Here is a 72,089-nt window from a genome sequence, read left to right as displayed (position 1 = left end):
GGATATCGCTATCGCATTGAACTCTTAAAGGCGAATTTTAAGCGTCCCCCGATTTTTTTGTTACGAGCATAGGTTATTCGTGTTTCTAGACAAGATAGGTTGGCTCATTAGTCTGTGTCTCCGCAACGAGGCCAGTAAAAAATCCATTAAATCGTTGCACTTTGGGAAAAGTTCACTAAAACAATGAAAAAATTCAGTGGACAACAATAATGTGAGCCATTCTTCTCTGTGACGCTGCTGGACGCATTTGGCGCTACCTTATATTTTTCAGGCTTTTAACATGGACGACTATCGCCATGTCTGAGAGCCCGAGGAAACTAGCAAATTATTGCATCCTGGACTATTTTCCTATTGACAACGACAGCAAACCCCGCATCTTAGCCAAGCTACGCTGTAAACAGGTGGTTGCGCATTCCAGTCATTACAAATGTCATACAAAACGATTACGTACATGCTCTTTGTTTTTATGTTGTGCTAGCGAGATAAGCTCTCATCGCGACAAGAGGCATTGCGAGTTTCTGCATTTTACTACACAAAACAACTTATATTCCGCCTGATTTTTTGGCCAAAGAGGGAAAAATAAATAACCCACATAAGAATCAAATAGCATTATGCGAAAGAAGTACCTGAATACTAGTAAACAATAGTAACATATATAAAAAATGGTTCCAACATCTCTTCAATTTACAGCGATCAACAAACATTGCAAACGATTTATGGCACTAGGATTACGAACATTCAAAGTTGTAATGCCATCATTTTTCCGAGAAGATTGCCGTGCCATTCCCACAATAAATAGGCTTATGCGAAACCGAACGATCAAAATAGGGTTATAAACGCAGTGCAGAGATAAACAAGTTCCTAACTTCAAATTGCAATTTCGGTGTTTTCATTATGTGCGCTCTATGGGATATCTTGTAAACATAATAAGAAACCCTCATTTACCGATAACGAATTAAACTAAACCTGTGTTTAACTCTTCAGAAGTGATGCCAACGAAATGACATATTACTGAACAGTGTAACGAAAAAGTGAGAGACACCAAGTAAAGCAGGCCCATTAATAATATCACGATATGATTATGAGAGACGCCGTAGTGGAGGACTCCGGAAATTTCAACCACCTGGGGTTCTTTAACGTGCACCTTAATCTAAGTACACGGACCTCAAACATTTACGCCTCCATCGAAAATGCAACCGCCGAGGCAGGGATTCACTCCCGCGACCTTCGGGTCACCAGTCGAGCGCCATAACCGCTAGACCTCCGTGGTGAGGCAAAAAGCACGCCCGTTGATACCGTTGCACAATAGTGATCGAGCATAAAACTTTTAAAGTGTCTGGGCGAGGCAGCATCAACGCAGCCGAGATTATTTCGCAACGTTTCTTTGAAGCAGTTTAGCACATTAGGTTCAAAGTGTAGTGGACGCTTGGTTTCAAGTACCAACACGCAGCCACTCGTACGTGTAGTCAGCACGGTGGGCAGGATGCCGAGTTCAAAAGAACATACCTTTCCGGTCATGTAAGACGTATACCCCAGATCGTTAAGCCATTCCGGAAGGAGCTTCAGGTTGAGTGGCAGTCCTCTGGGTTCAGACATCCTGATTACAAAGTGCTGCATTCCTGCGATTATGTTCAAGATTTATTTACTTATTACACTCCTATCTGAATCCAGCTGAGAACGCGTGGTTTAATACAGCGAAAAAGCTTGAGGGAGGCTAACAGCAGAAAAATACAATTACTATGGGCACTAGACATTTCAACATGTGCCGAGATTTTCGTAATATTACTGTTGGCGGTGAGATATTTGAACATTGACTTAATTGCGAATTGCGTGTAGGATTCCTACAACTCATCATGCTTCTGAAACAGATGCCAACACACATTTCACCTTGCAATGATTGCTATTTTTTGCGATGCTCGCGCAAAATCACGTGCATCTAGTAGGCCATTTTGTTGACAAGTACAACAACCATTCTAAATATAGTGCTACCCAGGAGAGGTTATTACGCCCGCGACACTTTTGTGGAATGGAAACTGAACGAATTATTTGGCCACCAAGCTTGGCTCATAAAGAAATTTTCATAAGAATGCAAAAAGCATTTCCTCAACAAAGCAAAAGGGAGAGTTGGGCTAGTTGGTTTGCGTTCATATTGAAACAGCACAAAAGATGCACGACACAGAAAGACTTGACAACACGAGCGCTGTGTTGTCAAGTCCTTCTTTGTGCTGCGTCTTTTGCGCTGTTTCAATATGAAGCCTTTCCTCAAGGCTGTGAGAGAAATCCAAGTATTATCGTAAGGTCACAATTTATGTTCCATGATTTTCATTCGGATCTATTTAGTAACCTTAGTAACTGATGATTACAATAAAAATATAAATGCCCTATTGAAAATCGTGGGTTGGTGGATGCTGGAATTCTTGGTGGGCAAGGTGGAAACAATAGTGGATGTGGTGGAAACTGTGGTGGTCATAATGGCTGATGATGGCGAGAGTGGAAAAAATGGTGGCAGATGGTGGTGGTGGTGGCGAACTTCTTTTGGTGTTAAGTGGAAAATGCTGGCTGATGGTGGCGAGAGTGGAAAAATGGTGGCAGATGGTGGTGGCGGTGACGAGCTTCTTTTGGTGTTAAGTGGAAAATGCTGGCTGATGGTGGCGAGAGTGGAAAAATGGTGGCAGATGGTGGTGGTGGTGGCGAGCTTTTTTTTGGTGTTAAGTGGAAAATGCTGGCTGATGGTGGCGAGCAAAACGTGTTTCCGTGGATGGCTTGGTGAACAAGCTGGATGACGGTGGCATGATGGAAGTGCACGTGACATTATGTGAAATCACTGTCACTTCTAATGTTTTGCTGTTCAATGTGTAGAAAAATATGTTTACAGTTCAAAGAAGCCAACGCCGATCATTAAGCTTTTCAGCACGTTTTTTTTTTTATTCATGCGGCGTAACCGCCTCAAGATTTGTGGAGCACAGCAGCCGTGAATGTTTACATTTTACGCACGTACTTATCAGGTTTACATCCGCGATGTGCTGCTCTATTGTGATGTTTACAAGTCTAGAAGTGTCGGTGTGAACAGCGACAGTATCTGTGTTACATCGGCGCGCAGTTGCCGAGAAGTGAGCCCTTCCAGCGGGTAGACCAGAAAACAGCCGCCGCTTGATACCGTCACGCTAGAAACGCAACTCTGGCAATTCTTGCACACTCACTTACCTCAGCGGCACTTTAAGGTAACAGTGGAAATGCGTGCGAAGCTAAAATGCACAAACTTTTACCTTCGGCCTGCGTCGAGATAAGCCCGACCAAGTATCACTTCCACCATCATATTCTACCACCATGATTGCCACCAAAGGTTAGGCATAGCTTACCGACCGAGTCCGTCTACGTGTTATCGGCACTTCTGGGTTTCAGGATACACGATTCCGATGAGTGCGAATGACTTTACAGCACAGCTGTGGCATCGGCTAACCTAAATGAAGCGTTTTTTCTTGTGTACGGTGTCCGCACAAGAAGCGATCAGCATAGATGCGACGCGCTTCCAGCAAACGCCTCCGCTCACCAACCGCCGCCGGTCGCACTCGCCGGCGCTTCTCTGACACGTATGCGAGAACATAGACTTGTCAATTCGAACGCCTTACTGAACCAATATGATGGCATATTCTTCCCGCGCACTGCACTTGCGTTTGGCCGAGCTGTTCTGCAGTTGTAGCTAATGATACAGCGTCAGATCAGTGCGCTGGCACGGCTGCGCTGTAGGTTGCGCGAAAAAAGCATCACAATACTCAATCAACTGTACGCGCGTATTCATCGAATGAGATTTGAGTCGACATAAAGCCTCTGCACATGTCGCCCTTTGGAAAAAGCGAGAAACGGCAATTAAACTTAGCTGTAACATTCGGTTCACTATACCCGCTCCTCGGTCCACTTGACACTTTTTTTGGAGTTACGTTGTGAATTCTACAAGAAAGTTAGCGCTGTTGCCATTATCGACGTGCCATTCGTTACCGGCAGCAGTTTGTTCGCGTTTAATAACTATGCAAATTTTAGTACGATGTGAAGATCGCGTCTGTGTCCAGTATGAGACATACAAAGCTGAAGTCAAACTGTGTATTCGTATGTTGACTAGTCATTTTGCAGAACTCAAAGCAACTGTCAGCGTGGCGTAGTGGTAAAGTACTCGGCTCGAGATCCGAAGGTCGCACGTTCGACTCCCGGTGGCGGCACTTTTCTTTTTTTTTTTTGCATATGGCTTTTTTTTTTCTTTTTTTTGTACTAATGCTTTCTACATCGCTTTCTATACAATTATTTATGTGTAACAGCTAATCACGATGGTCCCGACGCTGTAGAGCCGTTTTACGCTCCGCTATTCCCAGCATCCATCATACGCCAGCATCCAGCATACACCATGTGCCACCATCTTCCAGCACCATAATGCACCATAATGGTGGATGGTGGAATCCACCATCCCACATGGTAGATAAATTTTCAATAGGGTGGCAAAGAATAATACAATTAAGGATGTATCCATATCATCAGAGACTATTGTAGCTCTCGATTATAGGCATAATAATTTTTCGGAAGCGTTTACTACATTTGACATGAACACTTTCATCACACCACTACCGAGTATACATCCCGAAACAGCATGTATGCACATTTAAGTTGAAGATTAGCTAAGCAATGTACATGCTCCTCGCCATGCAGCCTAATATAGAAAAATAAGATCTGTGATTATCAGAATTACTAGATATATAATTTTACCATGACAGTGAGCAACATAACTAATGCCGATCAAGAGCAGTTCATGGTCACGTTCACCTACCACCTCGAAATTTTTACCGGCCACATAGATGAAAAGGTTCGAACGTTGCACACCCTGTACAGAATGTTTGATTTACAGTTTGTTAAAAAACGCAGCAGACTGCCAACTGAACCTCAAGGGACTGAAGATATCATTCAATAAAGCGCCATACAATTCGAACCATAGTAGACGTAATTGTACCACGAAAAAAGGTATCTCCTTACACGGAAAAAACCCAGCCTAACGCTACATGATAAAAGTTGTGTAGAAAGATCCAATGCCCTTAATTGGTTAAAATAACCGCCGTTAACTTGTCTCAACTTCGCAACGAAAACAAAACACAAGACACGCCAAAACAAGACGAAAGTTGGTCTACCGCGCTATACGTCGCGTCAAGCAATATCAAAACACACGACCCTTGTTACAAAAGACACAAGGTTGAGTTTTAATAGATCCATCACGAGTAAACTGTGTAATCGCTGCTTATCTACATGAAAAAGTAACTTAACCTCAAAGAAAAGTATCTAAAAATATTCAGGAATGGATATGGCCTTTAGACTGGGACTATACATTGTTAACCATAAAGAAAGCAATAAAATGCATAAAAGAAAGCTGTAAGCGAGGGGGATACCATATCTAGTATGGAATTGATCACGCATTCATAGAAGATTTTCAGAGGCTAAAATGGCAAAGTTGGAGCTATAGAATAACGAAAAATACTTTAGCAACCTGCGAATAATTGATGTCATTGTCTTCCGAGGGCGCTCAAGCGACGAACTGTGCAGCGTTATTATAGAATATTGCAAGCAAAAGGAATTGGTAGGTCTAAAAATTACCATGCAGAAGGCATTCTACATATGTCTTCTCGTCGAATCTATTTTTGTGCGAAAGGCGATTGTGCAAATGGCAAAAATTTTGCCACCCCTTAGTAACGTATATTTTGTGAGAACTTTGAAAGACGTTCCCAAAGCAAACCACGTAACTTCACTTTAGGTGGCAGATGCACTAAAGAGCCGTACCTGTGTGTATGGGGTAGAGCCCAGTCATGATCGCAGCCCTTGAAGGTGTGCATAGGGGCTGGTGGTAGAGTCTCGTAAGCCGGACTCCATTCCAAGCTAGCGCGTCAATATTTGGAGTGCGTATCTGCGGGTTCCCATTGTAGCTTAGGTCCGCCCAGCCCTGTAGATAAAATTGTGGAAATATCAGCGATTGAAACAAGAACTAAGCGTTGCTAAGAATTACAGTTATTTTTTAGAGCAGCCTAAGTGCCTGGACATGTTCTGTTCAAGTTATTCTTTCTGTCATGTTGGCTTCTATTTCGGCGGCAAAAACATTCAGTTACTTCATTGAGAAGATAGGGCGCACAACGCTTAAGCATCTGCGCGAGGCGGATTGCTACGCAGAATGAATATACACTAAAGGTTGCCGGGCTGCGTTCCAGAGAAGCTTGATAGTAGTATTGAAGGTGCAACGTATTCATTTCCTCAACGCAGCCAAATGAAGCTCGCGCCTCTGGAGATACTGTAACGCACCGCGCTAGGGCCGCTGGCATACGTCGGCGACAACTAGACAAAAATAACCCGGTGAAAATGGGTGTATTGCGAAGCCCTTAGCCAAGCACCTCCATCACAGTTAACGTTAGACGAACACCAAGACTAGAATTGATGATGGACAACCGATACCATGACTACGGATGTAATATCCTTCCTTTCGAGTACTTGAAGTGCCGATGGCCTTGTGGTCATCAGCACTTCAACTTGAATGCAAAACAACGAATTGAATGTAAAAAAAAAATACTCCGTCGGTAAAAAATCCGTGGGTTCACAGCCCGTAATTCAACCCATGCTGAAATTTCGCCAGCTGCTGTTTGAGCTCTGCGCGTACGGCTGCTGTCGCATTTTTTAATGCCCTTTGAACTAAAGCTCTGGTCTTTCATGGTGGCGACAATTTTAAAGTGATCGAGCACCACGAGATAACTCACCAACTAGAGGCTAGCAGTTTCGCTGTGAAACAAATTGCCACAAGTTCAAGGCTTTCGTAAGCTCTGTACCCATTTATTGCGGTAGCATTATTCTTATGCTGAAAACTCCCGTCCCAAGTTTGTTTGCTTGCTAGGTCCTCAATTCACCGCACGCGCTCACTATGAGAGGCTTGTCGAGAAACCACCCACTGTTGGGTCATTGTTTTGGGCGACGGGCGCCGATAACTCCACTACAGTAGTTACACTGATATGTAAATATGTTTATATGTTATTCATTCGTGTATAATAAATATCAACTCTTATAGTGCGCATAAAAAATGGGTATGGAAATGAGCTATATCTGACTGACCTCATGAAGAACCATTGTTGCCTATAGCTGTGCATTCGAACACTGCACAAACGAAACATTGACTTATTACTCGTTCAATTAAGATTAGCAACGCAAGACGAGGGAAATTGAGGGACTCTCAACACGTTTATTTAGAAAACAGAATCGACCTGAATACATCATTTCACAGAGGCATATCGCGGCAGTGCTTTAGAAATAGACCACAACATTAGCAAACTTTGATGCCGTAAACCGCTATCACCCTTAGATGAAGAACAAACATATGAATATGTCACCCAATCTTAGGGGGCTTTAAAAAACGTCATTTGCAGGGAGGCGAATTCTTCGTTTGATAACGTGATGCAGCTATCTATCTATCTATCTATCTATCTATCTATCTATCTATCTATCTATCTATCTATCTATCTATCTATCTATCTATCTATCTATCTATCTATCTATCTATCTATCTATCTATCTATCTATCTATCTATCTAAGCTATTTTTTTTTTCTTCATATGCAATGCTCCGAAAATCAAACAGAACAACATTTCAATTATACTGGCATACACACAGAGTTTAGAGGCAGCAAGAGAAGTGCTTACCAAATCGTCGGCTAGTATGAACACGATATGAGGTGGCCGCGTACTCGGTGACACTTGTACCCCTCCATCACGTGTTGTTATCCAGACGACCAACACGACCAGCGTCGCTACCACCAACAAGAATGCGAAGCTTAAGACACATTTCACTGGCCTCCTCCTCTGCTCTCGAACGGGGACTGTGACTCGCGTCGTAGGCGAAGCTCTGACGGCAGCGTTAAGGCGTGGCTCTGCATCGACATCTTGTACTGCTCCCGTAGAAACCCTGCAAGGAAGCAGTGAGGCGAGAAGGTGACTGTTCTCTTCGACGTGACTCATCATGCATCCAGCGGTATAGTTAACAGTAGTGCAACACCATAAGCACGCAAACGCTGTGCGACTAGACGGGGACAGATGTAGAAAGTATTCGTGAACGCTTGTGAGGCCGGCGTCATGTCCGGATGATATCAATCTACTTCTTGGAGACTTAGAGTGTCTTATCAATATCGGCGGGGTAGAAAGGTGTTTGTTCTGGGAGGCTTTAGCGGTGCGAGATTCGTGGGCACTGAGATGGCAACACTTCAAATGTATATAGAATGGAACACATGAGAAAGACAAGCATGCTGCTTCGTAACTTGCATTGGGGAACAGCTAGGGCGACAAGGAGCGAAACAGAAAACTTGTCCAGGGAGCTTAATATTCTGCGCGGATTCCCTATACCCAGTAGCTCTTCGTATCATCTTAAGGGACAAACTACGGCTCTGCCATTATAGAGAACGTAGTATTATATGTCGTCTTCCTCTTTTATAAACACATGGCAATCGAAATTATGGCCATGCCCAGGAATTTTTCACGCTGCGCCTTCAGCCAGTGCTTGAACGCCCCAGCCTAGAACAATGACTGATTCTATGAAAAATTATACTTTAAATAATGGGCTACGACTAAAAAGTATTCATCCGGTAACATCTGCAGTGTATTTCCTTCTAATGGTATACGCAACTACCACGCGTAATTGGAACCACGCTGCTGTGTCAAAAAAGTGTATTTACACTGACAAAAAAGCCATCGTATTTTTCTAGGAACGTTGTCATCGTCGCCAGTGACGCAATATAATCGGAAAGGTGATACGTCACTGAAAAAACAACGTTTAAAGAAGCCGTGGAATTTTTTTGGAACATAATAAGAAGACATTGGGAAAGTTGACATCGTCGTCATCGACGCAAAATGATCACAAACGTGCTACGTCGCCGCAAAACATGCGTTTAAATAGGCTGTTAAATTCTTTTTGAACACATTAGAATAACATAGCCGATTTGTCTATGGGTTCTTTTGAATGTGTGAGCCAAATATTGTTCTTCATGAACCGTGTATTTTACGAGCGTATACGTCAAGAACAACTGATGGTCGCCTCAAGCTGGAGAACGCAGACTCATGAGGTATTCGCCGATTTCTTGATCACAAGTACAGTCTAAGAAATAGTTCCATTCCTAATATTGAGATAGTAGTATTGAAACTGTACCTGACTGCGAAGTTAAACCTCTCTCAGCTGTTTCATCTCTTTTACCATGCTCTTTTCGATAGATATATTCTTGATATGTATTTTACCCTTGCATTCACGTGAGCCTTCGCTAAACGTAGCATATTTCTACCCCTTCAAACACTAAATGACTGAGTCATTAATTTGCCTCGAACTGATTCCGCCATGCCAGCACTCGTCAATTCACAGTACTTTCTCACAAACCACACGTACTTTTACCACCGCGAACTACCAGTCTTCCACGTGCCTTACGTCTAGTGTGCCTTGCAGGGGCGGCAGGGACTAATGAATGAGGTGAGAAAAACACGAAATTTCTGGAGCTCTTGAAGGGCACACGGCTCATTGCTTGTAGAGAAGGAACTTATGCAGGAAAACAGTGGGAAATATAATGTATGAAGATCTTGTCAGGAGGAATTGTTCATGCGGTGGGAAAGCCGGTCGGCACGATGTACTGACGTGGCCCGGGCAGACCGCAGCGCGAGGCTGCGAGTTCGGACTTTGGCTTTTTAGGAATGGCAGTGACATGTGCATGACTGTGTCGCGCCGCTGCTTCTGCGGCGTCGTGTAGGTACCGCGGTTTGCGCGGCGCAGCGCAAGAGACTATTCGCCGTTTGCCAATGGCAGTGGTAAAGTGATAATTATTGCAGGGAATATACGTGGTACATGTCTCGCCAGGCATGGAGTAGCATCAACCGTGTATTGTGTGGGAGGTGGAATTGCGGTAAATTGGAGAGGTGGGAGAGTTGGAATTGTATAGAGAAGGTTTTAAATATATATATTTTAACAACCGTGTGGAGCTAGCGTCCGCATTTCCGTCACGTCCACCGACCGACCGGCGAAGCATCAAAGAATCAATGGGCTTTGAGAACGGCGTCCTTTGATTGTTCTTTATACGTGGCGTACCTAAAAGTTGTTCTGTATAGGTGGCGTACAAACCAAGTAGTCTACTGCACACGGGTAGAGCAGTAGTAGCGGCCACAATATTCGACGTAAGAACCATGAGAATAGATGTAACTTTTGAGTTCGGTCTGGTCGCTTGCCATGCTACCTTCCTCCACTTTTCTCCTGCCGTATCTGCAGCGCACGTATGCGGATCAAGTGGAACAGAAAGCCACCCTGACGGTCTGAGAACTCCCTCTAAATGACCTTGTACTTCAATTCCAAAAAGTCGCAGTTTAACCGCAAGGTATGCGATAGCAACAAATTGGTATGCTATATGATATAAGGCTAGCAGCTCACTCGTTCAGGAATCACATTCGCTGCAGCGAGCCAAGGTACGTACTTACATTCCTGCTGTGTATAGCTTCAGCGCAAAATTCGCGATCAATCCCTCCCCCCTCTCCTCCAAAGATGCGGCGCATGCTGCCGCGGGCGACCACGCACAGTTGCCCAAAGCACGCATGCTTTGCCGGAGCCGAGCTGCTACACTCCTGCCGCTCCTGTTTTCATACGACGAAAAACGCCTGCGCGTTTCCTTTCTGCTTGAGCAGCGATCGTCGGGAGCCCTGCAACGCTTACATTCTCGCATACAGCATAGGAGTGCTATCGATTTCACCTCTATACGGAACATCACGGCGACGTCGACGGCAAAAGGGAGTCTGCAGTGTCCACATAAATGATATCGCAATGACAAAAAATCGCAGCTGGAGATTCGTCAGGCGATCTAATTCAATAGTAAGAATTGCAGCAGTTTGACCTTGTTGGTACGACGCCGGGCAAGTTCAGCGCTAAAAACATGCCGATGGATAGGAAATACAACACATGCGGATCTGTCATCTTCTTGCTCCTTCTTTGTCTGTGTGTAGCGGTTTATTGGCACTATATTCAATAATTAGGGCGCGCCGCGATCGCGTAGATGAACATCTACCGAAGTAATGGTGCAGGTCCTGAGGCAACAATAGCTAGGAAGGCGCAATCGTCGATTGTTTAAAGTCGCCGAGCAACCCTGCAAAGTGTTGAGTGCTGAGAGCTGCTGGTGGCCATATTCGAGGAAACCAGATTCAAAACCTGTGCGTACCTCGGATGCATTAGAGACGTACGTAAGATATTATATACAAATGGATGGTAGTTGGTATCAGATGTACGTACGTAGACAGCATGTCGCTCCGTGAACAATTACAGCGCGCTGTCACGCTATTAGCTGGTGTCTGATGGACTAGGGTAGGATTAATTGCCCTGCAGCCAGCAGCGCGCCTGCTGTATTTTAAAAAGATCGTTACATCTATCAGTCGATGTTTCCGAACCGCAACAGGGAGTGAAGTAAATCAAGAGAAAGCGCGCTATGTCGACGGCTGGGTTGCGGATGAAGAGGGGACGTATGGCCAGGTGTTTTCTCGCAGATCATTAGGTGGTTGGTAGCGGCACCAATTAATGGCTTGCCAACACGTGGCTGAGATTCATGTCCATGATAATTATTGGGAACGCTGCCTAAAGGTATAGCAGGGCAGATACGACTGAAAATGAGCACAGGGACTGTGTTAGTGATGCAGAACTATCGATGGTACTATCGATACTATCGATAGCTGAGTCACTATCGAACTATCGATAGTGAAAAAGACTATCGATAGCGCTATCGATAGTAAAAAATTCGATGGTACTATCGATAGTATAAAATCAACAGCGCGGACTCACTGCAGAATAAACTTGGTTTTCCGCGCGCGTGGTACATAGTGGAGCCGGAGGAGCAGGCTGAAAGGCAGGAAAGTTTACATCATTGCGTTCTTCACCAGAGTGCATTGCTGACACATGATCATAAAGTCAAACGGTTCAGCTGCAGCGGAAAGGAAACATTTACATGTGGTAGGAGTGCACGGCTTCAAAGTGATATTGCATTTTATGATTTCAAAATAAAAAAATACCCAGAAGTTAATTGTAAGGTGTAACTGGTTGCTTTGAATACGAGTTTATTGATGGACATATTCCGCCATTTTGACTGCGGAAATAATTAATTTCTCTACCAAAAATTGCTCATAAATTAAGCGAGGCTGGTAGTAGGCTATCGCAAATATTTTGGCAATATGGCCGGCCAGCAACCGCATCATTATTCACACCACTATCGATAGTATTGTCACGTGGTTGTCACGGTTAAGAATGCTGCAGCAAGACTGGGAAATACGGAGCTCTTTATTTGGGCGAACTTGTGCCCAGAAAATCAAAACTCAAAATACAAACGATACATGCTGCGCACTGATAGCGGCGGGAGCAGTCGTCAGATCATCGGTGGAACGCGTCGTCCTTTATACAACAGTCATCAAACCTTCCAGCGTTATGGCTGGTGCTCGCGTAACTTCTCGAAAAAACTTGACTATTCGCGTCCGGCGCGTAATCTTAACAGAATGATCTCAAACAATTGTGAAGCTTCTCACACATTAATTAAGGCGCGGTCTGTGTGAAACGTTGCTAACAGTCTTTGTGGGTGAAATCCGAATACGTCAAAACAAAGCAATAAACACGCGTGGCAGTAATATAGTAATATCGCTATAGTAGTATTAACGATGGTACTACCGATTGCACTATCGATAGCTTGATAGTAGCACTATCGATAGTTTGTTTACACTATCGATAGTTTCAAAAAAACTATCGGTACTATCGATAGTCAATTTACCGAGAGTTCTGCATCACTAGACTGTGTACAGCTGGCAAACGCCCTGCAGCTCTAGACCTCTGAACATGGGCGGACGCAGCTCGAACAAAATTACATATGTCATGCAAATAAACGTGCAGTCAAATACTCGTACAGTATTTGAAGAGACCGGCATATCTGCAATGCAACTCAAAGTAAGAAGCTTCAAAAAGAAAGCACATGAACGCACGTGTCGAGGGACGACGAACGGCCACATGCGGCAACGGGAAAGGTAGAGGAATTCAGCATACCAACGGCGAAGCATAGAATAGCACGGGATACATACATGAATCAGAACAGAGTCGCACTCGCGGGGCGGTTGCTGAGCTTTGAAGCTGTGTTTGTTGGTACTATTTAAAAAAAATACATAGATCTCAGTAACCCCACTTGGTGCGAGTTACTAAGGTCGAGCATTCGAGTCGTTTTTTTTTTTTTTGTCGGCACATCATGCACAACGCACGCGTCGAGTTCCTCTGATATGAGAGTCCAGCTCGATATACAGGTTGATGCATCATTCACTGTTGGTAGCCAACGCAGGGCGCTGCGGTCGTGTCAAACAACATAGAAAGAAGGAACATTCACTTATGTTCAGGAATTTATGAGTCTTCAATTGATATGCAGGTGTACCTTTATTGCTGCGAGACGAAGCCGCGCTGTCTACCACCTACCGCGCTACCACCTGTAAATACACTGGATCCTGCACGTGCTTAGGAACCCCTGGCTACTCTTGAATTCTGACACGAAGGGCGCGGAATCAAATGAAGGCCGCGGCAGCCGCATTTTCGGTGAAGGTGAAAAGGCTTGAAGCCCGTGTCCTTAATTTAGGCGCATGTTAAAGAACCCCAGGTGGTCCAAATTTCCGGAGCCCTCCACAACGGTGGCCCTCATAGTCATGGGGTGGTTTTCGGATGCAAAACCCCAACAGTTATTATTACTACTTCTAAATTCTAAAGAAACCTGAGAATGGTAAAAAAATCATCCGCAAACTCGAGACTTATGGCGATTGGGTTTTTTATAGATTTGCAGTGGTTAACTTTCGTCCTTTCATTATGGCCGGCGCGATCCCTATTAGAGAACAATGTGTTCGGCCGTTTCTTTTTGGCTCAATAAATTGCGCCCCTTAAGCTATTGATAGGAATGGAAAGTTACTCGGGCCAGTAAGAGATCATTCAAGCTTGACCATCTATTTTATGCAATATGTAGTCTATAGAACAGAAATGACGCCAAAGTGTTTTTTTAAAACCTTATTTTCAATCGTCAACAATATGCTAAGCCATAAACTGAACAATGATGCCAACACATGTTTTCTTGCGAATTGCAAGGTAGTCTGTATTAAAATTTCGTTGGGTACTATACTGCCACGTCGTTTTTATCACAACATCCTCGCGAAACTCATCAGCGAACGTGGTGACAGTAAGATCACTAGGTTCATTGGGTAAATGCTAGCTACTCAGATTTACAAACTTCTGAGATTTTCTCTGCCCCTGATAAAACATTGGTTCCGATACAGTAAAGCAGCCTTACCCGAAAAGGTATAATCCGTTGATTTATCTGTCGTTAATGACCGAACATCTCTAACGCCAGCGCTGACTAGGCGTGTGCATCTTAACCGAGTGCGCGTACTCACCTTTGAGACTGCATACTGCGTCGTCGCCGCATCAGCTCACGCAAACGTCGACTGACAGTTTCGAAGGCCAACAACGACTGAATCGTGTGGATATTTCGACGAACTCTCGCCGAACGCCGCGGCAAAACGGAAACAGCTGTAAAAACGTGTGGCATTCTTTTTTCGTTGTTTTCAGAGACAACGGTAATGGCAATGGCGCTCTTCTCAGTAGATTTATAGAGGAAAAAATTGTGTCAACGGAGACACAAGGACGTGGCTGATAGCCGTATTTTCCGTAAAGCAATAAATCAGTCATAAGCAGCTTACGTTATTTATCTTTTACAGAGGCCATACCGTAACAACCAGTCATTTTAAGGTTCAGAACGGTAAGTCTTGACAGATTGGAAACCCCTATACACGTGGGATGTCAACAAGCATTAAAATAACAAACTCCAAAATCGCCCACTTTTCTCGATGGTGGCTATCGCTTCATGCTTTGCTACATCAGCAAGCCTAGATGGCAATGAGAGGGGCCTTTTGCACTCAGATACAAATTGCTGCACAAAGAAACTGATAGCATGACATAGATCCATGTGCTTTGGATTGGTATTGATTTATTTTACCGAAAAATTCACCAACATCTAAACTAAACACATATGCAACGCGAATTCTCGCTGTGTCCATACACTACTGGTTATTGTGAACTGCATGGATAAGTGAAGCCTCAGTTTGAGCACATTGTAACGCAGCTTTTTGTGGTGCCTAATTACGTTTTGTACGGCGAAAATAAATGCTGTATGAGAGACTCAGAAAACCTCACTCACTATGTACGTTGTATAAAGGTTCTTGTTAGATCATAAACGCATAAAATCATGTGCCCAAATAAGAAATCTGAATATTCGTGTGCACTTTTGTTTTACGCGACCAGCTTCAGCATAATATGAGCCAATCTTTTCCTCGGTCACCTTCTCGATACCTGCTCATATAATAAGGTCGAGCTAATGTCCGCCACGCTGTGTCCACAGTTTGAGAGACAGCATGCTCACTGCCTTATGCCTTACATGCGAGTAGTGTACTTCGCTAATGTCTCCACACCGGTGAAAAAAAAAAATGTGAACGTCTTCGCAATAAGCGCAGTTCAGGCACATGAATGTAAGCACAGTTTGCTCGTAAGTTAATAACATTGTTCGGAGAAGTAACACTGTGCGTCAAGAGAACGCATGTGATGTGCGCGAGCACATAGTCATCATCAGGTACAGGTGGCGAGGCGCGTTACGGCGATGCAGGTCACTGTATGCGGTGACAAACGGACATGTTCAGCAGAACACAGGCGGACATTTGGCTCGACTGGGCGGATCAGTCGGAGACGGCAGGTCAGGTGCCACAGTACCAGCTGAACATTGAATAAGGGCGGCATGGGCGAGCAACAATCAAGACCAAGAATAACATCACTGATGCAGAGAGTGAGAATGGTGAAGAGAACGGAAGTTTGAAGGCCCGGCAGTAGTAACGCATGCTGTACAGATGCCAATGATGGTAGCCGCACCGCCACCAGCAACACGAACATCGCGTGAAGGGGTTTGGGTCATTTCTTTAAGCGGTCACGAATGTGAGACCTCATAACAGAAATATGGGTGCCAGTGTGAAGCAAACCTGTAACAGGTGTACGGTCCACTTCAAAATCAATGAGCTTCTGATTTGTAAGGAGCGTCAACAAAAGAAATGAAAGACAAGTCGTACCAGCAGCGTCACCTCCAGGAGCTGCACCCGTTAGTTCCCCGAAGGAAAGCGTCGGGTGCAGAACGGGGCCGGGACATGCCGTGGCGGGTAGGACAGGGAAACTCATCTCATAGTGAAGGCGAGCGGCTGTACTGTACGGTTGTCGTAGTGTTCGGGACGTAATTTCTTGAGTCGTCCTGGCGTGGGGGTAGTTGATTAAAGTACGGGTTGTTGAGTGGAATTTCTAGAAGCTTGTCCGTGATAGTGAGGTCCACGTGCTTCGGCGATGACGCGAAATGTGTCCCACTCGCTAGCATCGAAAGCAAATCGGCCTGTCGTCAGGCGTCCTTCACGCATTTGGGTCAACGTTACTCGGAGCAGGGCGGAGGTAGTGCTGAAGGGAGTTCAAGGTGGGCGGAATGACAACGTCGGGACAGTGCACTGAACAGATCGTCTGAAGGCCCACGTTTGCCAGTTCTTGGCGCACCACCGTCTGTGTGAGTGATATGGCGAGCTGAGGATCACTGAGTACCAGTGCCCTCAAGAGTGCGGGCGATATGCCTTCAATTTCGCATAGAACGACTCTGGTAATGTCACCGCATTGGGGGGTGGGCTGGGTCTGTACACGAAGCTCCTCAGACGTTCACGTCGCAGAAGTAATAGGAAGACGGGTGAAGTGGTGCGCAGTGCGACGGCTTTAGCCTCTTCAAAGCGTCGGCAATCGGTAATAGCATCGTGGATTGTCGAACAGCCTCTGAACGAACACACGGAGGTTAGATGCGTCGTTCGCGATGCCCTTTAGCACGTGCGCTACCTTGTCAGCTTCTGCCATGGTGGTATTACATTCACGGCAAAGGGTCACGACATCTTGAATATACGCCAAGTACTACTCCATGGACGTCTGAACACGCATACCAAGTTCTCTCTTAGCAGCTCGCTAGCAGCCGGCAGATTGGCGAAAAAACTCGCGTAATTTGGTCTTGTATACGGTCGAGCTTGTGAGCTCTTCCACGGTGTTGCTGAACCACGCCTTGGCTGTTCCTTTCAAGTAAAATATAAGGCTTGCCAGCATCAAGGTTTGGTCCCACCTGTGATTTTCGCTCCCGAGCTCATAGAGTTGCAAGGCGCTCATCTCTATCATCGCCATCAGTGCCCGAAAAGGTGTCAAGATCGAGGGTGGAGCAACGACAGCGACCATAAGCGAGGTGGGCGCGGCTGTTGACGCAGCATCCCTACCGGTGAACAGGCTTGGAGTAGTGACTTGGCGGGCGCTGCGGAGCTCCGTCGTGCGTTTCTACCTAGCGTTTCCAACAAATGTTACTTGAAGGCACACAGGGCAGCAAGGCATATTTACAATATATTTACACTGCGCTCACGCGTGAGACAAGATGGCGGGCAACTCTGTTGTTGTTGTCTTCTGTACATGGCACATACCCAATGCAGGGGGTCTCTTGTTCTTGTTCTTGTTGACCGTCAACTGTGGCTCACACCTACTGTGGGGGACTGGACAAGATTTTGAGTGGTTTTATATACTATTGTAGTACTGCTTTAGAATAAGAGATGTTGTAGAATAGAAACAGTTACAAATTTGAAATGTGTGAAAAACACGATGAAATGAAATTCATGAAATGTGTAAAAAACAAAGCTCTTTTTTTTATTAGTAATAGATAGTAAAATAAAATAGGTCAACACCTAATGTCCCCGTAAACACAAAATCAGATGTGATGGAAACTATAACTAAATGGGCAGAATAACAACACCTTAAATTTCCATGGAAACCTAAGTGGAGTCAATCTAGAAATTTTGAAGGCATTATTTCCAAATTTCGATGCCGTGTCCCCCCTTTAATCTTATAGTTACACAGAGCTGGTCTGGCGATATCACCCATTTGCCCACTTTGCGAAGAAACAGAATCTATTCAACATTATTTTATATCATGTCCCAACTATTCAATAATCAGGAAAAGACTTCTGGTTATTCTGTTTTCGACGATTGGTTTAAATTTAACTGCAGAAGATGTTCTAAATTTCGTTGCCTCTGTTTTGGAACATTGCCATAGAGAAATTTTTGATGCTGTGTGTAATTTCGTTCTAGCCACTAAACGTACTCCAACACAAGGTCTACTTTAAGAAATAATGGAAAAAAACTCATGACATAATTATAAAATATGATTAAAGGTAAGACATACAGTCGAATTTGGTCTGGTCAGGAAACTCAGCTGTCTAGTCGGCAGAAAATTTCAAGCTTTCGTTATTATAATAGCAATTATTTCTTTTTTTTAATTAATATAATTATCATCCAAAGGCTATAATACCCTTTGTAATTTGATTGCTCTTTATCTTCTTAATTATTTTCTACTTCAGTGATAGGGAGGTAGATATTAATGTAATTATCATCCATAGGCTACAATAAGTCTTCTTGGCCAATCCCCCAGAGTGGGTATGTGCCAAAGTTGGTGGGCTACAAACAAACAAACAAACAAACAAGCAAACAAACAAACAAACAAACAAAATCACCTTGTCTTCTTTGGCGTCTCTCTTGGTACTGCAGTGTGGGATATAGCCTTACAAACGATATTTACTTTGTCGTATTGGCTCATTTGCCTTACATGAATGCAGCGTGAAATTAAAATTAAACGAAATGAGGGCAACCAGGCTTTCACTTTCGTTGGTTAGAAGAATGTATCGCCTGCCGAACTTTTACTCAATCGACTGAGACGATATCGAGTTCCAAATATTGTGAAGCAGAGTTGCATGTGCAGTGCTGATCACAGGGTAGAAGTAGACACTATTATACGCGGTGGCTAGTTTGCCTATTTAATGAAACTTGTACCGAGCCCCTCAAAAATACATACAGCGAGTGAGAGAGATAACGAGAGAAGGCTCTTTATTGCAAAGCAGAATGATTTGCCAAGGTATATTCACTTGCTATTCTTCGGTGAGTGGGAAGGAGAGGAAAAAGAGGTGCTAGGATTACGTTGCCAGAAAAAAAAAATTAAGATAAAATGCAAGAATTATAGTAGCAATACTGGGCGAGGAAAGAAGAGAGCCTCGACATTTATGGATAATGTGAAGCAAAAACGACACATTAGCATGCGACGCACACTGTCTGCATTGAAAGGTCAAAGTTCCATTTCTACATTGAAGCATCAAAGGGCAGGGCCTGGGTGTCAGCATCATTATTATTGTCAAGGAGTCTTGGTGGAGCTTTTTTAGGTTGTCTTGATATTGTTGTTTCTGGGCTTTATACGCTTGGTACTCGAGCAATGTGTGCTGTATGGGATCCGTGGCACCGCACCGGTCGGAAAATGTATTTGTATCGGGTCGTTGCGGTCAAGTTGACTCTTCGTTTCGGCAATGCTTAGTCGAAACCGGCGGTATTTTTGTTTCCAGATGCAGTGGTGTAAATTTTTGGAAGGCTTGATCGGAGTTCTCGGGTCTATGGTGTGCAGAAATGCACAGCCGCGAGAAAGTGAATACCAGCGTCTGTTCGTTTGCGTGAGCACGTAGCGCTCTGCTATATCTAGGCGTCACTTTTAGTTAAAACTCCTCCATATATCTTGATATAAGCTGTGACTGTATATGCAGACCACAGCAAGCCTACAGGATATAAAGTTTTAGGGGCGACTGCACAAACTTTCCTGACTGTCCCGTACAATGAGGTCTCAGAATGTAGGCTACATTTCATACATGCAAAAATAGAACGAATGTATACAAGAAGATCAAGTAAGCAACAAGAGGACGGTATTGGCGGCACTATTACAAAGTCACACGAGGCTTTGCAAAGGTCACGAGGCTCTCAATGTTGCACCGCTGTTGTAAAACAATCTTTAAAGAACGTTCACTACTGCCATGGCAACAATGCAGGAAAGAACAAATATTGATTACCGTTTACTAGCATAAGACGTTCATGTTAGCATATGTGAGCAAAGGCAGCAATATAAATCTACGTGGAGAAAAATATTCTCCTTCTTCGAAAGTCGGAGCGCTTCTCTATGAATTGAAGATAACATATTTAAATGGAGTTAAATGCGTCATTTATTTAGATTGTCCTCGAAACAATTACCAGAAAAAGGCACGCTGCAACCGAATATTCATACCAAAGTATTTTCAGTAACACTTACATTTGATTTACCCGTGCCGCTCTAGATTTACAGGTGTGTCACGGACATTTGCTATATCTGTTCTGGCTGCTAAATATCGCGAAGTAAGCTGCACTGGGAAAGATGAATCGTCGATTATGTGAAGTGACGATTTCAGCGCTGTAGGTAAGACTAAAAGTATTATGTTCTGCAATAAGTAAGGTATTACAAAAAATAATTCGCACAAGCTTTACCATAATCTACTAAGCTATTGCAATTACTCTTATGCAAGTAAATACACTACAAGATCATGTGGCAGTGTATAGAGTTTCAAAAAGAGTCGTGTTGATGGCTCTGTAAAATGGTTATTATTGTATACAGGTCAGCGTAGTACGAGCAGTAGGGTAATGATGGCGTTCCTTTTGTTCTGTCCGCGACTTCGCTACACAAATTAGTTTTTTTATGTTAATATCCACAAGTGCTTACAAGCATGGCAATTAAACAACTTAAAACACCAGAGTTGTTGCCATGGCGAGCTGTAGCACATTCTGTGTATACAGGCACTCCTTCCTTACCCAGCCTTTGAATTTGGCATTAAACTCATGTAGCGATTCGCAGGACTGAAGTAATTGCCATGGAGCTCTCAGGAACGAGAGTTTATGGCAAACCTCGTTGTTTTGTCATCTTTGTCGCCCTTCGCAAGGAGATGCAGCCCGACGCGACAATTGCTTCACTACGTGAATAAAAAAATTGAGTTTAATTCCTGTAGAATATGCATACAGGCGACATTAGGCAATCCCTGAAAACTAGCGGCAGCGAAATAAAGCGAGCCAGGCAAAATCACAGGAGCTCGTGTAGGCGTTAGTGATGAAGCGATGCCAGCATAGAGCGCGTTACAAATTTCAAGGACGAGTCGGTTGTTTAATATCAGCTTCTTTATTTTTGCTGAGTAAAACTAAAAGGTAAACCTATCGTGGCTCGTGATTCCTTAATAACATTTGTGAGCCTCCAACAAAGGCTCAAAAGAGCGCCTTCTTATTCTGGTCCTCGCGATAACTTCCTGTAGTGTCAGCGCAGAGCCTTGGATCAGCACTCGCCACTGATGTTTGGCAAATGCTTCAGACAGAACTGCACATAGAGCATAAGGTTGTCCCATTAGCTTATATTCTATATGATGGTTTCATAAAAATAATCTCTCAATAAACTCCTGAGCCGTTCAACCGGCTTATCGCAGACACTGACCTAAGGTCTCATTCATGGAGCAATGATATCCGCTCTTTTACGGTAGCGATTCGTTTCGCTTGACTTCATTCGTTTCCTATCAGCCACCACTCACAAGAAGTCAGTGGCTGTGACAACGCAAATACAGTGCTACTGAAGCTGCAGGCAAGAACCGAACAAGAACGTAATTCCAAAATACACTGACGCATTAGAGCCATGTCCTGCCTCTGAAAACCACACGACAAATATGTACGTACATCAAAAGAGACAATTTGAGTTATCCACGCATGCATATGTTATACTTCCAGAGCTAACGCTTTTTTAGGCGAATTGAAACGCTACGATACAACACAGAGCGGGAATAGGCGATGAGGCTTTTAGATGGATTTGGGAAGGTGGAAACACCACTTTCACGGTGCATGGTCGGGTACGATTGTTTTCGTTATCGCGTAACATTCTGAGGAGTGAAGTAATCATTATCTCGAGAAATGCGATAAGGTGTTTCTACTGCCTGCGCCTATTATAAAGCAGTGCTGTTACTCAGCAGTTTTGCCCATTGTATAGTAAACGTAAGATAGAATAAAAAATATTTAAAAAATCTGGCAGATCCCACGCACTGTGGGAATCGATGTAATGCGAAGCAGCCAGCAAAGAGCTGCATACATCGATTTGTTTATTTTTGAGCCAAATGAAATCACTCATGCCATGGCATCTAGATCACCATTTATCGCATCTTTGCCATGCCCGCGTGCATGCACAATGTGGTACATGCCATGCCAATGAAGCGTATATTTTGGCATATACACTGCATGACAGGTCATTTATGTTCATCACGCACTCCTGTCATGCCATACCAATTTTGGTATATATCCAGTTATCTAAACGGCCGGAAGCGCACCGTAACAGTGTCATGTAAATCATACCATACATTACACGCATAATATAATTCGCATGTTAGGACCTGTCATTTATGTTCGTCATACAATCACATCGCACAATACCAATTTTGGTGTATATCAAACGAGCGAAATGGCCGCGAGTCCACCATGAGCGTGGCATGTAAATCATGCCATACATGACATGCATGTCATGGTTTTCATGTTACCACCTGTCATTTATGTTCGTCATACATTCGCGTCACGCAATGACAATTTTGGTGTATATCAAGCTAGCGAAACAGCCGCGATTGGACAATGAGCGCGGCATGTAAATCATGCCGTAAATGATATTCATATCACAATTTTCAAGTTACCACCTGTCATATATGTTTGTCATACAGGCACGTTGCGCAATACCAATTTTGCTGTATATCAAGCTAGCGAGGCGGGCGCGAGCGCATCATGAGCGTGGCATGTAAATCATGTCGCACATGACTTGCCTGTCACGATTTACATGTTACCACCTCTCATTTACGTTCGTCATACAGGCGCGTCGCACAATACGTATTTTTGGAGTATATCAAGTGAGTGAAACGTCCGCGAATGCACCATGAGCGTGGCATGTAAATCATGACACGCATCTCATGGTTTTCATGTTACCACCTGTTATTCATGTTCTTCATACAGTCACATCGCGCAATGCCAATTTTGGTGCATATCAATCTAGCGAAACGACCGCGAGCGCACCATGAACGTGCCATGTAAATCATGTCGTACATGACGCGCTTGTCGTGATTTTCATGTTACTACCTCTAATTTACGTTCGTCATACAGTGGCGTCGTGCTATACCAATTTTGGTGTATATCAAGCCCGCCAAACGGCCGCGAATGCACCATGAGCGTGGCATGTAAATCATGACATACATAACATGCATGTCATGGTTTTCATGTTACCACCTGTTATTCATGTTCTTCATACAGTCACATCACGCAATACCAATTTTGGTGCATATCAACTTAGCGAAACGGCCGCGAGTGCGTCATGAGCGCGGCATGTAAATCATGACGTGCATGGCACGCGTGTCATGATTTGCATGTTACCACGTGTCAGTTACGTTCGTCATGTCGAAATGTCTCGTCATACCGGTTTTCCTATATATCAATTCATTTAAACGGCCGCGAGCGCCCCGAGAACATGTCATGTAAATCATGCCGCACATGACATGCGTGTCATCATTTGCACGTTAGCACCTGTCATTATGTTCGACATGAACTCTTGTCACGTCATACCAGTTTCGGTATATATGAAATTAACGGAATGGCCGCAAGAGCCCCAAGGTCGTGGAATGTAAATCATGCTGTTCATGACATGCATGTCATGATTTTCATGTTATAACCTGTCATTTATGTTCGTAATACGGTCATGTTGTTCCATACCAATTTTGGTCTACATCCGATTAACGAAACGGCCAGGAGAGCACAAAGTCGTAGGCGGCTAGATAGATAGATAGATAGATAGATAGATAGATAGATAGATAGATAGATAGATAGATAGATAGATAGATAGATAGATAGATAGATAGATAGATAGATAGATAGATAGATAGATAGATAGATAGATAGATAGATAGATAGATACGCTGAAACTCGCAGAAGTTCGCTAAGAAATGCTTCGCATTTAAAAAATAGACTCGCTCTTTTGCAGTGTTACAGTTCCCAATCCCCCACGCAAAGTACCGAGTCAGCGATTTGCATACGCTGACTAAATTATCAGCTTTTCAATAAAGAGTCCTCTTTCTCTCTCTCTAGTAAACGTAATTTGACACAAAAAAGCAAAAATTAAACGACATTTCTACTCGACTCGCCCACTCACATCACATAAACAAGCTAGAAAATACCTCAAAATGTGAATTTCAAATGCCCATGCAATTTCTGATACATACATGGTGAAGTGGCTCTTCTCTACAAGATCTCGATGCGTTGTCCGGACGAGCGCCGAACAGTAAGGTGACCGCAGTTGTTAGATAGCGGACGCGTCTTTGTCAGCACATTGTTGGTTTAACGACCGTTTATACAGCACCGTGGAGGGAAGGCCACGTGCATGCAGATAAGGGCTATTCTTGCCCAAGGACAACCGCACAGAGTGGTGTTCTATTCGTATTTGGTTTTTTCCTCACCGGTTCCTGCAGCCTCGCTTTGCAGCATTATTATTATTATTATTATTATTATTATTATTATTATTATTATTATTATTATTATTACTGTTATTATTATTATTATTATTATTATTATTATTATTATTATTATTATTATTATTATTATTATTATTATTATTATTATTAATATTAGTAGTAGTAGTAGTAGTAGTAGTTTACTACTACTACTACAAATATTAATAATAATAAATAATAAGTAATGTTTAGTGCAAGTGAGTGTTGAATACACAATAGGAACATGTTATGCAGCGGACTTACGTCAAAGAGCACTTATTAACGAAAAGCTTTGTGAAAGTGGCCTATTGGCCTGCATTCACAAATCACTACAGGGTGGTATGATTATTAGTAGAAACAAAGTATTAACAACTCGTGCACGAGTGGTAAGTGGAATACCATAATGATACAAATCATGAAATCAGCCAGTGAAATACAAACAGCGCCAACAAGCATAATGATTTGCCATTTCAGACCTCATTTTACTTATAACAATGCTTACGCCACTCATTTCATCGTGCCACTTTAGCGCTATCTATCTATCTATCTATCTATCTATCTATCTATCTATCTATCTATCTATCTATCTATCTATCTATCTATCTATCTATCTATCTATCTATCTATCTATCTATCTATCTATCTATCTATCTATCTATCTATCTATCTACGACATTGCGCGCTCGTGACCGTTTATTTAACCTGATATATACCAAAATCCGTTCGACATGATATCCGTGTATGACGAACATAAATGACAGGCCGTAACATGAAAAGTGCGGTATGCATGTCATGTACGTCATGATTCACATTAAACGCTGCTGAAGCTGTCGTGGCCTTGTCATTAACGACATAACGTGAGCGCATAACAAAAACAATAGCAGGTGTCTTGGTCCTCCCACGCCCGTCTCAATAGCTAGATATAACAAAAATGAGTGTGGCATGAGACGAGTGTATGGCAAAAATAAATGGCAGATCTTAACATGACAATCGTGGCATGCCTGACATGTACATCATGACTTACGTGCTACGGTTTTCACGCATTTGACGCTTCGAACTTGTGGGCCTATAATTTCACGCTGGAACATTGAATTCTACTTCCCTGGTGGCACAGTGCAGCACCAGGCACAGTTTATGGCGCATTTTTCGAGAAACAAAATATCAAGCTCTCATCGTTTGTGCAAAAGCTAGCTACCGCCTAGACGGGAGCAATACACTTATTTGGCCGCTCTAGCAGATGGGCAAAGCATCCGTTTTGGAAGGGCCTTCTTTGGCACTTTTTAGCTTAAAGCTGCCTTATGCATTAATGGGCATTGTATCCAGCCTTGCGAGGCGCGGAGAAAATGTCTAATTACATTTCACGGAAACACTAAGCGTAGAAACCAGCTTCAGGAAACTCTACTGAAGTGTGTGATGCTTAACATGACTGACGTAAAAGAGTTCTAACACGACAAAGCTCAACGCTCACCTTTCTGGTGGATATCACTGTGCTAAAGTCCTTGACAGTGTTATGTGGAGGCGCCTAAAGGCTGAGCTAACAATATGTGGACAACGTTTTCCAGGAAAACGTGAAAGGTAATACCAAGCTGGGCAATGAACCTTCCGTCTTTGTCAGTAAACTGTCCTTATCAAAACGCGTAAAGCTGATGGAGCTCCTATCCTTATGGAGGTGGTGTTTTTTTCTGACCTCTAGCTGTGCTCTCGCCAACTACCGTTATCGCGTCCGGGCACTATAGACAACGAGAACACAGGCGTGGTAGCTTACGAGACACACAATAGATTACGCGAAACTTTCTACCACAGAACAACCAAGAGCCCCCGCGTCCGCGAACAAACATCCTACGAGAAAGCTAATCGTGCCGCTTGCCCTTCGCTGATAACACGAAGAAAGCTCACGTTCCGCCGATAAACACATCGTCCTTTCCTGAACGCTATGTGCACGGGCTTTCTCTGATGTATCGGACCAATTTTTTTCTCCTTGAACAATTTTTTAAGTCGGTGCGTCGCGTGGTAGTATGTAAACCACGTCACTCTCGGCGGTGTTTAACAAAATTTACCTCTCTATATAAGCAGGGGTCTCAAACATACCTAGGTTGGCAGGCCGCAGCCACGACATTTGTGCTTTCTTCTCTGTTGTGTCCCCGTCCGTTTTTTTTGCGCTGTTACACTATGAACCAGTACCAACCGGCCCAGCTTACCATGCTTCTGTACGAAATTTAGTCTCCCGGTGGGCCGGGATGGTGAAGAAGGTAGAAGCGGGGGTAAAAGGGTGAGGCGAGGGGCAAACGTTGCTATATCGAAGAGAGAATTTGCCATATCTTATATATGGACCATTTTTGGTGGAGATTTGATGTCGTTTTCTAGAAACATATCGATGCTCTCCAGAATGACTAAAATCTGGACGACGATTCTGAAATACAGTGTTTTTATTTCAGAGTTATGTTTGAACACACGTTGACCGGATGGGATGCCTCACGTAAGCAAATCTTGCGACCACTCACGTATGTGGAGCTCATGAACGTACTTACTAGGAAAAATATTATAGGAGGTAGACAGTCATGTGGAGGTCACCGAACCGCGTGTTTCAGGCCCCTGAAATAGAGTGTGTCAAATTTAACTTCGGCAGTCAAACGTTTAAAAAATTAAGGCTGCTCGTACTAGTGGTGCCAAGCATAAAGGAAGTGCGGAGCCGGGCAGCCTTCATTGCTCCTCTTTAGTTTTCTCTTTATTCGTCTCCTTGTTTGTTTTTCTGTCTTCTCTCTGTTTCTTCTATACCTTTTTTGTCTCTGTTTACTTATTTCTAGTTATTTCTCTCTCTATCTATCTATTGCTTTCTGTTTCTTCCTTTTCTCTCTCTCTCTCTACTTCTCGCTTGCTTCCCCTTTCTATTTTTTACCTCCCTCTCTAGTTCTTTCTTTCTCTCTATTTCTCCTTTTTTCTCTCTTATGCTTTACTCTCACCCCTGCTCCTTTCCCTCCTCCTCAACCTCACTTCCGTTTCCCACTCTCTTGCTACAATACTAAGGCGAAAGCCTTAGACCCCATATCGAACTCGAAAATTGATCGTCGGCGTCGGCGGGGTCACCACGAGTGATGAGAAAAAAATCATCGTCACGTGATTACGACATACATCGCTAAATTTGTGGCGTTGTCATGACGCCACTAAACGTGACGTCACTAGATCAGTCATCACGTGACATCGTCGCTTGGTCAAACTTCAGCCAATCACGGTGGCAGCGGAAAACAAGGTGACCTACAGAAAGCTTGCCTTGCATGCCTCCGATCTTGGAGGCACAAATAAAGTGTTATCCAGTCCAGTTGGAGGCAGTGAGAAACCACGTCAGGTGCAGAAAGCTTTCAAAGGGGGTGGGGGGCTCAGTACATCGACCAAAAAGACACATGACAACACATTCCACAAGACACTTCTTCACTTCATACACAACACCGGCCTAACGGCGCACATTTAACACAAATATACAAAACAAATATTATGCCTTAAGGGCAAGTCTAAGTCGCAAATAAAAAAAAAAAATAACGCTTTCGCCTTCGAGTCGTCTTAAGCGATTGTATAAGGGACCCTGTGAGTTTTACTCACGGTGTAAGAAATATAATTTAGGTGTGGACACTCCGCCCGACGGCGCGTCCACATAATGTTCGCCTCTTTCCTCCTCTCGGTCCCCATGTCGCAGCGCCTCCCACGCAACCGCGGCCGGCGCATGTACTATAGAAGACGAGCTGCGTGCGTAGCGTCCGTAACGGCGTTGCGCAAGTGAGAAGTCAGCGAGCTGAAAGACTGCTCACGCGCTTTTACGTACGCAACGCTGTTAGGGACGCTATGTGCGTCGGGTGCGCCGTTTACACCGTGGCCGTCTGAAAACTCGCCGTGAAAAAATGCAATGAGGTTAGACGCTGGAAGTTGTTGTGTGCCGAATGAAGAGAAGTATGCCGCAAGAATTTTTCAAATCGGTTCATTACGAGCTGAGAAAAACATTAATTTGTAGCGGCGCGAAACCATGATGCGAGGAGGCGAGTTTCAAACCCTTGCCACTCGCCCCGTGTAACCTTAGCAAGCCAAATCCCTTTCCTGCCTTCTTCACTTGACACATACGCATGAACACGTCATGCGCATGCATGGTCACGTGCGCATGACGTGCCCTAGCCAGCCCGAGCACGCAAGCGGCGTTGCACAGCCGCTACCTTTTATTTATGTAGCGGCCGTGGACGTTTTGTCGGCGTTCTCTGTGGTGTACTGCCTGTTTCTGCGGGACGGGCATGAACGTTGATACATTTGTACGGGCACGAGAGTGGCGGTATCATGCACCGCAGTGCCGCATAAATGTTTACTTGGATGCGGTAGAATAAATGAGCATAAGGAGTGCTCGAACGCGCCAGAACATTACTTTCGTTTCCAGGGCTGGCGTCTGCTCGATGCTCTAACCGCGGGGACACGAACGCATGGGAAAGGGAGGCACATTAGCCCCGCATCTCGCTGCAATTCACGAAAAAAAAAATGAAAAAGACGCACACATTCCCTTTGTGTGTCTCATTATTTCTCTCAAGTTTTATTAATCTATTCAGGTAACGAATTACACAAACTGCACATGTCGTGTCAAATAATTATCGCAGTGTCACGTGCTACTGTTGGCGACGTCAGATCGCAGTCGTCTACGTAGAGGAGCGACGTCACAGCACTACCATCTACGTAGGGCCATTTTCTCATGTACGTCATCCCCTCATTCTCTAAAGCGCGCGCCCGCGAGAGGAAGGGCAAGCAGCGTTCACCTTTAAATTTGACCCATTTCCGCGGCGCGTAGCGTTGCAAATTTTGGCAGACGTGATCGTGAACGCCCAGTGTATGCATTGCGCTCGTTAGCTCGAAATTGTCAACCTGGTGAGGGGCCCTTTAAGCCCCCATGTCGCAGCGCCCCCCACGAAACTGCGGCCGGCGCATGTATTAAAGGCGAACATTATCTGGACGCGCTCTCCTTCGCGGCGGGCGGAGAGTGTCCACACCTAAATTATTTTTCTTGCACCGTGGTTTTACTATATACAAGGCTATGCTATGCTCTGCTAAGGTACATGGATGGCCGAGTAGCTAAGCGCTCTCTATCGAATCATGCGTACGCGGGTTTGAATCCCGCCTCACTCGGAAATTTTTCACCAAGGATTTCTTGCTTCTCTTTCTTTCTATCTTTCCGTCTTTCTTGCTCTCTCTCTCTCTGTACTCGTTCTCTTGCCCATCAGAGTTGTTGCATCCCACGCCCGAGAAATTGTCACACGTGTTCTGGGTGTGAAGCAGAAGATGAAAAGACAGACAAGAGGACGTGGAGAGCGCGTGCCACTTCATGATGATGATCATTTTTGTTTAACCGTCACAGACCAATGCCCGGCTGAAAAAAGCTGCGCTGTTGAAACTTTTATAATTTTTTGCATGAACGTACAAGGCCCGGTATAGTATTTGTACCTCAATGTGTGGCGAACGTCAGGTGCAAAAAACATTGGTGCATTTTTTAAGTCAGCATTTATGGCAAGAAAAGCACCTGAGGGTAGAGGTGCATTCGGGCTCCACAACCCTCACAGCCGGCAACAAGGAGGAAGACGATGCGGCTGATGAAGTAACACGATGAGGCTGATGAAGTCAATAGGCAATTCCTGGCCAATACCCCACAGTGGGCGTAAGCCACAGCTGAAGGTGAACAAGAACAAGAAGTGAATAGATACGACCCCACGTACCCTGAAGAGAAGAAGAACAGGCAAGGGGCAGTTGTGCTGATCTCTCTCATACATATAGGGGCTCGATTTTCTTATCTTACCTTTATTGTTCTTACCAGTGATAGTAGCTGGTTAATGCCAGTTGGGCGATTTACCGTACCCCTAAACACAGCCTGATGCGTAAGTTCTCAAAGTAAAGAAAACACTAGGCTAATGGGATCGCGCTTTAAGACATTTATGGAGGAAACCAATCTACAAAGTTTACGTAATAATCCGTCGTGTGCATTCTAATGGTGCGCCCCCACGTAGTTGCCTTGGACAGCTTGCCAAGGAAGCGCCGAAAGAAGACATAGAAGAAGACCGGAAACCGTGGCGACAAGGTGTGTCTGCTCCGCAGCGCGGAAGAAACGCCGCTAGAACTTCGGTGCCCATACACATTGGTAGTAGACTCTCTGAAGCGTAATCGCAGACGCCTCCGTCGTTCTCACCGATCGGCGCCGTGAGTCCAGCGAGCGCCTCACTGAGGAAGATAATCACTCGTGCTCGCTGCCATGCAAGTGGAGAGACAGCCCTTCCGAAGCGAGTCCGACTGTCTACTATGCTGCCTCAACTTCTGCATCGGGCTGAGCAACGTGGCCACCTTCCCCTATCTCGTCTACGACAATGGAGGACGTAAGCTGCAACTCGTATTAATGAACGAAAAAAAAAACACTGAGTTTGAACTGATATCTTCTTTAAAAATTACACCATCTCCCGCTAAAGGGCACCATGAGGCGATGCGAAGCCGGAGCACTTGCAACATCGCGTTCCATTGGCGTTCGGTGGGCGTGCTACCGACCTCGCGTCGTGGAACGCGAAGAGGAACACTACGCGCGTCGTGTCTTCCCTCTAGCCTGGCCGTTCATTCTCACAGGGCGTGCGGGGAACGTCGACAGGCGCGCGAGAGAGAGGCAGCGTAGGAGAGGAGAGAGAGGGAGAGGGGACGCGCATGCGCTGGCCCTCATTGCGCCGCCGCGCAGGAGGGAATTTCGGCATGTCGAGCCCACATTTCAGAGGAGCCAACCGAGGAAAGCGCTGGACTGAACGCGCGCAGCGCTCTACCACATGAAGGAGAGGAGAGTAGAGGAGGAGAGTAGCGTATCCGCCGTGAGAGCAGAAGCGAGAACGCAGGAGAAGCGCAAGCAGGTGCTGGTAGAGAAGTGGAGAGAGTAATGCGCAGCTGTTGGAGAGAGCGAAGGAGGAGAGTCGCGCATGCGGAGTGTGAGTGCGGACTACGCCGCGTTCGGATGACCACGCCGCGTTACATACCCCCGAGCAAGCGATACTTCGCATCTAAAAAGTACAGTTCCGTTATCTTTTCACTAATATTGCAGTTTTTAAAGACCAAGTGAAAACCAAATTTGTTTTACTTTTACGATACAAAATTGGTGGCCTCATACGATAATGTCTCGCCAAGAATTTTTAAGAATCCTTCTTTTGGTTTAGGCCGCTGTGGCTTGAGATATGCGTGAGGCTTGTATTATTTCACTAGGCCGAAAAGAGGCATATTAACAAGTAGCGCAGACGTTCCACTCACTATCGGTTACTACGTACTTTGCGTCTGTATATCGCCGCATCTCGTTCGTTCAGTTATAATGCTGGTTGCTTGAAATTTATACGGGTACGTGGCATTACCTTCCGCCAAACGAAAAATCTTGTTGCTAGCCGCTTGAATGCTGTCCTCTTGCATGCATGTACCACGCATACGGTCTTTCAAGCGAGAGAGAAGATGAGGGCATGATAGAGCATTTAAGTGATTAGAACCCGTGGAGCAAGGAACGTCACTGGACTCTGATTTTGGACGAGAGCACTTTCTTTGTCAGTGCAGGGAATGCTTTCCTTAGCAGCGTTTTTATGCACGCCACTCATTGACCCCAACTAGAAGAACTGTAGCGACATTGCCTGTTGAAAAGTTTGTTATACAGTTAGTTTTATACCTTGGTACGTACATATCTCTTTGGTCGTTGACTCTTGCGCAGTCGTGTTCCTGGCGGTGTACCTACTGCTGCTCTGCACTCTAAGCGCGCCAATGCTGTACCTGGAGATGTTCCTAGGACAGTTCTGCGGATGGTCTGTGCCAAAGGCCTTCGACGGATTCCCCATGGCGAGAGGTGCGTAGGTTTCATTGAATGGCCACAACGTACGGCGTAATCTGGTGCAGCAATCTGAGCGGTCACTTATAGCACAAGCAAAAACACGAGACCAACAACAGTCTTTCGAACAACAGTGAGTGCTTGTTGCATACAACTCACAATTTCACAGGATCATGTTTTGAGGCAAATTTACTGTAAGAGACAGTGCACTTTCCACCAACCTAGGTCAAGTGGACTCCGTCAAATAAATTGATATCAAAAGGCAAAGTGTCTGATTGCCATTGTGCGATCACCACCACCACTCTACAATAACAAATCTTACGTGAGCTGAACCTGTCTTGTCCCTACCATCATCCAACTGTTCTCATAATAATAATATTTGGGGTTTAACGTCCCAAAACCACGATAAAATCTCATAACTGAAATTCATTCTAGGTCGTCCTCGGCTATACTTTCTCTACACGCGACACCAAGCCTTTAACTCCAATCGAGTGCCGGTTATCCTGCATATGCATCATTGGCATGACCGTCGCCGTTTTCTTAACGTCACCTAGAACATTGGCTAACTCGTTTGAAGGAGTGCGCCGCCTCAGTTGGGAGCCTTAACTTTCACAGCAATCCAACTTAGCCCATGAAAATGCTTCCAAATAAATCGACATGTACTATTATGCCTAATTATTCTCGATCCTCAAGCGCGACCGCTATAATGTTGTGCATTTAACTACCATCAGTCGTATATGCCGGTAAAGCATATTTGATTGTGCCTTTCGCACTGCATATTTCGTCATCGTTGAGTAGACGCTGAGTTGATCTCTCCCGCCCAACATGTATCATCACGCATTGATCAGACACATCAGGTAGCGGCTCCTTCCTGTAGGCATTCGCGTTACAGAGCACATAACATGTGACGTGTGAACTACCATCCTGTCAGATGTAGCAGGCCACAGACATTTGAAGGCCCTTTTAACTGACATCAACTAATTCCTTTTATATACGTGTTTCCCTGTTTGTTGTTTTGGTTTGCTTTGTTCTTGCTTTTACCTGTAGGTTCGTTGTCTACGCTTATATGTGTTTTTAGTATTTCATTATATTTATGATTTCCTATATGAAAGTGTTTTTCATGAAAATATTTCCTTATTTCCGTGTTATAATTCACCCTTTATTGCTTCGTCTGATGGTACCGTAAATAAAATTATTTGAAATGAACTACTGTTATTAGCTCCTAAAATTCGGTGCCTTTTAGTATGTTAGCGTAGCGACTAAAGATTTTCGTTCCATCACTCTTGTTGATTTAGACCTATATGTCCTTTACAAGTTTTTGTTCCCTGACGCACTTTGCTCTCGTCTCGTCTCTTATCCTGACACCTATCACTTTTCATTTCGTGTCTCGTTTCATCTTCCTGAATTTAAGTATAACGCTTTTCGTAAGCCTCCGCGTTACTTCCCCGTAGGTACGCACCGGCGAGCTGCAGCTGTAACAGAATTTCTTTTGTTGTGGAATGCTGGTGAACTGCCATTCATGTACTGAGAGTACCTTCCGACGAGTGCGCTCCATCGCATCCTTATACTTCTCGTTACGTCAGTCTCATTCGTGGTATCAGCGGTCGTTACGTGCGCTGAGTAGATGTTTTACTTTGGCACTGCCAGTGCCTCGCTACCTGTCGCAAACCGCTGTTTTCTTCCGATAATGTTGAAGGCATTCGACACAAAGTAAATTTAATAAAGATGCTCCAGATTCCTCGTGCAATGTTGCATTGTCTACGAAGCCTCGCAGTTTCTTACGCATGTCCTTGCGCTCGCATATGCAGGATTGGGCTGGACGATGTTGTTCGGCAACCTGTTACTGGCGCTGTTCCACATACAGGTGGTTGCCTATTGCTGGGTGTACATGACAGCGTCATTGTCACCGGTGCTTCCATGGAGCGCCTGTGGCGAACGCGACACAGAAACCCTCAGCTGTTACGAGAAGAAACACAGCGCAGTAAGTAGTTAGCGAAAAATTACTGCGTTCTTTGGTGTAACTTAAATTCAGGTGATGCCGCAAAGAGCTACCGGGACTCATTCTTACGAGTCCTCCAATTTTATATCTGAAACGCTTGTGATTCTCACGCAGAATTGGAGAAAGTGTATGATGCATCACGCAATGTCTCTAAGGAAAAATTCCACGTACATTAGGTTACTATTGTTAGGCTAAATAATAGAGGCCTGTGCATGGCTCGATGTCAATGTACGTTAAAGAACACCAAGTGAAAAAGATTATTCGCAGCCATACACTACGGCGTCTTTCATAGCCTGAGTCGCTTTGTGATGTGAAGCGCCATAAACCAATGTAACTTATCCGGTACACTGCATTTGGTACGATGCACAGTTACTAAGAATAAGCACTCTTTGTAATCATAGGCGTGCGCATGTTTCTCCATATGGAGCCGGGTCAAGTTTCACCACAGAGCCCCCCTCTCACTGATCGAGTCTGAAAAAAAGAAGCTTCACAATGTATGCAAAAATGAAAATGGAGTGATCGCGCGTTTCTCACAACGACCTGCCTTAGGTCGCGGGCTTTCCGCAGATAAAGGCAGACAGTTCTTGGAGCACAACATCGGAGGTCTCCGGCCGCCATTATCGCCATTAACCTACATGGGCATAACACACACGGGCATACCACTACAATTTAAGCAATCAAGTGACAGGTGCGACTGACTGAAGGTGTGGGACAAGCTTTGCGCCCCCCCCCATTAGATTATTAGTGGCACAGGTTACACCCCTGCCCCTCTGTGCACACGCCTACGTGTGTGATACAACACAGAAAAGCGAGCTACCGAGCTAATTTTGTGTGTGGCTCCAAACAGTCGCGATGCAGCTCGTTTTCCTTGGGAAATTTTCAGCCATCATTAATCAAAGGGGGCTCTCCCGCATGCGTATCTAGTAAACGTGTACAGAACCTACAGGATCTTGCGCTGCACTTATGTGATTGTAGCGGAAGATGCGGGGCACTAGCATATCTCTAATTACGAATATATGCATTGTGTGCAATTATGTATCTAAAGCTGTTCACAAAAATCTGAACATGCAGAGGATGAGCAGGTACTTCATAAACGGCGCCTAAGGTATGGCGCACAGGTTATCGTGGTTATCAGAAGCAATAAATTATCCCATGAGCTTGTAAAAGCGACTTTAATAATGAAAATTTTGGGAGGCGCGAAGCATGTAGGAAAGGGTCTTTCAGCTCCACTAACGTGAAACCTGTGGAGGTGCGAAGCATGCAGTGTGCGCCGATGTTTCCCACAGCAAAATCAATGCTAATGGGCAACGAGAGACAGAAGAAGAATTAGACACAGAGACCCGCAGTGCACATTTAGTCAACGTGCACGCTGCCAATCTTTGTTGTTCAACTACGCACAAGAGTAATCTCCCACCGGCACTACATTGCAGGTCAATATCCAGTGCCTATATACACGCGGTGGCCGATGAATGGTTGTGCAGCGCGAGCAGTCGGTTTTTTTCATTCAAGAAACTCGCTAGCAGACGCTGCTGCCTGCGTCGGCGTTGTCTCTCGCAGGCGAGGGCGCGTTCTCGTACCTTGTGAGCTGGTAGTTCAGCGTTCATCCCAGAAAGAGCGTTTCCATAGCAATGCGCGCCGTTCGCTCTCTGCCGCCCCACGGCGAGCGCTGAGGCGGCGGCCTCCTCTCTTGCACTCAAGCAAATGGAGCAGACGACGATGCACACGCGACAGCAGACGACGATGAGCGATGCACGCCGACACACCGAGACCCTAAGCTGCTTCGCCCATAAATGTGCTTGAAGAGGCACCGACTACTATGATGTGTAGAATGAAGGTAATGCAGCTAATCAGCTGCGCAAAGCGATTCTGCCAAGTATCCGGGAGCTAACTGAAAACCTGTCGTGAGTTTTTGACCAAGGATACGTAGTACATTCACACATTCTACTTACTATGTGCATGAATGATGTAGCAAGTGTTTTCGTTGCACTGCCATGGAAATTTGTCTCGAAGCCAATTGCTACTTTTTTGTCCTTCCTGTAAAACGCTACTCAGTATTAAAATCTAAATTTTTGTATTTCTTTGAGTCCTAGCAAACATGAAAAATACAGACCAGTTACAAGAGGATAGCGACAAACTTAATTGGAAATAAAGTAGGAATAACCTCCTTTCATATATTAAAGCTTTAAGGCAGTGTGAATTGCGTTACCAGTTAAAGTGTCTTCTAGTAGTATTTTCTCCCATCTGAAAGGGCACAATTATATCGACCAAATATAATCAGTGATATCTGGAAATTGAGTTGCACAAATGTATCCCTAAACGAAGTGCGTAAATAAAGGCCACTAGAAGCCACCAAATCTCCTTTGAAGTCGCACACGTCACTCGTTTGGTCAGGATTGTGGCATATTTCACGCTTGAACAATTGTGGTAGTAATTGCTGATGTTTTTTTTACTGCTTTTATTTTGGACGCACACTTACTCCGTGTCTCAAATTTGTGACAGCGGTATTGCGTACGTGTAAAAATGTTCGGTTGTACATCCGATGGTGTTGTCACCCACTGAAAGCAGTTCGCCCTTTATTTTAAGAAGGCACGCTGCATTTCACGGGAGAAAACACATTGTTCTTCGCCACCTTCGAGATTTCGTCCTTGTCGGTGACAGGAACGGTTGCAGCACCTAATGTGCTGCAGTATTAGTTTCCGGCGATATTATCTAGGACCATGCATATCTGAGTGAGCTCTTAGCAGAGGCCAGCTCCACACATCCAGTGACGGAGCTTGTGCAATGGTGTGAGCCCACTTGAATAAAAGTGATCCACACGAAATACTCGGCACCAGGGGCGTAGCCAAGGGGGGGGGTTGGGGGGGTTCAACCCCCCCCCCCCGAAATTTTTTAATTTTGCTTGCATATATATACATGCACACATACAAACGCACGCACGAACATACATACTGTTTGGTTAAACCCCCCCCCCCCCGAAAAAAATTTCTGGCTACGCCCCTGCTCGGCACCCATGAAGTTTGCAACTGGTGTCTGTGTCCCAAGGACTTTTGATCTATTTCGCACAACACCTACTGCATACCGCTGACTTTCCGCGTCAGATCTTCCCGACGTTGCTCCATGAGGCAAACTCGTGCGATTATCTCCTGCCGTTGAGCACGTGTGATTCGGTGACAAAGTGTACATCCAGCGTCTAAAATAACTTCAACGACACTGAAAAGCAGCGCGTTTTGTTGGGAAAATTTCGTATATAGTCCCAGCGACTTTTCGCTTCGAGTGTGTATCCATAGAAGTAGAAACAACAAAACCAATAACACCAATTCAAAGCCAATAAAACCGAGGTAACGTTAGCACGCGCCGTAATGTACGGTAGTGAGCACGTGGTCAACATGTCATTTTTCGTGCAGCATCTGTGCTCCATGGTGAACGAGACGTTGGCCCGGGAGTATTTATCGAAGAACTACACCGGCGACAGGGTCATCGTGATTCATGCAGGCAGAATCCGACTTCCGGTGAACGTGCCCATCGCCGAATACGAAGCCATGCGTAACAGCTGCATCGACGGCAACGTGTCTGCGGCAAGGTCCTTCTACGAGTACGAACACTAAAGCTGCTTTTCGGCTTTACTCTTGTTTGGCGGTCCCAGTGTGCCAGCATCCGCATAATGCGACGCTATAGATATCCAAGCTAAGTGTGTCCCACATGATCCCGCGCGAGTGATTTCCTCTTCGACTACCTATCAGACTAGCTATCATCCGGCCCGGACAGGATGATAGCTAGTCGTATTGCGTCGTTTAGTTTAGAGGGACACTGAAGCATATTACAAAAAAATGACCGAAGATTACGACACCGCTTAATGCGAATTCTCAGCGCAGCTGTTTAGGTTTAAATTGAGAAGAGAATACCGTGAGTAGCGTGACTGGCGGGGACATTTTCGTGCAGCCCATTTCACGTCAACTGCCGCAGACGCAGCAAGACCGCGGAAGTCAGCGCGTGGGCGCGTTCCACAACACCTGCCGCAGACAGGCCTCCGTTCATGAAGCGCTTTATTTCCATATATGGTATCTGTGAGCGCCTTCGCTTGATACCTTAGTGATGACGTCATCGGCAACCGCACGACGGCGCGCACTACTGTTGCGTGGAGGGTGGCTGCCGCGGAACCTGTCATCTCGCCACTGTCGTTCCCTACACCTCCTCGCGCTCTCCTCGCTATCGACGTCTTTCATCCCCCGCTTCGCTTGGCATTCGCTCTCTTTCATTCATTCATTCACAAAACTTTATTAAGAGTCCTGAAGCCCGGTCTTTTCAGACCGAGGCGGGCCGCGTCCACGTCGGCACCGTTAGGCCGAGCCTTAGGGCGCCATCGTGAACCCTCTGGACAGCCCGTAGTTGATCTTCATATGAACAGCTGGAGATCATCTTCTGCCAGTGAAGCCATTTTTCTTCGGGGTTGGCGAGAGTCGCGGGACAGCCCGCCAGCATGTGTCTGATTTCAATGGTGCCACCGCATGCGTCACATTCTTTTCTAATTTCATTTTCAGGGTGAATTTTTTTTTACAAAATACGGAGTCTTTCGTCCTCGTTCGTTCTGCCGGTTACGACGACGACGACGCTGCTCAACGCAGGAACGGGGGGCGCCCAAGAACTGCGCCCTAAAATACGAGATAACTTTCAATCACAGGTACATGCGGGACAGTCAACTCGCCTGTGTAGAAACGTAAAGTCTGACGTCCTTGGTAAAGCGGCACGTCGCTGTCGACTCAGATTGTGGCAGCAGGGATCCTGGAAAAATGGTGAGAGCTGGGCGTCGCACGGCGTGGGTGACTGGCCCCCCAGTGATACGAGCCAACCCCTTAGGCTGGCGAAATAGCTCTACTTGTGGAATGGCTGGCATAACCTTCCCCCTTCAATAAAATTTTGGTGGTGCATCGTATGATGTCATACTTGACGTTTCTGTCCAGGTCACGTGACTTTCCTTCGTGTGATGGCAATCAGAAGTTCCGCTGCTGTGTTATTTAGGGCAAGAAAACACACTGCGGCGAGCTCAAAAAGCACGCCGAAAATTGCCACAGACTACACCAAAAGGCTCTATTTTGGCAAAAATGCGCAGCGGGTATCGCGCATAAAGCCGCGAACACCATCGTCACCTGCGATTGCTAGGGGGTTCGTAACGTCATCTTGACGCCTCTCAATAAAGCGGTATGCGCTTTGTAACCGGTATTAGGGCCGTTGTGCGCTTTGTAAGTTTGTGTATTTTTCGCGTGTCGTAAGCGTATCACGGCTGCTGTGGCTAACTCAGGCTTTTTCTATAAATTCTGTGTACGCCTACATTTTACAGCTGCTCGTTCGTGCGCAAATACGTCGATTTCATTGAGACGGTGCAGACGACAGTTCATGCAATGGCGGAATGCTGGATTGCGATGGGTGCACCTCCACCGAGTGGATCCTAGACCGATCCGATTAAAATTTATTAGCCAACAGTAGTCAGCAGTAGTTAAAATAGGCCAACCGTGAGCGCGCTAACAAAAAGCCAATACTTATCCAGCATCATGAACTGCTGGAATCAAGGGAGTAAATACGATGGGCGTCGCGCCGATGGCTTCAGGCAAAATGAAGCTCTTTAAGTATTACACGCATATTTCGCGTCAAATTTAATTTTTTATTCAAGCTAGTACGTCTGAGCTTTCTAAACTTGCGGTATATGGCCTACATTTAGATCAGGAAACGCTGATGCTGGCCGAAAAACTGTGGTTCAATAAACTTCTAGTTTACTTCCTGTAATGTACTTCGCAATACGATTCATTCATTCATTCATTCATTCATTCATTCATTCATTCATTCATTCATTCATTCAGTCATTCTTTCTTTCCACTCTTCCTTCCTTCCTCTCCCTCCCTCCCTCCCTCCCTCCCTCCCTTTATTCATTCATTCATTCATTCACTCATTTATCAGAGTTCCCATGAACAGCTCTAGACCTCAGTAAGTTTGCCCTTTTGTTATACGAGGAGCACAAGAATGAAAGCGAAACATAAATTCCTTAGAAACAATTGTACAGGAATGCCACAAAAGACAAAAAACGGGATCATTTAAGAACTTTTATTCTACCAAAAAGAAGTAGAAAACATGCAAACGTGAGTCGTGCATAGATGCAGCCTTGTAAATAGCACACATAGTGCAGGAATTACGCCACAGGTGTCAGGCCGGCTAACCGTCCCACTTGCGTGAATTTGTGCAGGCGCCGGGTGACACACCCTCAAAGTGGAACCGGCGGCGCGCATCATCTCGACGCAGGCATCTCTTTGGCTATGGTTATAGCGTGGACTTTTATATTTCTCGCCATTCTTCTCGGAGTACGTTCACTGAGAAAGGTACGTGCGAGAGGGTATGGGCGTTATCAAGCATGAGATGGGGCGTAATGTTGGGTGCAGTGTGTTGAAAAAGAGATTTTATTTACGCTAAAAGTGTCATTACGCCAATGTGTATGCTGCATTCGTTATGTTTTTGCTTCTTTAAGAGATGCTTGCACAAAAAAATAGGCAGTACGAAAGAAAATACGTCAGGGTTGCTAATTCCTAAAACTGTAGCTATTTTAAATTGGTGGGTGTCTTCTTTAAAAAAGTGTTTTTATGAAAAAATACATACCCGGATAGTGTTTGAAAAGTGAAGGAGATAATTGTAACTCCACCTGATTGTACCATAACGCAAGAAAGACGATATGCTGCAGAGTGTCATGTTCTAAGATAACTAATCTTGCTAGGATGTGCCTATAAAACAGCACTTTAATAAGTTGTTCAAGCCACTAACTCGATGTTACCGAAGTAAAAGGTCTGTTTATAATAAATGCCAGCTAATGTAAAGGAACAGTTTGGTGCTGTTTTTCTGTGACGTGCTTGCGAACAGATGCACTTCTGCACTGCCTGTTCTCACTCTGAGCTTGTCAAAATAGTACACTAAAAGAGCGTTGCAGAAGCACCTCCAGTAATTTCTGGAGGGACTAAAGGGAACACAACGTAAGCGACTACAACCACACATAATATATACAGAAGCGCGGCCGGTGAAACGGCCCTGCGTAATGCATGTTCTTAACCGGCGATCATCTGATGTCCTTCGAAATAGGCTGACATCGTCTTGTTGATTAAACGTACTTCGTATAACAGGGCAACTTTGCGACTCGGACAAAGGAAGGATGAAAACATGACACGGCGCTGCATCCTTCCTTCGTCTGTCCGGGCCGTAATGTTGAGCTGTCATCCAAAGTACGATGAATCAAAACCAACTCGCCCACCTCGCTGTCTTGCATCTGCTTGGTCCTCACGGTATGGGGCCTATAGTAACACCACTACAAATGCCCTCCTTCTACAGCGCGCAGTGCTATATTTAAAAGCGTAGACATTACGTGCACTGAGCACGGGTGCCCTCAAGGTGTGTTCATAAAACCAGGGCCGCAGTGGACAGCACGAAAACATATGGGAAGCTGGCCAAAGGAGAAGCAGTCGCAACGCTCATTGCCTGCTTTAGTTCTGAGAGCTGAGCCCTTCTTAAACCTCGCCTCTTCTGCTCGGTTATCGAGTCCTGTGTGCTGGGTAGATAGTGAATGGTGTCTATTCCTTTTCTTACTAAGAAGGAGCTTTCCCGGGAAGCAGGAAGAACGCTTGATAGTGCTCTTCATAAAATGCTGCTGGTTCTCACTAATGCTCGCGCTGGTTAGGACACAAATTTGACGTCAGGCAGGACGGAACAGTTGTACTTACGTTATTCGGCCACAAAGCAACGCAAATCTTAGCTATTCGAATGTTTTTCTCGACGACTTCATGGTCAGGAAGAGGCTTACAGCGTGCTTTCAGGTTGTCTGTATGCACGCAGGCATCGGTCATCATGCTGCTAACTCGGTTCTCCATGCTTGCCTTGCTCTGCGTTGCCTCCTGTACGCTCAGTGGCGCCAGACAAGGCATGCTATTGTTGCTCTGGCCCGACTTATCCAAGGCCTACACCGGAAAGGTAAGGCTTTGAACGTAGAACCAATCTATGTCGCATGTCTTCTCGCGGTGCGTTCCCTTCAAATCGCCGCTTTGAAACGTTCCCTCAAAAAGTGACAATTCGTGACCTCAAAAAAAAAAAAACAAAAAAAACGCTCTTTGTGCGGCCAGTACTGCTCAAACAAAGATGGCTACGACGTCCCGGTTCACGGCAACGCCCTCGCTTTGTTATCGCTATACTTTCACTTAGCGCTGTGCTGAAGTTTGCAGGCTGTGGCTTTCAGTCGCGGTGTTTCGTCCAAAGCTAAATGGTGCAGGCTGCTGATCACATTATATGTAATATATTCAAGACAATGTGATCTGAAAGATTTAAGTTGTTAATGATGTCAGTGGCGAACGAGCGAAGTTAGTTGCGCTGGTTGTGCAAACATCCAGCCTGTTGTTGAGTAAAAACTATGTTTCAGCGGAGTTGAACTTTGAAAGGCCTTGAACTGTAATGATCACTACAAAAGAACCCACAAAACGTCGAAAAACGGAAAACAGCAGAGCGGCAGAAAACAGAGACAGAGCGCGGAGACGTGGCACGCATCAGTGTAATGATCACGCATCAGATGAATGCATATAGAGAGCCTTTCTGTTCTGTTTCTGTTCGCGTGTTTGTCTTCTGTTTCTGTGAGTCCCCGTCTTTTGTGCACGCAACAAAACTTTTAAACATGAATTCATACCAACTCGCCCAGCTATCTGTTTTAGTGCAATTCGTTTTTAAAAATGATTATAGAGATGTTTATGATCAACTGATGAATATTAACTAAACATATGTTCCTTCGTAGCGTTTTGATAATAATGGAACTTTGATAAGTACCAGGTAGTCCTCGAATTCTTTTCACAAAACAAGTGCATTTTCCCGACAAACGCACTGAACACCTGCTGCATAACGGCCCTTCGGTGCAACATAAATTCGTTCTAAATAGGGGGAAACTCAAAAGTGACATGGTAATTTTATTATATATATATATATATATATATATATATATATATATGATGATATACAGTATTGCGTGACATCCATTTGATGCCACGACATTGATGGCGAACGACTCCAACAAGGAAATAGGAGACTGAACCCGGTCATCGCTGAAGTCGAGGCCACCTTACGCTTTCAGCGGGCTGCACTTCCCTCTTGCAGATTTATGTTTAATTATGCTGCGTCGTCCTTATCTTGACTAATGGCAGACACGTTTAAACGTATGCACACAAAACTAAGTTTGCCTTGAGAAGCTACGTTATCTTGATTGTGAGAATGGCTTAAAAATACCCGGATATTATTTTCGGTGACCTTCCAGGATATTCCCGACGTCCAACAATCTCTTCTTTTATGGCAAAATTCCCTGCGATAGTATGTAATTTCATGCCGCTGTTTACGTCAGGGTACGGTTTTCATATACGCAATTAATCCTGAGTGCTGCCTTCTCCTACTGAAACGTTTTGTTCATATCCTGATACCTATTGTTCAAAGCAGCATTTCAACTTTCCAGGAGAAGCCTCTTTACTTTAAGGGTCAGGTTAAAAATTAGCTATTGACTGCAATGAACGGCTCTGACGTGTTGTATTGTTTCCTGCGTTTGTATTAAGAGAAGGTTGCCAGCGCACATAGCGCTTCCTTAGCGCTTTGTAAGCGCAAACGTGGCTCGATGCTTGCAAATTCCATGAACATTTCAACTAAAGTGCAACACTATAGGCTACGAAAATGCAGTGCTACAAACTCTCTCTATGACAGCACCTTAGTTGCACAAACATTAAAAGCGGCCGTCAAAACTTCATTTCGCTTTTCACCAATCTGTATATTTACACCGATTCTTCTCAAGTTGATGGCCGTCTCTCTTTTCCTCTCGTATGTGGCAGACGTGGTTACTGGCTTCCTGGCATATGTTCTACAGTGTTGGTCTGTCCTTGGGCACAATCACCTTCTTCGCCAGTTACAACAATTTTGGCTGGCCACTCCTCGGGTAAGAATTAAGGCTTCACAAAGCGGTGGGCATTTTCTTACCGGAGAGCACGTGAACTGCAGGCTGATTATCGCTGCCTTTGCTGTGGTCTGCCTCTCCGGAAGCATAGCACAAGCACTTTCTTTCAATTTTTATAGAAAGTAATAATTGAAAGAATCAAAATTTCGCTCAAGATAACACCATTGCAGTGGCAGAAAACAGGATAGTTCTTATTTCAAAAATTTATCTTGTAGGATGCAGTATTTTTTGGTCCACTTATCTGTTTGCCCTTCATACAGTTAGAACCCCGCTGATACGCTTTTCAGTGGATCATCAGAACAAAAACATAAGAGCCGGGAATCGTAACAGCCGAGTAACGGTAAAAAAAAAACTAGAAATTTAAATAGTGATGAGAAGCACAAAGTTTTATTTCAGATTTTCGCTTGAAGAAGTCGTGCAGCGTCACCTGGCACATTTTCTCACTCCCGATCAGTACAAGTGTCTCTCAAACACCTGCAGTGCCATGTGGTTTTCGGCGTTTTCACTGCGAGCAAATCTCCGCAACAAATCCAGCCCCACAAGAGAGAGACAGCAAACGTGAGAAGACCACGAAAGCATTTCCCACAATAACTATAGCGATAAGTCCACCCCTGCACCCACTCCGCGCAAACAGGATGACTCCGGGCAACAAAAACTGGTCTCGCAGTCCGCCCTTTTGTGAAATGCATCGAAACGAATTTTAGCAGAAAGACACGTGATAGAAACCCTGTTTAGATGAAAAATACACTTTTCGGAGGTCACGTTACTGGTGGTAGGGCTTAAAAATAGGTCATAGATGTCGTCTTCACCGCTTCTGGCGGCGCTGTTCGACCGTCAAACCACCAAGCAGACCACGCCAAGGCGCGTGAACAGTCAACAGGCCGCCCAGGCCGTCTCCGAGGGCCGGTTCGCAACGTACAATGCGGGAATGGTGCCACAGTTGCGAGGTAACACTGGGGTTCCCAATGCATTGGATCTTGACCCACCATGGTGGTCAAGTGGATACGGTGCTCGTCTGGTCACGGGATCCAATCCCGACGGCATTGACCGTATCTTTAATAGAGGCGCAAACGCTTCAGGCCTTTGCACTCACATTAGGCTGCACGTTAAAGAACCCCTGGTGGTCGAAATTTTCGAAGCCCTCCACTACCTCATGTCTCATAATCATATCGTGGTTTTGGGACGTTAAACACCAACATTTATTATTAGTGCATTGGATCCTATGGGAGCTATGCAGGGGTCTACCGAAAACGACATGGTCCTCATTAGCAAGGTCTTCATCAGCATGGTCTAGTAAGCATGGCTCTCATAGTAGGGTCTTATTTAGTCAGGACATAATTAACGTGACACTAACTAGCAGGATCCCAATTAGGGAGGCCTTCATTAAAATAGCTTTTATTACCGCGATTGCGACATGGCTTGGCTTAAGTAGCTTGACCTTAGCATAGGTTGGCTTGATTGGCTTGATTAAGCATGAAGACTGACTAAGAACCTGAAGAAGGAAGCGAAGGGAGCCATAGAGCGCTCTGGCCGCTGATGATAGTTTCTTGTGGACTCCGCACGGCATAACGAAAAGCTTAACAGCTCCGGTGTAAAAATGCTGATACGCACATAGTATAATCGGCGTGTGTAATCACATCCCATCCATTTCAAGCGCGACCACTTTATGCAGCGTTCAGAGAAGAAAAAAAGTTACGCAACCACCCACTGAAGGGAACCATGAGGGGATGCGAGTCAGCATTGGGGGCGCACACCAAGTTTCCGTTACGTTCACTCGGCGTTTCCGTTAGTGTGTGAGGTTTGTATTTAGTGTTAGTGTTATCATTACGTTGCTTTTGTGCGTTGCTTTGCGTTAGCGTTCCGTTCCTTTGCTTTCCGTCGGCGTTCCGTACCTCGGGGCTTGCAGCTCGACGTTGCCGTTTCGCTTGCGCTTCCCTGGCCCGGAGTTCGGGTTCACCTTGCCTGCGCAGCCTTTTGCGTTCAGCATCGCGAGCCCTGCGCTCCTGCTCCGCGACGATCTCGATCTCGGCAGAGGTTGGAGTGCTGCTGCAACTGGCGCCGACGTTGACGTTACGACTCATCTGAGCGGGACCGAAGCGAGAATGAAATGAGGGAGGGAGAGGAGAGAGTGGGTTACAGGCTGTATTTGGCTGCGGCGCGGCAGCATCACGTGAGATGAGAGGCTGCGCCGCGGCTGCAGGGTGGGGGAGGAGGGGAGAGAAGGCAACCGAACACCTGCGTAAAGCGGGAGAATGCGAGAGAGAGTATGCGCATGCGCAGTGGAGCGCGGACGCCACCGCCGGAGATAGTCCCGAGCAAAATCTGTTTCGCATCTAAAAGGATGACGATAGCGGTGCTAAAAAGACGCGGAGGTGGTGTCCGGTTCCCGGGATAGCCTAGCAGACGACAGCTGCCCAGGACTGCTCATAACACGCATGCGCGTATTCTCGTTCATTTTGCCGCCGTGCTCCGTTCTACGGCACTTATCAACTCGGCGGTCGACGCGCGCGCCTTAGGTTAAAAAAAATTAGCGGCTTACGTTAAAATGCTGTCGGGTTAGAACGTGAAGCTGCCCTAGTAACTATCCTGCCTTTATATTGGCGAGGTGGCACGCCGCGCCCATGCATGACACAAGGGACTCTACAGTCGGTAGCGCTATTACGTACCATATGGTGTCTGTGACTGCGGTGCATTATTCTCCCCTTAAATCCTCCATCAGGAACACTATGGTAGCCTCTTTCGATATTTCATGGTCTATGCGAAAGACGGCACTCGTGTCTCGTCGCAGTTTTCTTGGTTGTCGGCCTGCTCGCACAATCACTGCCATCGTTCTCCGTCTCCTCGTATGTCGACAGCCTGTCGTAGCTTGACGTGACCACGAGCCTTGTATGTATCACCCGGACATGGAATGCTGCATGTCCGGGCAGCACTCGTGGACTTTTCACACGCGCATGCTTGGGTTATTGGCACATGCGATGCCGCAGTAGCTTTTGGTTGTAGCAACAATAAAATTTTAGGTTTCTAAGGACCGAGAAATTCCTATCTCGGTTTTATGACTTTACCTATTTAACGCATTATTTCAAGCGTCGCCATATCTTCGTTAAATGGAGTTCCAACTGCATCTACATTATGCAAGTCTAACTGAAATATGTATTTCAGCTATCAAATTCTTATTTCACTGTCTTGTTTGCCATTCAATTCTTATGGCATGTGGTGACTATTCTTGTTGTGTTCGTGTCAAATGTGAGGCACGGAATGAATGAAAAAACAAATAAAGGCGTATGCGCTCAGAGGCATGACTATTACGCAAATGTTGCTGTGTTTACTCATACTGCGTCCTAATGAACGTACGATGTCAGGTGTAAAGAAGACACTACTTTTGACAGTCTGTGCGGCATTACCATAAAATTGTTGGTGAATTCGCAATAGCTAAAACGATCATTCATAAACTGCATTAGCATTTTGTTTCGAAAAGGACCACTCATGATGTAGGTATACCTTTAGTATGCGTAAGCTAACGCGACAGCACTAAAGGCGTGGCGGGGTCCCTCTGCAGTATTTCTACTTTCATTAACGTCCTTTTCCTGGACTTCAGTCTTCCCGATATCATCTGCAAAAGCCCACGAGTATCGTCTACTCCTGCACGTTCGGCATTAAAAAATTTTGGAAGCAGTAAAGTCAGACAGGTGCCATATTTTTTACCATGCTCATTTACTGTGTCACCGTTCGCGTTGGTGAGATAGAGGCCGTCGAGGCTGGTAGGCCTGGATAGTGCTAGGTAGATCAACATCAGTGGATGGCGCTTGTCGTATTCGTATACTACCTGGGCCTATGTGGCCTACGTAGCCTAGTTTACAAAGCGGCTCTCAGTCAGTCTGGCATCATCCTCGGTCAGCATGAGGCCATCGCCCAGCCTCGTATGAAATGAAGATGACACTGTGTCATTCTGGCGGACTAAGTGCACTTTACGGTGCGATGATGTGAATATCATACGTAACTATCCTTGATGTATAACTCCGGGGTCGAGCGATGCTTCAGTATAGCTTGCTGAATCATAGGAATACATATGCAATGTTTATTAGACTGCTTTAAAAGCGGAGCCAACACTGGAACCACAGACGTTAATCTGATATGACGCCTGTATCGTAGGAGTACACATCGTGGCAGTATCATGTAGTGATTATTGCTTTCTTGAAAAATTAGATAGCCAGCACCACAACTACAAGTGACCTTGCACCGACATTACGCGTGCGTAGGCTGTTTTTCCAAACCAGTTATAGACTTGGCGTGGCTCTGTGGTAGAATACGTAACTGCCACGCAGAATGGTTGGGTTCGATTCCTGTTGGGATCCTAATTTTCATTGTTTACGTTCGTCGGGTCAACGCTGCCGATGTAAGTTTTTCTTAACACTCTCGCCTTTAAGTTACCAATATCTGCTCTCGCCGTTCCTCGGTAGATATAAACTGTCGATCACCTGTGGCGCATACCCGTATACCGCGGCCCGTGTCAAACGGGTATGTGCAACGCGTGTCTAGAGGAAAGGGTTTGACGACGTACGAGACAGGATTTTCACGTTATTCATGTCATGACCCGACAGTCATATTTGTCAAATGCTCTTACCCTCCCATGCCAATTTCGGTCTACACCAAGCTAAGAAGGCGATCATGAGAGCACCCAGACGGAGGCGTCTAGATAGATAGATAGATAGATAGATAGATAGATAGATAGATAGATAGATAGATAGATAGATACGTAAATAGAAACGCTCAAAGCGCCAAATGTTCGCTAAGAAATGATTCGCGTTTAACATTAATTACTGGGAAACAGCGCTTATAAATACGCCTATGACGGACGGACCTTCGAGGTCGGCATTCCTTTACGCTTGCCGCCGCCGGGTTTTTCGCGTACGACGCTGAAATCTGTGAGTTATAAAAGCGTCGCTCTGAAGAGCACACGACGACACCAGATGCTTGATGAATTTCCCGGCGTAATATGTTGCGCCGTTCTCGGAGCTGGACCGCACATCGTAAACTATGGTGTGTTGCGACGGTATGCGAAGGCACTCTCCTCCTGCCTCTCGACAACATTCTTTCCTCTACACATCTTCGGCTTGCCTCGGAAGGGCGGCCGCAGCACTCGCCACAAAGCGCTTGCGACGTCTCGAAAGCGAAAGCCGCATTCTTCCTTTTATTTTTTACTCGAAGTATTGATCCTCCCCCGCCCCTCCCCGAAAGCTTTCTGCACCTAACGTGGTTTTGCACTGTCTCCTGGATCGCAGGCATTGCAAGCTTTCTGTACTTAGCCTGATTTGACACTGCCTCCATGGTCGGCCCACCTTCGGCCAAGCGGCGATGAAAAGTGATGACGTCATCATGTGACGTCGCGTTATGGGGCACCATGATGACGTCATGGTGATGACGATGTGATTGCGCTTTGAAGACGCGGACAGGGAAGAGACACGACACACACACTACGCATGTGTGTCCTGCCTCTTCCCTGTCCATGTCTTCAAAGCGCACCGAATTCGCCGACATGCAGAATCAACTGGCCCAATTAAGTGCGCCGTCATGATGACGTTACTCATTTTGGTGATCTGTCACATCATGATGAAGTCGTTAGCTGACGTCATTACGTGATGATAATTTTTTGAATCACTTGTGTTGACGCCGATGGCGCGGGACGCCGAAGCCTATGGTCATTTTTCGCGTTTCATGAGGCATCTGCGGCGGTAGGCCTTAATAGTAAAGCGTGCACGGAAGCATGGTGCCTAGGCTTAGTTCTCGTCTGGTTCGATGCTATTTATCAGATGTGACGAACTAAAAATTAGTGTGCGGGAAATTTAAATACAGCAGGACGCTGGCTTTTTCTTTACATGTGCTGCCTGTCACTTTTTCTTGCCTCTGTCAGGACTGCCATAAAGATAGCCGCTGTGGACATGCTCTTTGGCCTTTTCGCTGGCTTCTTCGTGTTCGCCCTGTATGGACACCTGGCTGACGCATTCGACGAGGACATCGCCGACATCGTCACTTCGGGTGTGTTGCTTTGCAAATATTTATGAAATACTAGAGGCCCGTGCAGATAGATTTACGTGCACGTTAAATAACCCCAGGTGGTCGAAATATGCGGAGCCCTCCACTACGGCGTTCCTTCTAATTATATCGTGATTTAGTAACCTAAAACCCCGCAATTATTGTTATTCAGAAATATTTATCTCGACAGGCAGCACAGCTGCCTACGAACCTGGTTTTGACGTATATTACTTTAAAAAAACGCTTAAATTTTCCTAATTTATCAACGCAACATTTGTCATCACCGCAGCTAGTAAGACACCTGAATATTCACTGCGACTGCTTTGATATAAATATGATGTGCTGTAAGTAAACTCTGCCAAGTTAAAATAAAATTAGCGTAGCTTGCACTGGAGGCTCAATGCTATAGCGACAGCGGAGCTGATGGGCATCTATGTACTCCTGCCTGTTGCTGTTTGCGAGGTTTTGCAAATTTTCTTTATTTCTTCCAGTACTTCTTTCTTTCTCTCTTCTCTGTGTATTTTGTGTATGGCTTTTTCTGCCTCTGTTTTCTATTTTATTGCGATAGCAATTATATGAACAGTCTCGGCTGGAAAATGTCCGTCCCCGTCGCCGTCATTCACCGTTCATGTATCAGTATGTATATATATAGAAAGGCCACAAAGAAAAATAATTAAGAAATTCTTTCCGACGCGCGGAATCGAACGGGCGACCTCTCACTTTGCAGCCCGCCGCGTTAGACGTTAGGCCACGACAGCACCGTCTCTCAGCTTGCTAACGGCGAGCTATTTATATACACGATGTTTGAGCATGCTTTCTTAGTGGCCACATAGATGGCGCGACGTGCGCGCGTGTTGCGCGTTTTAAAGATCGTCGCCCCGCCCCTGTGAACGCCGTTGCTGTTCGCCCTACAGGGCGTCGTCGCTTTCGTGCGCTTATCTCAAGGAAAGAAGGGGCGGCCGGTGGGGTGCTTCGTTTCGCTCGCTGCAGCGGCCGCGTTTGCGAAAGGAGCGCGCTGTTCAAACAGAAATAAGTAACAACTGTGACAATTAGTTCGCGCTCGTCTTGTGTGTACCTGTTCGTTCGTTTCGTGCGTCCTGCTTTATGTTTGAGCAGTGCGCTTCAAGTGTCGAGCTGTGACGCGTTAGTTCGCGCTCGTCCCGTGTGCGTTCTTTTCGTGCGTCCTTTGGGCTCTAGCGACGCGCTGGCAATTTCGAGCTGCTTTCCGTTCTTCGTGTTATATTACAATTTATTGCTATCGCAATCATTGCTTCGCCGTTGCGGCGAAACTGTGACTTTTTTCTTTCTTTCTTTCTTTCTTTCATTCTTTCTTTCTTGCTTTCTTTCTTTCTTTCTTTCTTTCTTTCTTTCTCTCTTTCTTTCTTGCTTTCTTTCTTTCTTTGTTTCTATATTTCTTTCTTTCTTCCTGTATCTTCCGTTTCTTTCTCTCTCTCTGCATTTATCGCTTCTCTTCCTTTCTCTCTCTTTGATTCTCTCTCTTTCTCCGCTTCTTTTGCTTTTTGTCTTTCGTTCTCTCTGTTTATCAGTTTCTCTTCCTTTCTGTGCTCTGCTTTACTCTCTCCTCTCTTCCTCACCCTCACATCTCTCCTCACTCTCACTTTCCTTTCCCACACCCTTGCAATACTATACTATACAAGGCTATGCTATGCTCTGCTAGCGTGCCTGGATAGCCGAGTGGTTAAGATGCCCGCCTTCGGTTTGTGGATACGCGGGTTCGAATCTCGCTTCGCGAATAATTTTTCTCCCTAGAAATTCTCTTTTTCTTTATCTTTATTTCTCTTTCTCTCTCTCTGTACCGCTTGTTTCACCCATCGGTGTTATTGCATCCCGCGCCGGAGCGATCAACGCACTTGTTAAGACAGCGAAGCAGAAGATGAAGACAACGACGAGGACGACGAGGGCGCGTGCCGGTCTCGCGGAGAAGGTGCGGCGCAGTTGTGGCAGTAACGGCTCCTGGGAAACGCGAGGCGCTCAGAGGGTTTTTGTGTACACACCTTGTACACACCAGTTTTCTACGGCTGGCTCAAAGAGCTTCGCTGTTAAAAAAATATAAACTTGCCACGTAGCTCGACAGAAGCAAGCCACTGTTATTTGTCGTTGCGTAGAGCAAGTCGGGCTGTTCTTTTTATTTCACCTAAATGTACAATTACTTATAATAACAAAGTCCTCAATATACGACTACCAAAAATGTCAGTAAGAAAATTGCAGGCTGCTCTTAAAAATACCCGATCGAACTCTCAGATGTAAAACCCTTTCACTGGGGCCTTTGAGGCATTGTAAATAGATAAATAAATAAATAAATAAATAAATAAATAAATAAATAAATAAATAAATAAATAAATAAATAAATAAAAGTTTTTGGCAATCTTCTCGCATCTCACGATGCGTGAAAAAGAGCTGCATGCGTGGCTTTATTTGCACTTTTTTCCATGCAATGTAAGAAGATGTATCATCCGTCATTCACCTTGCGGGCTCCAACGGAAATGATATTGCAGGTTTATTATTCCTGCTTCGGGTTTGGGGCTGGTAAGCCCTTGTTTGGCAACCAATACCAGCCTTCTTGTTAGTCCAGGTAGTATAGCGATCTTCGAGGAAAGCGTTTCGTACCGAACTTGAAACGCAGACCTGGTCAAATTCTTCCAGTATAGCGAAACTCCATTTCTTAAAAACCCGCGTGGGCATTCTTTCAAAATTCGTGCTAAAACAACGGGTAGGTAACAATCATGTCTTCATTAGCCAGACATCGTTACGAAACTTGAAGTATAGGCCAGATCGTCAGCCAATCTTATTTCCACTGAAACACGAAAGTTTCCGTTAATGATGCCTGAATTATCCGGTCCTGCATGAGCTTATTCCATTTTATACCTGCGAATTTCTTAAATTCATTCCCTTTATGAGCCTCGGCTCTGTTCTGCTACGTTTCCCATTTGTTGGCATCCACTCTGCGGTTCTCAGTGACCATCACTCCTCTGCTATACCAGTTACGTAATCCGACCTGATCCATTTTTCTTCTAATTTCAACTATAATATCAGCTAATCCTTTTCGTTCTCTGCTATACTCCGCCACTTTCTTTATATTACGCCTATAATTTTTTTCGTCCTGTAGCCCGATGTGTCGTCGTTAACGTCGTCTCAAGTTTCCTTGTTATTTCACAAGGTATGCGGCATGAGCAAGGTATATATCCAGAATCGCTGATGTTTGTCTGTATGAAAAAACTGTGGCACTTTTACGCAGGAGACGTAAAGAGCAAAAGGCCGTATGTAACAGTGACAATATCAGACCGAAAGCACTCTGTCAGTGGAAATATACATAACTGATTCACGCCTGTTATTGCGCCACAAATTATGAAAACAATTAAAAAAAAGAATACGCCTATACAATATTAAGGTATGAGGCCAAGTGTCGGAAAAAACGATTTCAAAAAGTGACACTAGATATTATTAGTCTACAATGTAGAGCACACCCTTTTCGGAGGATGTGAGCATTACAAAGCAAGTTCTATCTTTTTTAATGTTTCATAATTAAAATTTTCATTAAAAGTGCATTTCACGCGAACAGCCCTAACTCAAATTCCACTCAACAAAAAAATCTAATTTTTTGCAGAGACATAAAAGAAGCTTTGATCGGTGCAATGAACGAAAACAAATGAGATGAGATGAATACTAAAATTATAGTCATTAAATAACCAAAAAATTATGCACTAACACTATGGGCACTTTCGTATAACAGGCAGCCATATTAAATCTAGTGGCACGATTTTGTTTGTTGAGGTTCATTGCGCACCCATTAATATGATAAGGAAGTGTGTCAAGTTTTAATGAAAAATCTTTGTTGGAAAAAACGTTATAAACGTTCGTGTGCGGAAAATACCAAAAATGTTAGTTCTGAGAAAATCAAGAAAAACTATTTGAAACATGTGCAGCGCTTACACAAGGTAATCTAGAGCTCTAAAATCCTCGATATTTGTAGCTAGCTCCATCCCGGACCTTACTCTTGTGTGCCATTGCTCGAGCGGCAAATTCTCTTTTCTTTTCTAGCTTGCTTTGCACCATCAGTGCCGCGATAGGACGCTTCTGCGATGCGGTGCCGATCGTTTCTGAGGCAGGTTTTTGCAGTGTAGAGGCCCAGGCTCGAAGCCAACTTGTTTGAAAACATCAAATGTGCTTCTGTTGTCATTATTAAAATCACGCAGTGCTATTAGCGCATTATGAGAGGTTCGCACTTGACATGATTGTTAAATAACCAGCAAAGTACTACACATCAAGGTAATCTTATGATGCACACAAAACTGGCACTTTCAGTTTCGGTTTCGTTGAAGAGGGGTGGTCTAGCACTTTTGTTTGTATCTTTGGGAAGAAACTGCGTGGACAGAAACTTTATGCAGCAAACTTATGGACGATAAATTGCGCATGTAACATGACCAGAAACAAAAAAATGACATTTTGAAAAAAAAAATCGCTTTTCCACTTGGCCTCATACTTTAACAACCATTTTCATCATTAACCTCAAACAGGAATGGACTACTTGTTCGTGACATTTCCCGAGACCATAGACACGCTACCCAACAGGCGACTTTGGGCACTCGCTTTTTACGTGCTCGTCTCTACCAGTGCTCTCGGTCCTGAGGTGAGTCTGTCATAATTTGATAGAGAAATTTGTCAATGCACTCCCGAAAAACGCGAAATTAACTTAAGGTAAGGCTTTTCCAGTATAAATGTGAAACGGAGATTCATATTTATTGATGTATTACAAATATTTTCAGGGCCCGAAGTCACTACAGGAAGCAGTGGCGAAAACGTGTAAAAAATGTTACAAGGCGTCTTGCACGGCGATTTCGAAACCATCGTCTGTTATGCTGGCAATGTAGGCGGAAATGTGATCCCACGCGGCTCTTGTCTTAAGAACATACGAGTCATTCCACAATGTTTGTATCACAACATGGGAGACCCTACTTAAAGCGATCATCTGTCCTTGCCGATCTGAAACAAGGTGAAAGAAGCAGGGCGTCCTTCAAATAGCTTTTATAATTATATATTTTGTGGAAAAAGGTTAGGGCGAGATGATGTTCGACGCAGCTAAAGATCAGGCACTTTTAGCGTGCTCTTCATGGACGTGACACTGGGATGACGTGAATAATTCAATAAATGAAACGTGCTCCGCGATTGTGAATGGCTTCGATAGTTTGAGAGTGGCATGAGTTGGATCACATGCGGCGCATGCGTACTCTAATTTAGATTGTAACAATGTTTTGTAGAGTGTTAACGCCAGAGACGATGGGGCAGAGAAAGTTTCGCTGCAGATATCAGAGCATGCGGTTACACGCGTGTACCACGAAAGATTAGAACAGATGTGAACAACACCAATATAGCTAAGATTTTCAACGGATGGCATCGAACGTTATTGAAGGATTAAGTACGCGGGCAATGAGTTTGGCGTGAAACTCGCGTGATCTTACACTTAGCTGTATTGAGTGTAATTAGCCACTTTTTGCACCACTCGAATAATCTATCTGTATCGCGTTGCACGTTAAGATTGTCTGTAACTGCAATGGTGTTCTGGTAAAGTACGCAAATGTTTGCTAATATTCTGTCAGGTAAAGAGGAAACACAAGTAGGAACATCGTTAATACAAATTAGGAAAGGCAGCGCGCCTAAAACGGACCCTTGTGACACACTAGACGTAGCGCAATTAGGTGAACAAAGATTGCTAGCTCCTACATACTGGCTATGGTTGGAGAGAAATTCATTGATGCATGCAAGTACACTCGGGTCTATGTTGAGCTGGTTATGTTTGAAAATAATTAGGCCATGTGAGACGGAGTCAAATGCTTTAGCGAAATCCAAATATATAACAGCATTCAACATCAGTTTTAAGATATGCGTTAATAAATAGGCCATTAGCAAAACACAGCAACTGCGTTTCGAACGAAACTGCTATACGGAATCTACGCTCATAAGTACTAAAGAAGGAACTGAGGTTTAAGGATGAGGCCCTATTTTCACATAGCTCCATAATTTTCGTGGAAGCGCCTCCGAAGTTATTGTATAGCGTCCTTCTGGCTGCCACGCAACCTTCATAATGATACAATATTACTGGCCCTTCCAGAGGGGTTAATTCGCTCGTACCTCCCCCCACCCCCCCTCCCAGGGGCGTAGCCAGGTGGGGGGGGGGGGGGTTGGGGCGGTTCAACCCCCCCCCCCCGAAATTTTTCAGTTTTGCTTGCGTATACAAACGCGCACATACAAACGGCCCCACCACGGTGGTCTAGTGGTTATGGCGTTCGACTGCTGACCCGAAGGTCGCGGGATCGAATCCCGGCCGCGGCGGCTGCATTTTCGATGAAGGTGAAAATGTTTGAGGCCCGTGTACTTAAATTTAGGTGCACATTAAAGAACCCCAGGTGGTCGCAATTTCCGGAGCCCTCCACTACGGCGTCTCTCATAATCATATCGTGGTTTTGGGACGTTAAACCCCAGATATTATTATTATTATTATATACAAACGCACGCACGAACATACATAAAGTATGGTTGAACCCCCCCCCCCCCCCCCGAAAAAAATTTCTGGCTACGCCCCTGCCCCCTCCCTAGCTACCATGGAGTATGCTGCTAGAATTCTGCTGTGCCCAAAGTTAGGAAGAAAAGAAAATATTGTTTAACTTTAGTACCGACTCTCAGCCATCGTTGTCAGGTGCTTTCGTTCGAAAAATATACAACGCACAATGCGTCTTGCCAAGAGAGGTTGCTTCTTAGAACGAGAGAACTATGGAAGGCTATATAACGTGTAGGTTTTTTATCACGTAGCCTTCTCCGGTCATCTGGCTGATTAAATCATAAGGTTATTTTCGCATTGTCTTTAAAGTGCCAGACATAATTGTTACCCACTGGACGACCTCGGAAAGACACACACATGGAAAAAGCAACCGCAATGACATGGCTGCCTGCGTCAGGATATTGTGTCTGCTTCGTCCTTGAGTGCGGTTTCGAGTACGTCCCTTTAGCGGCAGTGATGTTTACCCTCTAAGCATAGAGCAAATCCCGTACGGCATCATATGGTCGACCTTTTTCTGACATGAAACAAATTTCACTGCATAACTTAGCAATTGATCTGCATACTTAGCCGATTTCGTGGGCTCATATATCTCATTGCCATGCGCACTGGCGTTGCGCAGCTCTGTACGTTTGGAGCCTTTGTCGGCAGCCTGGCGGATTTGCACCCCGCACTGAGCAAGAGCCCCATGACATGGGCGTTCGTCACCTGCACGGTGGCTATGGTGGCCAGTTTGCCACTTTCTTTGCGGGTACGTCTTTCCTAAGGACATTTACGTGTAATAAGCGCCCATACATAACTACCCATGGGACTAGAGATAAAGAGAGCAAAAAGATGGCATTTAATTTTGAAGCCGGGTAAGCCCAGTTAAGAACAAACCTTCTCGTTATTCGTTCTTATCTGGCCTCACCGAGCGCAAAAATGTTACTGCGGCAGTTGCGTTACCGAGCCTCACAAGAACAAAAAAGCAGCTAAAACCAGTATAATAGTATTTTGCATCAAAATATATGCAACGCATCGTGGTAACCTCCTTTTTAAACTGCAATGCCCTAAGAAAAAAAAAAGGTGTCTTTTGACTCTTCTTTTATACATGTGAGAGTCACATGTCTAGCACTCTCTCTAGAGCGTCGCATTGACTCTATTTTGGCAAGCTGTGCGTCCCACGACTCTCCTAAAGAGAGTCAACGTGAATCTCTAAAGAGGATGTCACATATGTGGCTCTCACATGTATAAAAGAAGAGTACAATCTTTTAGAGTTAAGGATGTACCAGAAGGCAATTAAATATTTACTTATGCGAAAAGCTAACGCTGATTAGCTGTTTATTCTACATTACGCAGAGTTAAGCCGTTGTCTTGTGTGGCAGGTGCTTCGGCACTTTTAATAGCCTTTCACTAATTCTACACCCTAAGGACTCTGCGTTAATATTGTTTTATCTAAAAAGAAGCTTATTTTGTTATTGCGAGCATAAGTACCACGCTCTACCGCTGCGCATGGCACTGCAATATCTTATATAAGGGATCATATACCAAAGCATCATCATTAATGATGAACCCAGCCGAAATACCTCGAGCAGTTCATATTCATAGAAGGTATCCATGCAGTTGTGAGTCGTTAATTCACTCGGCGCACGTCGAGGGTTTAAATAAAACTGCGAAAATGCACGTGTGAGCGTATACATGCGATGGAGCTCTGAGTTGTGACAGGATGCTGCAACTTCACTTTCATCGTTTGACAATTGGACCGCACAAAATGACGAGGACTGAAGGAGATAGGAAGACACGGGCGGTAAACTTTCAACTCATTTTATTCACTGAAAGACGTAGCAATATACAGCGATTTATGACATGCGCACACACAGTTACGTCCGCTCATCAGTCCAGCGGGGCAGCCACTTGTCGAAGAAAGACGTTTCTGATTGAAATGGGCAGAAGCCAAGACCAAACAGCTCGAGAGTTAATAGAAGCTTATTTTATTAGAAAGAAAAGTGATGATTGTGTCAGTCACACTTCTATCAGGTTATTTTAATCAGAAATGTCTTTCTTCGGCAAGTGGCTGCCCCGCTAGACTGATGAGCGGATGTAACTGTGTCTGCGCATGTCATAAATCGCTGTATATTGCCACGTCTTTCAGTGAATAAAATGAATTGAAAGTTTACCGCCCGTGTGGTCGTACCTCCCTCGGTCCTCGTCTATTTTGTGCGGTCACAATGTCAAACAGTAAGCAACAACTAGGCCAAGCGCAAGTTCTCCTGTTCACTTTCATAATTATGAAATGCACACTTTACATTTGGTAACCGCTGGAACTTATCCATTGTTGTGATACTGGGATGATAGGAGATACTGTTTTTTCGTCCCATCTAGTAATTGAACTTCTGTGTTCGCATACCTACAGGGCATCGGTATAGAAATTCGCGAATTCATAGAGACGTTCATCTACGGCGACCTGCTCCCGTGGATTGGTTTCTCAGAAGTCGTCGTCGTCATGTTCGCCTATGGTAAGCGTGCTGTGAGCTTTATGGTCCAGTAAGAAAAACACAGTTGCGGCGTTCAGAAAACTAAGACGAAATGTGCAATGCTCGCAAGCTGAATGAAAATGAATTTCTTAGCCTCTAAATGCAAGGCAGTGCTGTACAACTAAATATTGTTTGCATATTATTCTCAAGTGCCATTTCAACATCAGTCGATGGCCTAGCCGATTGAGAGGTTGTTTTCTGTGGTGGCTGAAATAAGCACTGCGTCTCTATTATTGAAGGAAAATTTATTACTTCCTTTATTCGTTAGAATGATGTCCTCAGCTCTACGCGACGGGGACGTCAGTCAACGTTGATGTCTTTTAATTGACTGGCCTTTCCTGTTTTATTCTGTCCTTACTGAACTTCTTGCGTGGCAATGGCCTATTTAGTAGGGTATAGTACTCCCGCTCCACATCTTTCTTTTAACATAGGTGGTTCTTACCAAACAAAACAATCATAATCATAAAGGGGTACGTGAAACAGACATTGGGCAAATCGCACTATTCACCACTGGTTCACTGAGAGAGAGAGAGAAAGCTATAGAAAGAGAGATAGAGAGAGAATATTTGAGAGAAATAATGGTAATAAAGAAATAAAAGAAAGGAATACAGAGAAAGATATAGAAAGAGAGAAAAAAGGATTCAAGAGAAACACACAGAGAAAAAAGCAGAGAGGGAAAGAGAAAAAATAAGATCAAGAGAGAAAGAAAGAAAAATAAAGACAGAGAATAAAACTGAGAAGAGAAAAAGTAAGTAAGAGAAATAAAGATAAAAGAGCGAGAAAGAGAAAGAAATAGAAAGAAACACACAAAAGAGAGACACAAGAAACAAAGAGAAAGAAAAAAAGAAAAGAAAAGGAAAAAAACATGGCTGATCCCTCTTTCATAGGAATCGGTATAACACGAAAGCGAAACGTGTCTTTACAGACGTAGTTGAGCGCTTGCTGTGCATTGTTTCGGCATAAGGGCGAAGGAATGAATGCTATAGCAACAAATTTTAATGTCACGCGAAGAACGGCAGGCTTCTCGAAACACGCAACGCGCTGCTCGGGCAGAAAGGACGCACGGAAAGAACATACATGAGATGAGCGCGAACTAACAACTGCCGCAGCTCGACAGTTACAGCGCGCTACTCAAACACAAATGAGGACGCACGAAACGAACGCATAAGTATACACAGGATGAGCGCGAACTAACTGTCACAGTTGTAAGGCTTATTTTTGTGTGAGCAGCGCACTGCTTTCGCAAAAGCGGCCGCTGCAGTGAGCGAAGTGAGCTTCGTGGTCTGTGCAACTTCAACGCAAACTTCAGAAGACGTACAATATAAACCATCCCCCATCACCAGATAAGCGCGCGCGCACGAGCGACCATGCCCTATGGAGGCGCGCGCTCTTCGCAACGCGCGGGGCGACGACCTTTAAAGCGCGCCCTTCGAGCCCTTCGTGCCATCTCGCTAGTGAAAACGAAAACACGCTGAAATGCCACCGATCTCTGAGTACCGCCTACGGTAAATCATGTATATAAATAGATCGCCGTTAGTATGCTGAAGAACATGCCTTCTGTGGCCAAGACGGTTCGCGCTGCGGAGCAAGGGATTGCAGGTTCGACTCCCGGCGACGGAATTTTTTCTTCGAGTTTTTTTTTGCTGTGCGATCTGTTAGTGTATACTTTACAGCGTCATATCCGTGACGCAAATACGTCAGTGGAGCCATGGTGGACTCCGGCGTAAAACTTTCGTGTTAAAAACACACACACACAAAGACAGAAAACAAGGGCACACGGCGTCAAGAACTAACGGTTTCAGTGCACGTGATTCGATTAATTTTATTGCAAAACTACAATAAGCGAAAGAAAAAATCAGACAAGGAAACTACAGCGGTTTTTATCGTGTCAAAATCCTTTCGTTTTTGTAAGGAAGTTTATGGCAGACTAACGCAGACTTTTTGTATTATCGATTTCTAATGCTTCTACTAATACGCCTTTTGGCTGGTTCATGTTTCTAGATAGCGAGTGAACGCAGCGTAAAGGAGGCTCGCATCCACGGAGTACACAGTGCGTGGCACAAAGACCAGACGAGGCGAGTTATCCGCTAGCTAAGACACCTGTACAGCTCCCTACACATGTACCTTACATAGGCGTTAGGGGACAGCAGAATACGGTATAATGTATACCTTCCACACTAGAAAGAAATATCATACCAAAGTGTCGTGCGGCTACCCGCGTACACATGACCTGCAGCATCCGATATCAGGCCAAGCAGGAACATATGAAAAAGCCTTGAACAAGAGGCATCGCTGGAGCCGGCTTTTCGAACAGCGGTGTGATCTTCAAGGCTCGTCGAAAGGTTGGCTGCAGTGACATTCATGATCAAGGATTTTTTATCTCTTGAAGCCGCCATCCTCTCCTGAACTTCGGCCCTCACAAGAGGCCGTGAGGCATGTCGAGGTACCCATGTGGGCCTCTAGCAAAAGCAACATGCAATCGAGAATATTGTTGGATCGCTCAACCCCGCGGATAAATGAAACAGATAAATATAAGTGAATGGCCAATTCGTTGTCTTGCCTTATCTTGTCTGGCGTGGTTTTTCCCTGCTCTCGACGTTATCTCGTTCTTGCAGGTGGTGACCGTTTGTCCGACGACATGTACTTTGCCTTCAATCATCGCCCCCCTACTTTTCTTCTCTTTTGCTGGCGTTTCATATGTCCGTCAACGCTGCTGGTAAGCTTGCTTTGGTTAGGTTTGACAAAAAAAGTTAACTTAATGCGGTTGCTGCAGAAAATGTGAATTCTTACACCCTCACAATGTATACATGAGTTGGACGAAAGCTTAGACGAGTGTTACAAATGGTTATACAAGTCCTCAAAAGCCCGGAAAATTCTATTCGCGAAGTAGTACAGTTTATAAATCCAAGGCACCGCACATCTGCCTGCAATGATTTACGATGCTACAGCTCTTGGAAGTGTAAAAAGCGCATTTTGAAAGAATGTTTATGAATATCATCATTCACTTGACGTCATTAACTGCAAAGATAAATGGCATCTTTAGGGTCCTAATAGTGAAATGTGGCGTTGACGGAAAGCTGGTCTGTCCTCTTTTAGGATCAGTAATACGGCGGATTCAGACAAGGATGTTAATATCGCATAATACAGTAAGGGACGCCTATTTACTGGTATCTGCGGGGGGAGGAGTTCATGTAAATGTTAACCTGAATGCGTGAATGTGAATGGACGTCTGCGACCGGTAATCAGCCGTGACGCGGATCTCGTCTCAGACTGCGCACATATATTTCACTACGAACGGTAATACGATGACCTCGTGTGCCTTCAAAGAACCCGCGGAGCTTCTGAATAACTGGAAACACATACACGCCTGGTGTTTAATCTGCATAATAATTGGATCAGTCGTGACACAGTGAAACAGCTCAAGAACTAGGAAGAAGAGGATACATAAAGCTGGAGGTACAGCGCTATATGTGACTGTATTATGTTCGGTCTTCGTCTTCGCCTTTTTTCTGCATTCTTCCCTTGTGCGATGAACGATGAACAAGTCCAGCTGGATACCCCTCTCAACTGCGTTACTGCGTATGCAGGTGTAGTCTCGTGGATTGTTCTGGTTAACGCTGGCGTACGCAAGTCCGTGACGATGACGGAAAAACGCATGCTTCTGCGAGAACATTGTACAAATGATTCCTTAATTATCAAACTACGTCAGAACTGGTACTTGGTCCTTAAAATATAACTCACCTTGCAATGACAAGGCCAGGTTATGCAGGTTACATCGCCTCTGAATTTGTGCAGATTCTGGACGACAAACCCCACAATTTTTATTCTGCTAAACATGTCGCACATATTCATACTATAATGAACGTGCTTCCACAGTAATGAATTTAGGCTATAGGGAAAGTGGCATGCATCTTTCTACTAAAAGCTAATCAGCTAATCAGCTCATATGCCATTTGGACGGACAATGTGACCGTACTGAAGATAGGTGAGTGCACTCCTCATTATAACAGTTCTTTGCTGACTTCGTTGTACTTTAGCTATTCTGTGGAATTTCCGTCAACCTTAGTGCCTCAGAATAAACGACGTGTGACCCTGAAGCTATCGTCTAAGCTAGCCAAGGTTTTATCGAACTGGAAGAATTTGATGGCTGCTTTTTAACACAGACAAAGATTCAGTAAAAGTATGCCATGTAGATAAAACTTTACATTGAAACACTCGATTTCATCTACCGAAATTATTTATGCTGTGTCCACTAACGTGCGTGTGCCTTCCTTGGGTTTACTGGAAATCCGGAGTTGCGTATTACAACCGTGTTAAGGCAATACCAAGTGCACCAATCAATGAGTGACTTACATATGTGAGGATATCGCAGTTAAAATGTAATCATGAGCAACAACCTGGACGAATAGACAACGTTGATCTTTTTGGCAACTACTACAAGGCTGCGAAAGATGGGTGTTCTCAGCTCACAGCGTCGCAGTAGAAAATACACTTCGTTTGGAACATTCATGAGTGGACATGTCAAAATTAAAACTACAACGATACAGCACCAAATAAAACTGACTGATCTTTGTCTACTGATGTCAGCCTATGGCGTCGATGCATCTGACGATAAATAAACATAAAAAAATAAGCAAATGACTTTATCTCTGATATATTACAAGGGTTAAAGCTTTTTGATAACCGCACCATGGACAGAGGTTTCTAGACCTGCCTTCCAAGCCTCGTACTGCACGGCTGTTGGGCTATGTGGTTGATGCTAACACATATAATACGAAATATCAGTTATTTGCTGGATCTCACGCATGTTTACGTTATATCCAGCGCTTCCTAAATACTCCACACGATGATGCTCATTCTTTTGTTCTAGATCAGTAATACAAAAAAGCCTGCAATTTAAGTAAACTAATAGCATTGATGGCATCGCTAAAAGCTTGAAGGAATCGACTACGCACAACCACCTCTGCTGGGGCTAAAAGTGCTTCTATATCGATATCTTGTGTCCGTAACATAGTCGACTTTATATGCAGGTCATAGGCTTGGCGTCCCTGTTGGCCAAAGCCCACCAGGAACCTCACACTACAGTGGTCCCGGCTTGGGCGAATATCACCGAGATGATTGTCTTCGCCATAGTCGCAATCGTCATTGGAGCCTTTGTGCTCCTCACCTTGGACGAAAATCGCTTCGTAAGCCGGCATGAAGCTGCGTGCGACCTTGCCTGCCTATTTCTATCGCAGATTTTGTTTTGGGTGCTCTAGTTAGTTTTACGAAAGGCGAGAGGCGCGCAAGAGGTTAAAGTTTCACAGCCAATAATTTGCGTGTTACGGCCGAGACCCTCGCTGCGAATGAATGAAAATTTGTCATTGATAGCGAGGGTCTCGTGCTGGCATATTTGATGCTTTCAGGTAGTGTGCGAGGAATTAATGATAAGCGACAAGCTAGTAAAAATATCACGTGCTACGTTACGCCATCAGGCAAAAAAAAGTAGTGCTCCAGAGTCCACACTCGCCGTTCTGGCTACGACTGGTGCTAACTCTCCCATGTTTAAATGCACATACATACCCAATAAAATGGACGTGAGGACGACCGCCGCCGTAGCTCGATTGGTAGAGCATCGGACGCGTTATTCGAAGGTTGCTGGTTCGGTCCCTGCCTTCTGGAAGTTGTCTTTTCGTCCACTTTAATTTCTTCTCAATTAACATAATTACTGCAAATAAAGTCCCCTATAGTTTCCTTGGCTTCATTCTCTGTTGGTTCTAATTATTGTTGTGTGTAACGAAGATAACCCTTTTTTTCATTCATTCATAGCGAAGGTCTCATTCTGACAGACTTCATGTATTCAGGTATTATGCGAGGGATTATTGGTCACCTGCCAGATGGTAAAAAGATCACATGCTACGTGGCGCAGCGGGCAAAAAAAAGTGTTGCACGCTCGCCGTCATCGCTGCAAGTGGTGCTAAGACTCAGGGTTGCCACTGACTTTCGAGAAAATGTCGTCAAACGACGAGCAAAAAGTCGCCAAAAGTCGCCATTTTTTTACAAATTTCGCCAAAAAAGTCGCCATCCTAGATATGTGCGGCATACATAGTAATAAAATTTTCCACTCACGTATAGCCCGATAGAATACAGTACCATCCAAGACCGTTAAATTATATTGACGTTTCTCAATGCCAGTTGTATCGCCCGCTTCACCATGGGATACATGGTGCTGCTTCTCCGACTAGCCGCAAGATGTGCGTGGTGGCGAAAGGGTGAATGAATGAAGCGCTCATGATATCCTTCCATCCCTGTCGGCTCGTTTCAAAGGTAAAGGTGTTGTAAACCTTGGGCGAAAACCGTGAAAGCGCTGTTTGTAGACAGCTTTACGTACTCTTATATGAATTAAAAGGATTAAAAGGTTCATTGACGGTAACACGACAGAATTCTTGCAGGAACCGATCATTAGTGAGAATTACACTTTTTAAGTGGGAACTGATATGATAAAGGACGCCACCGACCCTTTCTTATAGTCATTTATATCTACACGTGTCAATCCGATGCGTTAATAATGAACAGGTAGACAACGTAGAATGTTTAGAGCAATTGTTTTCATTGCACACGCTCACCGAGAACAGTGGAAAATGCCTCGATAAATAAGCTAAATTGGGGGTACTGCAACAGTGAATAAGTCGCCCAGCTATTCAGAACAGTTGGAGCTTTGGCGGAACAAATGGTTGGAACACGCGGCCAACCCGCCGTCTAGCCCCTTCAGAAGCGAAACTTTAGAGAAGCTTAAACCACCTAAAGCCATAAACTTAGTCAAGCACTGCCCCCTCGCGCTTTGCGAGGCAGTCCGCTGACTTACATTTTGCTAAAATTTCGCTGGGGGACATTCGAGTACCTGCTGCATTTAGATGAATTGAGGAGATACACACGAGTTACAGGACGGACATAGCGAATGACGCGTAATGTGCACGTTCTACTCGTGGCTTTAAAACCAAGAAAAATACAGGGAATGTTGCCGCTCATTCGTTGGGAAGACACTGAGCTTAGGATGCATAACTCAGTGGAGACCTAAGCCGAAAATCGCCAAAAATTCGCCATGTCGCCATTCATAATTTTAGGTCGCCCCGGGCCTCTCAAATTCGCGAATTTGGCGAAAAGTAGCCACCATTGGCAACCCTGCTAAGACTCCCAGGTTTGATTGCACAGATATATCCGATAAATTGGACGATAGGACGACAGCCACCATGCCTCGATTGGTAGAGCATCGAACGCGTTATTCGAACGTTCCAGGTTCGGTCGATGCCGGCGGCAACTGAGCTTTTCGTCCACTTCAATTTATTTGCGTTTAAACCATAAAATTGCAAATAACGTCCCCTATACTTTCCTTCACTTAATTGGCTGTTGGTTCTAATTAAGGCTGTGTCTTACATTGTTCAGAGAACTCGTACATATAAAATGAAGCTACGTGTGGTGCTGAATGCTGGAAAAATTGCTGCGATATAAATATAGTTAGTACTCACAAATCTGACAAGAAAATAGCAATTCGTGATTATTCTCTACAATATCATGAGGAGCACGTTGATCTAAATGAAGTCCTTTCTTTGTTACCCGGATCTGCAGAAAAAAATGGGAAGGATAAATGTGCATCGCAGTATAGATGGCAAACCATGCAAAATTATCAGCGGTAGCTGCCTTTTATCCGTCAAAAGTAAATTTTCGAAAATTTCGCATCATACCGATCTAATAATATTAGGAAAGTTTGAGAAAATGTTATCGACAGCGTAATGACTTATCAAACGAAAGGCGTCACGTAAGGTATAGGGTATAATATCTGTGTGGGTGAGGGATCAAACAGGGGTAGTCAGTATTTTGTTAGCATTAGAGGGGCCATGAGTGGGTCGCCCAACAAGTCCACATTTTCAGCCAAAATAGAAGTTGAGAGTCTATTGTACCCATTCACCTATGAAGAATGCGCTGTAGAAGAATATTTCTGTACAAAATAAGCCCTAGAGGTCACCTGCTATAAATGGCGCCCACCACCGGCGACCGCCATTTTGCCACGGCGCGTGTGACGTCATGTGCTGCATGTAGCAGCGCTCCCGTCTTCTACCGAAGTTTCAGCCATTGCAAATCGTTCGATTTTATTGCCAAGCTGAACGCAAGCTGAAATGACTCGATTGCACGCGCAGCTGACCAGGGAACAATATCTTTAGCCGGAATGCAGACGCTAGCACAGCAAGCAGCTTGATATGTCACGGCTCGCGAGTGCACCATTGTTGGCAGACTCTCGGGTCGCTCACGTCTTTAGAAAAAATATTCAATTATAAACTATATAATAACAATAGCTGGGGTTTAACGTCCCAAAACCACGATATAATTATGAGAGACGCCGTAGTGGAGGGCTTCGGAAATTTAGGCCACCTGGGATTTTTTAACGTGCACCTAAATCTAAGTACACAGAGCTCAAACATTTTCGCCTCCATCGAAAATGCAGCCGTCGCGGCCGGGATTCGATCCCACGACCTTCCAATTATAAACTAAGGGATCCATCAAACGCGCTAAAATTTTGCCAGCCTGTTTGCGAACAAACTAGGATTGACCCACGTAGCATGGTATATGAACGAGAATGGTTTTCATGGCCCCTTTCTGAGGTAGGAGGGCCTGGCCGACGATGTAATAAGATATATAATCGTAGGTGTATTCATATGGCAGTGTGCGCTGAGAATGAAAAGGTGCAGTCGAAACCTAGAAGAAAATAAAAGTTGTTGATAAATGTTTGGCATCCTATACAGAACCGCGCGTTAGAGGGACACTAAAGAAAAAAAATATCTTCCTTGTATTAGTAAGTTAAAATTTCACAATACCGAGTGCAACACTACTAAAGCTAGAATACGCTCCGTGAGCGAAAACACGTGCCAAAAAGAAGTAGTGGCGATGAGCCAACGGTGTAGTTTCCGCACCATCTGGTCGTGATTCCATAGATTATTGATGGTGTCTGCTGGGACCTACGTGATCTGTTATCGGTGTAGAATTGTTTACATTTTGTCCTGAAGCGCCCAAAGTCTTAACCATAGAGTTTCCTACAATACTTACTAGAGGGAACTGTGGTGCTAGTGCATATGGGAGCTGCAACGTATGGTGCCTCAGCCAGCCTGGGAATGATGGGTAGCACACGGATTGGCCTAAACTTCGTTCTGTCGGCTCCGTTTGGCTCCGCGTCGCCTGCATCCGCTTTGTCGCAAAACGAAGTTCAGCAAAAGTCAGCAGTTCCACTTCACCACTTTAACCTTTTTAGGCTAACCTATTCAAATCTGGTCACGGAGCTCACAACGGTCCGTTCTTTTTTCCGAAACGACTGCAAAAACACAGCAATAAACGCGTTCGAAGCCCGCAACTACGAAGACTAGGCAAATCCGTGTACTACCCATCATTTCTATGGTGGCTGAACGATCGCAGCGCCAGAGTCCCCTCTGGTTAATATTAGGATACTTTATGGTCTTAACACAGCAAATTTCAAAGAATTTTATTGACTCAATGTGACCAAAATTTGCGATAAGACTATGAAATTCGTGCCGTCACACTGCCGCTCCCGCCATGAAGTTTCTGCTAGAAATTAAAAAGTAAGAATGTGACCTTCATTTTTTCGTCTATTTCTTCTATGATGGCAAAATTAATGACAATACAGTTATGAAGGAGTAATTTATCTGTCTGAACTGTTTTAATGTTTCAGTTTAGTATTCCTTTAGTAATGGCAGACAGTGTCTACTTGGTAGGGACTTTTCTATGCTCATAAGTTTTGCGCGGAAAATTGCACAGACTATGACAGACAGAGAAACAAAATTTTGGTGTGCGTCCTCGTCGCAGGGGCCAAGGGAGGTGGGGGCAGTGAGGTTATCCCTATAGAAGTCTCCGTTCATCAGGCGGCGGCCAGACCTTGAGTCTTGGATCTGATGTGGATTGCGCACCACACCGTACACATATCATTTTACTTACCTTAGTTTTCCCTTTTAGAACAGAGCTCTTAATGTCTTGAAATAGCCATGTGTCGTGGATAGAAAACCATGGTCATCGTGAACCAGCACGCGTCCGCTTCGTCCTCTTCGTCATAGCCGTCCATTTTTTCCTCTTCTGCTTTGCTACCAGAAGACGTGCGGTGATTTGTCCGGCGAACGATGCGGTAACTTCATAAGCGAGAGAACGAGTGCAGAGAGAGAGAGAAAAAAAACAAGGTTGATCCCTCCGTCATAGGAATCGGAATAACACAAAAGTAAAGCGTGCCCTTAAAGAAGTAACTGAATGTTTACTTTAATTGATACAAGGGGAGCATGTAAAATGTATATTGATGTCTGGCAGCTAATGCCACGGTTTAACGTGTATGCACCCACTTTGGTGATTGGTGGTACATCTCCATCCCGACGACTAACGCACATGTTAAATGATTAAACAAACCCTTGTGGTAGCTGTAGCAGTCAGCGGTGAAAGCGTAACCATAGAAAGAGGTGTGATAGCCAGAAGAGCGTCGCATATTGGACGCAGAACTTGGTCGCCATCCCGCGGCATGTTAAAATGTGATTGAACACCACGGCCGGACTAGAGGAAAACGCAAAGCGCGTCGTGCCGCCCTGGTAGCCCGGCCGCGACTTTTCTCGGGGCGAGCGCGTGAGCGGGGAACGCGGTGTTACAGCCAGGTGTGGCAGGCGCGCGTGGCAGAGCTATTTTTGGTTTGGATTAGCGTGATGCTATGAGCGAGGCCGACGCTTTTACCACGCTTTGGCCAATGTCGCCACCTCGCGGTGTGTTAAGGCATTGACGAAATTGAACTTCTATTGAAAACGTGCCGAATGGGACGGACGTGTAACGCGTTGCAGGTGCTAATCGCGGAGGCCATAGTAATGACGAATTACTTTACCGCTCCCAAAGGGCAACACCACCCCGCCGACCGGGAGAGCGGTAGATATAAAAGGCGCGTTTGTAAACACTCTAGAGTCTGTGACCGTGGCGCAGTAGATAGCGTGCCCGGCATCTGTTGTTGCGGATCGAGCGGTAGTGGGTTCGATGCCCGGTGACGGAACCTTCTTTTTCTTTGCCATCTATTCGTGTACCTTTTTTTCTCTTCATTTCCGTTACGGAAATACGTCATTGAAGTCTTGGTGGACGCCGGCATAAGACACTCTAGTGTTACAAAGAGGGAGAGGGAAAGAGAAAAAGAAAGAAATTCATAGTGAAAGACTTTTTGCACAGGCAAGATTCGAACCCGAGTACCGACAATCGGAAGGCAAGCGTCCTAACCACTCGGCTATCCAGGCACTCTCGCATAGCAAAGCATAGCCTTGTACAGTTTGCGACATCCCGATGGTAAGAAAGGTAACTTAGGGTGGAGGAGAGATGTGACAGTTACTAGGAGAGGAAGGAGGATGTGAGAACGAGCACAGAGAGACAGAGAGAGAGAGAGAAATGGAGAGATTGGTGAAAAAAAAAAGAACACCAGAGAAATAGATACAAAGAAAGGACCTCTGCTGTGCCACAGCCTTGCGCGACTTAGTGCAAGCTGCGCTAATTTTTTTTCAGCGTCTTCTTATATCATCTTTTGTGCCCTCTGCCCGGTTTTTTCAGCACCTGCTGGGCAGCCCTTCGTTCTAAACACTGGTTATCACCTCTGCATTTCCATATAGCTATCCTCTTTTCGTTTACACTGTCTTTAAGCTTAGAAATGCCATCGCGCATGTCATGTAGATTTATCAGCCACCGGAGCTTTACGCGCAACTACGCTAATGCTGGCGCGTTTTACTGGCCGGCGTTTCGACTTGCCACACGTCTATATAAGAGGCTTTCCAAAAGTATAATTGGAGAAGTTAACCTGATGTGATTTCGGCACTCACCTAGTGAAGAAATAATCAGCTAACCCATGCTCTACCGAACTCATCATAATAGTGAATTGTATCTTCAGGTTTCTTTTTCTTGCATTCTTGTTACAGTTTACTGACGAGCATTTTTAAATCTCATATGTTGTAATTTGTCTGGCGTTACTGATGTTTTGTTTTGTTCTCTCGTTATTTCTAGTGTATACGTAATTCTGCTACCTTAACTACCTCCTTACTCAATGCCCATTGGGGCCCGCTAAGGTGCATAAGGAAGTATAAAATCTGTTTGTTAATAAAGCAATCCGCAACAACAATCTGTACATGCGTTTCGGTGCTTGCTAGAGTGTTTGGGACAGTTGCCGAGAACAGGACGTGTCATTTGTGCCAGCCAACGAAACAAAAACAGCCCAACTTGCAGCGTGGATTCACTACATAACTTCACAACAAACCAACCCAGCTTATTGCCTATAATTATCTACAGTTCAGTTATCAACAGGTATCAACAGTTCCGTCATCGGACTGAGATTGAATGAAGAAAATGGTGGTTATTATAAATTGCCAGCATTAGCCGAGATTAGCTGATATTAGCCGTCATTCCATTAACGTTCCTCCATATTAACCAGAATTCACAAAACGTACGCCAGTACTAGCTAACAGCTGCAGTCTTCTAGACACATTTAGCCAAGGTTTAACATTGTTTAGAAGATGTCAGCGAATAGAGGCCGATACGGTCC

The 72,089-nt window shown here is 44.9% G+C and overlaps 2 protein-coding genes across 2 annotated transcripts in view; one reads left to right on the top strand and one right to left on the bottom strand.

Moving 5' to 3' along the window:
* LOC119386799 (arylsulfatase B-like) overlaps nt 1–8,062 on the bottom strand; it is a 22,137-nt gene extending 14,075 nt beyond the window's left edge. The window contains exons 1-3 of the mRNA XM_037654074.2: nt 7,707–8,062; nt 5,812–5,971; nt 1,507–1,619 (exon numbers count right to left, since the gene is read on the bottom strand). Of these exons, the coding sequence (XP_037510002.2) occupies nt 1,507–1,619; nt 5,812–5,971; nt 7,707–8,024 (591 nt within the window). The 5' untranslated portion in view covers nt 8,025–8,062. The remainder of the gene's footprint in view (nt 1–1,506; nt 1,620–5,811; nt 5,972–7,706) is intronic.
* Nucleotides 8,063–30,818: 22,756 nt separating this feature from the next.
* On the top strand, nt 30,819–59,523 carry LOC125757839 (sodium- and chloride-dependent glycine transporter 1-like). Its single transcript, XM_049414042.1, has 8 exons — nt 30,819–30,939; nt 32,286–32,417; nt 34,208–34,380; nt 37,803–37,990; nt 50,304–50,428; nt 54,961–55,073; nt 57,619–57,747; nt 59,389–59,523. The coding sequence occupies exons 1-8, from the start codon at nt 30,819–30,821 to the stop codon at nt 59,521–59,523; spliced, it is 1,116 nt and encodes a 371-aa protein (XP_049269999.1).
* The last annotated feature ends 12,566 nt before the right edge of the window (nt 59,524–72,089 follow it).

This window comes from Rhipicephalus sanguineus, chromosome 3, assembly GCF_013339695.2.
Source record: "Rhipicephalus sanguineus isolate Rsan-2018 chromosome 3, BIME_Rsan_1.4, whole genome shotgun sequence".
Lineage (NCBI taxonomy): Eukaryota > Metazoa > Arthropoda > Arachnida > Ixodida > Ixodidae > Rhipicephalus > Rhipicephalus sanguineus.
This window is presented reverse-complemented; position numbering and strand designations above follow the sequence as displayed.

Excerpts from the sequence above, each read along its gene's own strand:
- LOC125757839 (XM_049414042.1), top strand. The coding sequence starts at position 30,819 with ATGCAAGTGGAGAGACAGCCCTTCCGAAGCGAGTCCGACTGTCTACTA. Across the intron at positions 34,381-37,802 it reads ACGAGAAGAAACACAGCGCA|CATCTGTGCTCCATGGTGAA; the intron begins GTAAGTAGTTAG and ends TTTTTCGTGCAG. Across the intron at positions 37,991-50,303 it reads GCGGCAAGGTCCTTCTACGA|GACTGCCATAAAGATAGCCG; the intron begins GTACGAACACTA and ends TGCCTCTGTCAG.